A 58,429-nucleotide genomic window follows, 5' to 3' on the forward strand; every position below is an offset into this window, starting at 1 on the left:
CTTTGGCAGTCATTTCTGACATTTTTATACACAAATGATAGAGTAAAAAAGCAGGAGTTCAAATAAGATGCACATGAGCTGGAATCTTAATTATGTTTTTTTTTTCCTCCCTGTACCCAGCATCTCTACTTCATCTAATCCTTCCTCCTTTCAGCTGTGTTTAAGACTGTGCCATCTGCAGTTTACTAAGATACTTGTTTATTACAAGATTGTATATATAGTTGGCATTTCATAAAGTCAATCTTATTCATTAGCGTTAACTTTGTTCACAGAGGACCGGTTTACATGATTGAATTTGAGAAGCACTAGAAAGGGCTTTTGGCCCCCAAATTAGTAGTCTTCATGGTTTTCCGCAGCACTTGAAATTCTACATTCAGGAATTTCCTGCTTTAACCTCAGTCACTGTCTCCTTTAAATACAAACATCCACTTAGCAGGGGTAACTTATTTTCGTCATTACCTATTAATAACTAAGCATAAATGTATTGAGAGCTGTCGAACAGACTTTAGAACTGCATGGTACAACAGCCACCAGCCACATATGGCTATTGAAATTGAAATTAACTGAAATTAAAATTATAAATTCAGTCCCTCAGTCTCACAGACCACATTTTAGCTACTCAACAACCACAAGTGGCTAGTGACTACCTCTTGGACAGTGCAGATACAGACTATCTCCATCATTGCCGAAAGTTCTTTTGGACAGCAACGTACTGGAAAGGAAAGATCCTCAGCTTTTTCACTGAACGCTTCCTCCACCTCCTTGCCATAACCAAAATCTGGAATTTTCCTACTTGGATTACTCCTACAGAAGCTTTCCTGCTTCCTGACAGATCCCTCAAGTGGAGATGGATTAATTCTTATCCTCTGCTTCTCCCCACTTCATGAATCTTATTACTCTTCCGTATGGAAGGGCTTAACACTATGGGTGAATCTCTCCACTAGTCCCCCCCCCCTTTTTTTTTAACTTCCAACACACTAGAACTGTTCTCTTCTACTTTTACTTAAATAATGTTTTATTGATGCTTACAACATTTCAATATTTCTTTCTTGTCTCTGCTGTCTACACCTCCATTGAAATTTTTGGCACCTGGTTCGTTCTTATCGTCCATTTTTAATCTTGCCACTTTCTAGAGACTTCATTTTTTATGATGATTGCCAAATAATAGTCTAGCCTCATAATTCCTTGACCTCTTATTTTTCCATTGTCTTCAGGCCCGTGGACACACCTGAAATACATCACTTTCTAAAATTTTAAGTTCAGAAATACTACGCTCAGATTATGGCATTCAGTACCCACCTACTCCGCACCTCACTTCTTTTGTACCTGCTTTTCAACCTCATCAAGACTTCCCAGGCACCCTCTTGGCTTCACTTCATTTTCTTCCTAGTCTGACCCTTATGCCAGACATGACGTTTCTCATCATCACCCAATACACACTACACCCCTCATTGCCCTTACACTGCCCCCACCTTTTACCTCCACTCTTTTGCGCTAATCTGTCCTATTTTCTACTCTGATTGCTGAGCATTACTGGAGAAAACTAACAAAACTACACATTTATAGTCTCCAACCTCAGCTGGGCCCTCAATGCCGCTCAGCAATCCTTTTACAAGCCAAGTTTATCTGTTAACTCCCTTTCCTATACCCCTAGACACATGTTCCACACTTCTGCAACTCTTGCCAACTTCTGTATTCCACTCCCAAATCTCCTAATTTCAGTAATTTTACTTTCACACTGTACAGAGAAGACAGAAGCAAAGGAGATGTATAAGGAAGATGTCATCTTTAGTAGCTTCTCTCTCCTCTACCTCTAGACATTTCTTTATCACTTCTGTGCTTACTTCTCTTGCTTTGCCTTGGACAAATAAGAACCCCTGTTCTTCTCCAAAGTTCACTTCTCCCTCTGTGCACTGGATCTCGTTTTCTTCTATATCCTAAAGATCTCATCCATGATATAGCCTTCTTACTTTCTTAAAAAAGATTCTACTTATTTCTTAATTTGAGTTAGAGAGTGAGAGAGCACAAGCAGGGGGAGAGGCAGAAGGAGAGGGAGAAGCAGGCTCTCCGCTGTGCAGGGAGTCCAACTCGGGACTCGATCCCAGCACCCTGGTGGTCATGACCTGAGCTGAGGCAGATGCTTAACCGACTGAGCCATCCAGGCACCCAATATGGTCTTCTCTTTTCTGCAGTATCTTACATGGTTCCTTTTGGTTCCTTGCCTTCCACATACCAACTTCTTTAACCTTCCTTATGTTGAAAATGGATCCTTTTTAACAGGCTACTATTATTAATACATTTCAAGTTAGTTATTAAAATAACCACACTTGCCTTCTGACCCATTTTCCATTAAGTAGTCTCATGAGCCTATTCCCCATCCCATCTCCAACGATACTCCTCTATCAGAGTTTCTTTTGGCACATGGAACAACGTTGAGGGTATATAGGTGGTCAGCAAAGGCCATTTCATCTGCCCTGAATTCTTAAACATGTTTCTCATTTTTCAGTGGAGGTGACTATAAAAACAAAGGGTCCTCTGGTGGACAATAAAGGGAGTAGATTTGTGATAAAAGGAGTGAGCAATAAAGGAATCGGAATGGAGAGTTAGTTCGAGGCACCTTGGTGCAGCCTGAACTACTGTACAAGGTGGTTAGCTGAGCCTGGGAAGAATGAAAGTGAGCAGTGAATGTAACTTTCCAAAGAAAATGAAGCAGCTTGATTAGGAGTGAGGAAGGGAAGGTGAGCATTCAGAGTTGACTCAGCATTAAAATGCAGGATGTGGGGGGGGGGTAGGCTCAATATAAAAATTTTTTAAATAAAAATTAAACACTACCAAAACCAAAGGTGATGTCAACTGTTATCTAGAGAAGAATAGCAATGGCCACACTGACTAGGGTTCTCTTTATCTTTTCATTTTTCTAAAAAATGACTGTTGTCTTTAAAGTCATTAGTAAATTCTTATGAGTAAATGTCACAGCGTTCAAATATTTTTTTTTAAAGATTTTATTTATTTATTTGACAGAGAGAGAGACAGCCAGAGAGGGAACACAAGCAGGGGGAGCAGGAGAGGGAGAAGCAGGCTCCCAGCTGAGCAGGAAGCCCGATGTGGGACTCGATCCCAGGACCCTGGGATCATGACCTGAGCCGAAGGCAGACGCTTAAGGACTGAGCCACCCAGGCGCCCCCGCGTTCAAATATTTTTATAAGTGTATTTTAAACTCACGTATCTCTCATTTTATCTCAGTAATCAAAGTCGTAATAGTTTCAGGTAGAGCTTCCTATAATCGAGGTAGGAAGACTTGCCCAAGCTAGCACATAATTATTCTTCACAAAAGAGGTATAAAAGGTGGTAAGAATAGCTGTTATTTATTGAAAATTACTATGTACTACAGATTTATAAGAGATTTACATGTAGTCACATGTAAAGTCTCACAATTACCCTATGAGAAGGTACAACTAATATCCGCAATTTGCAGATGGGGAAACTGAGGCACGACAAAGCGGTTAAATAATCCACTTTAACTAACTAACCAAAACCAGGCTTGAAATGTGGCAGTTTTGATTCCAGAGACCATGCTGTTAAGCAGTAAACTCTACTGCCTCCGTTTAGGTATTGGCTAATTTATCTTTCATACTGTAGCCACTAGTCTTTGGATAGAACAGATTTGCCTGTTAAAATGAGGATATTATTACTGACAGTGTCCATTAATCATTAATATGCTGTTTGGCAAAATAATAAGAAAGGCATGTAACATTTCATCTGGAGCTTCGGCTATCAAGAAAAAAGTAAAGCAAATGAGAAAGTCCTTTTAATGCTGAGCGACTGAGGGACAGGAAGCCTGAGTGAAGCTCAGGGGACTTAGAGAGACCATTTAAAGACTGAAATAAAATCAGGGAAATAGTGCTGTTATGTACAGAGGATGACTGGAAAGAGTCAGGTCTCATGAAAGTGAGTTGGACACATAAGTGTGTGTGGTTTGTCCTATATGTGAAACACCACGACAAAGGCCATTCAAATTTAGTCCTTTATATACAGTTGGCTACTTAGAATTCAAACAGGAAAATTGAAATCCTGGAGGTCTGAGACTGGAGGGAATGGAAGGGTCGTTAAAAAATTATTTCTCATGTATCAGAGAGGTTGTCTGATCCCATTTGCCTTTACACATCAGGAGAAATAATGTGATAACCATGGCTTGGAAAATAGGTACTGCAGAAAGTAATTGTCAATTTTTAAGTTTACTGATCTGAACTCAGAAAGACTGGATCCGAGTACCGTACTTAAAGTTAATGAAGAGTTTAGAAGAACATACTGACAAAAAAGTCTGTATGCTTAAAGGCTTTGTTTTTTTTTTTTAATTGGTAAAAAAAACTATTTCATTTACTACTTCCATTTTAATGACTTGCAATTCAACAATAATTTATTGCTAGAAACTCTGGAGTAAAATGGGAAAGTTCAGTACTGTGGTTGGTGCTCCCCCTCCTAAACCTATTTAAATTCTACCTGGTCTTCAAGGTCTGGTTTAAGCCCCACCTCTTGCATAAAGCTTTTGCTGACTAGCCCACATATATGGCAAAGTCCTTGCACATAGTAAGCAATCAATTAACATATCTTGATTAATTGTATTGCTATATACATATGATCAATCTATATCTATATTTACATCTATATCTATATATCCATTCATCCGTTCATCCTCCTAGGAATGTATGTTCCAGTAGTTAAAGGTGAAAGAAGATACAGGAAGAAATAGAGTAGAATTTCTAGCACACCTGCACATAAACATTTAAGAACTCAAAGCATCAAACAGAATAACAGATTTCTCTGAAATGATATCATGTCATCTCTCTCAACATATTTTAGAGCAATTAAGAAATTATAAATCTTCTTAAACTAGTTTATAGCTAAAGCTTAGCCCTATCATGTATAGTTTTAATTTTTCAGTTCACTCACAGTGAAGTATATGTAACTATAAATATATATAAATATTTTATAAAATAAAAGATAGATAGATAGATAGATAGATAGATAGATAGATAGATGATAGATAGATATAAAGGAGAGAAAGAGACACCCTATTCTATTGGCCATATACATGTCTGGTAAAGGTAATGATCAATGATTAGGATCAATTCCATATTCTGACTGTAACATTCCTTTGTTTTTTAGCTTTTAATTAGTAACCTCAAAGGTCTACACTCATTTTGTGGTATGAGTTGATGGTTCAGAATGGAGCAGAACTTTTTCTTTTTAAAATAACAATTCCCAAATGCCTTTGCAGCAAATAAATTTGTACACAAGAGCTTTATTGCCTCATTTTTATAATAGGAAATCAGAGGTTCCTATTAATGAATTGCTATGAGTGGTAAAATCATGACTCTGTTAGGTGTTTTTAAATCTTAGCTTAGAAAAACAGTTAAAATTATTTTAATGCTTTGTGGCTTGTGGGTAAATTGTTCTAGAATTTTTTGTCTGGTTAGTCACTGATTTCCAAAGGGCTAATACCTCCATATCTTACATTATTAAATGTAATGTCAGTCTAAAATAGATGCAGAGAGAAACTGATGATTTTATTCTTGGTGGAAGTAAAACAAGAAGGACCTGGTATCTCTCCAACAAAATTTTTTTAAATCAAGTTTTGAGAAAGCATAAATGAGCTGGTTTCTCAATAGACTTATTTCTCTAGTCTTTTTTTTTTTTTTTAACATTTTTTCATTTATTTATTAGAGAGAGAGAGAGCATGAGAGCGGGCAGGGTCAGAGAAGCAGACTCCCCACCGAGCAGGGAACCCGATGTGGGACTCTATCCCAGGACTCCAGGATCATGAACTGAACCGAAGGCAGTCGCTTAACCCCTGAGCCGCCCAGGCGCCCCTCTCTAGTCTTTTCATCATGCTTCTATTCCTACTGAAAAAAAAAAACACTGTAAACAAATGGATAGAATTGTTGATGTATGGTAGAATTATAAGCCCCAAAGCTTCTCATGGATATAATGACTCTTTTCCCCGCTTTGGAAGATATCTTCTATTAAAATTGTTACTTCTTTTTGCTTTAAATCATTTTTATTGTGGTAAAATACACATAACATGGGCGCCTGGGTGGCTCAGTTGGTTGGGCAACTGCTTTCGGCTCAGGTCGTGATCCTGGAGTCCCGGGATCGAGTCCTGCATCGGGCTCCCTGCTCGGCAGGGAGTCTGCTTCTCCCTCTGACCCTCCTCCCTCTCGTGCTCTCTGTCTCTCATTCTCTCTGTCTCAAATAAATAAATGAAATCGTTAAAAAAAAAAATACACATAACATAAAAGTTACCTTCTTAACCATGTTTAAGTATACAGTTCAGTTGTGCAACCGTCATCACCATCCATCTTTGTTATTCTTTGCATCTTTTAAAACTGAAACTCTATACCCATCAAACAATTTCCCCTCCATCCCAAACCCCTGGCAACCACTGTTATACTTTCTGTCTGATACAATGACTCTTGATTTCCATATTCTTAAGTTAGCACGTGCTGATTCATTAGTTTGAACGTTCATTACCCTCCTCTCATGGGATAATGGTCTACCTCAACTTTTCCTGCTTCTACTACCAAACCTCAGCCAGTTATCTAAATGTTTTGTAAATCGATTGACAAAATTCATGACCCATGTTTATCTGTCAAATTAGTCAACTACATAATGAAGGTGAATAAAAAGCTTGTAACAATTATGGAATTTCAGCAAGTAGTTTGTGAGGGCCTACTGTATGCTTAACATTTCACTGGACGTTAGAGAAGTGATACACGTATTACACAGTACTTCCCCGAAGAAGCTAATAGTCCTGTTAGATCAAAAAGGCAATTCCATATAATAATACAGTTCTGCGGGGCCCCTGGGTGGCTCAGCCAGTTAAGCATCTGACTCTTAATATCAGCTCAGGTCATGATATCAGGGTCATGAGATCAAGCCCCCTGTCGGGCTCTGCACTAGACATAGAGCGTGCTTAAGATTCTCTCTCTCTCTCTCCCCCTCTGCCCCTTCCTACCTGCTCGTGTTCCATCTCTCTCTCTCTCTTTCTCTCTCTCTCTCTCTCTCAAATAATAATAATAATAATAACAATACAGTTCTGCAATTATTGTATAGACAACATCAACTTCTTCCTTTCCTACATTCCTATTTGGGAAAAATGAAAGGAAAATGCACCAGTTGCTTGTTTTGCTTGGGCCTTGGTTTCTACAACTATAAAATGAGAGGGTTGTACTAGGTGATTTTTCTGTAAGGATCCTTCAAACTAAATTTTTTGTTACAAACCAACATAGAAATCACTGAGGTTAAGTGACTTACATCCCTAAGGTTACAAATCTGGAGACAAATTATATGAATATACAAAATGGGGAAAAGAATATGGAGAGAACTCTCACGTATTTTACCACTCACATGAAAATAGTTAGATTTAATAGTTAAAAACCATTGAAAACCTAAGAAGATAATACATTGTTATAATTTGCTATTTTTTACCTTAGTTTTGTACTTTACCTTACTTTTGTACTTTAAATGAAATATACACATGCACCATGTATTTACTTTGGGTAAATACAATTTTCAGAAGAGCAGCCAAGTGTGTTCATATCTATAATTGATATTCTGAGTCTCTTGATTTAGATGAAGCAACAAGATCAAATAAAAGCACATTTATTTCTAAATAAAAGTACATTTATTTCTTTTTTTAAAAGTATTTTTATTTATTTATTTTTGCGAGAGAGAGCGAGGGAGAGCGCACACGCACATGCAAGCATGAGCAGGGGAAAGGGCAGAAAGAGAAGCAGGCTCCCCGCTGAAGAGGGAGCCCCATGCAGGATTCTATCCCAGGACCCTAGGATCATGACCTAAGTCAAAGGCAGACTCTTAACCGACTGAGCCACCCAGGCGCCCAAGTACTCTAAATTTGTACTCTAAACATGAATAATATATAAATAATAAAAAATAATATATTGTGCTACATTTCTGTAGCACAATACAGAATACATTTATGGCAACACTTACATTGTTAGAATTAAAAAAAAATACTCTACCCCTCCTCCCACATTTCTTTACTTTTTTATGAAAATTGAAATAATGCTTGTTCTTTCTCTCTTGGAGTCATTCTTGGATCACCTTTCTCCATGTATTCTCAGTTAAATCCATCAATATAGCATCTAAATTATTTTTACAAAATGCTACTCAGAAGTTTCTCCCTTTTCATTCTCATCATGATTATAGAATCTTAGGGTTAGTGCCTTAAGGTTCACTTCATATGACTCCCCAGTTCCATGTTTGAACCCTGCACATCTCCCATGCACACAAAACCATGCTGCCCAACTTCTGGGGAAAGCATATGTACGGTTAATAGCAATCAGATGCCAAGGTAGCTGTCAAATGTCAAGGTGAAATAAAAAGACCACAAGGGGGGTCATGAAGTAATGAACTCCAGGTAATGGGCCACATTAGGAAACAATTGTAAACAGTCACATTCTTAATTCAGAGAAAAATGTACTGTTTAATTAAGGTGGGGCTGTGGAGGAGACTAAGGGCATTATGCAGATTATAAAGCCAAGAAACAATACGTAAAATTAAAATGTGTTATGATTTTGTGTATGCGGTATAAAGGGACTACTGGTCATAAAAAAAAAATTATCTAGTTTGGGGCACCTGGGTGGCTCAGTCAGTTAAGCGACTGACTTGATTTCAGCTCAGGTCATGATCTCAGGGTCGTGGGATGGAGCCCCATGTCAGGCTCCGCACTCAGCGGGAAGTCTGCTTGAGATTCTCTCCCTCTGCCCCTCCCCCCCCGCGCATGCTCTCTCTCTATCTCTCTAAATAAATAAAATCTTTAAAAAATTATCCAGGTTGACACCCATGTACATAAGAATAGTAAAATTTGAATTTCAAATCTGGACAAAAATGGACATCATTAATTCTGCTACTTACGTGCCACTTAGCACACTCTATTGCATTTGGTTTTTGTTTGTTTTTTTTTTGTTTTTTAGGTTTCAAGATCTGTCTCCTGGGTGCCAGGCTTGGTGTCCAAGGTTTTATACACATCATCTCACTTTTTAATTTGAGTCTTATCTTTCTTATTGGATTAGGAAATCACAGAAGACAAAATTATATATTATTCATGTTTATACCTCTACCCCAACTACCCTCTGCATACATCATTACATATTGTGGGTTCTTTCAATATATATTTGCTGAATAATTAATATGTAAGAGCACAGAAGCACTGTGGGGAAAGGTTTTTAGAGTACAAATTTAGAGTTAAATGACTTGCATTCTAGTCTTTTATCAGCCTCTATGTTCTCACCTATTAAAAAAGTAAATCAGACTGAATGGATTACTAAGGTCATTTCCAATGCTACAGTCTATGAAAATACCAGCAGTTTTGTAGTTCTGAAAATCCACTTCAAATAATAATGCTCACATAGTTGATTTTTATAGCCTAGAAGATAATTGTCGTAACTCTTCTTCAACTACTTAAGTATTCCTTAAACAATCTAAAGCCAAACCTCACTTAGGATCTTGATCTTGCCCTTTTCCTTTTACTTCAGGGCCTAAACGTGAAATGATTCAGTATTTAAAGACTACTGAATGAGTGAAAATGTCCCTTCTTTTTGTCTTTTATCGCTTAAAGCAAATTTAAGACCTCACTGGCTCTCGATCACAAATTAAGCATAACCATTTTTAGGTAGTTTAAATTAAACTGTCTACAGCTACAGTCCCTCCACAAAAGTTCATTAATATCTTGCTAAATATCAGTGTTGTCAATGCTTAGTTTATGATTGAGCCTCACGATTAGAAATTGTCTTTTCCTTTAATATATTCCTAGATTTAATTGGGTATGTAAACTATTACTTTATAAAGGGCTTCAAAAGAAACGGACATTTGTTTAATTACATTTCATATTATCTTTTTTTCCCCTGTAGCAGAACCTTTCTTTTTTGGGGAGTATTCAATTTGCTGTATTTGTATTCAGAACTCTTGAGGGTGTCTTTGAGGGTGACCACAGATGGTTGGACAGAGAATAAGAAAGGTCATTTATAACTTGTTCATGACTTTTTTCTGTGTTCTATTTTGATTTCTAATTACTTTCTCCTGAAAATGATATCTAGCTTCTTTATTACCACCTTTAATGAATCCAAAGTTATACCATTTATGATGACATAAAGTACTTTTAAAGAATTATTCAAACTGGGCGCCTGGGTGGCTCAGTTGGTTAAGCGACTGCCTTCAGCTCAGGTCATGATCCTGGAGTCCCGGGATCGAGTCCCGCATCGGGCTCCCTGCTCAGCGGGGGGTCTGCTTCTCCCTCTAACCCTCTTCCCTCTCATGCTCTCTGTCTCTCATTCTCTCTCTCTCAAATAAATAAATAAAATTAAAAAAAAAAAAAAGAATTATTCAAACTTTGGTCCTCAGCCAGATTTTAACCTGTGGCACTCAAGCCTACTCTAGATCTAGCTGAATAATCGTTTAGATTTCTATCATCATCATCACTTTAAAAATATTTTTTGAAGCTGAATTACACCAACATTGTAAAAACATGACAGAGAATATAGCATTTTTTCTTAGAGTCGCAGAACTGTCAAGCCAGCATTTAACGAACAGTTTTTGTGTGATATGGTTCCTACCATGGAGGAACTTACATTTTATTTGGCAAAATGAAATATATACATGCACCATCACATGTTCTTCGGATAGCTGAAAATATGATATTGAATCTCTGGAGACAAGTCAAGCCTAGAGATAAAGGAGTTTGGGCCAATCCATACTATTCTGGCTTACCTAAATTTCAGAACTTTCCAAGGGACAAAATGTTGTAGAGAGAAAAGAACAGAGGTCCAAACAGTAACATTGATTATGTAAAGCTTTGGGGAATATCTAAGAGTCATATTTTTCTCGGATTCTTCAAAATGAAACAGTTTTTCTTCCCCAACTTTATGCATTATTACATTCAATTATTGCTAAGGTTCTGTTTAACAGTACATTTGACTGAGTACTCCAAGGTCTCCCAGGAGAGGAAACAACACTTATGTTGTGATCTCCAATAATTTGGAGTCCAGTTGGAGATCCAATATATGAGCCCTACATAAAGGATTTGGCGGGGGGGGAGGTCACTGTTAAATTAAACTTAGAGAAATTTCAGGAAATAGAGTAGACAAAAAAAAAAAAAAAAGAAATTGTATGGGATTAAAATGTTGATATAAAAACCTTTTTGCCCCAAAGCCCAAAGAAGGAAAATGAATTCAGATAAACTCTCTCAGGTGACTTGTTCACTATCATCTAATCATATCGTGACCAAATCTCTTTTTTACTGACTCACAGAACTTCTCAGATGCATAATATTGTTGTAAAAAGCAAAAACACCTCCATGAGCCTGGATTCATCCATGTTCCACCTTGTTGCTCTTAACTTACTTAAAAAATAAATTAGCAAACATGAGTTCAGCACGTTCTGTTTGTCTAGTAATGGATTAAGTTAGTTGACTAATGCAAGCGAAAATAATAAGCTTCTTACAAGTAGGAGTCATATGAATTATTTCTTATTAGCAAGCCCTTAGATATCTGAATTATACCTTGGCTTAAGTAAGTAAATGATGAGCTGTAGATTAGACTCTCAGATAAAATCAATTGTCTGAATATCAAGTGACTATTAATTCTCAATACTAAAAGAGTCATTCATAATTATTAGATAATTCATAGAGCTTGATATTTTAGGAATATTAGCAAAGTACTTCACAATTCCAAAATACAAGGATGACATTCTGAAAGCATTACACATTAACACTAAGCATTTTAATATGGCAATAGAACTAAAGTATACTGATAACATTTGTAACAGACTTACTATTGCTTGCGTTCCAGCAATAAATAAGTTAAGGCTTAGAGAAAGTCCCTGACTTGTTCCAGGTCCCACAGCTAATTATTGGCAAAACTTACAAAGAGAACCCAAATCTCTTAAATCTGAAATCAGGTTCTTCTCCACCATGGTCTACTGCCTCTTGAAGACTGTGTGGCATGGTAAATGAAAGCCCTTAAAATTTTTACTACATCATACTGTCCTTGGGAATCACGTCATGCTTCATAAATCCAGAATAAATAGAAACTGAATTTACATTATTGGCTTCAATAATCAGAAAATTAGTACAAGTATGTGAATACTTTTAAGATTATGGCTTTTATTCTTACTGATATAGGTAAGAGATCCTATGTGTATATGATATGATATACATTATATATATATATATATATATATATATATTCACAACAAGAGTAAAAGAATCATTAAAAGACAAGAGTATTTTTTGAGGTTCAAATTAGATGACTGACCAGTTGACAGGCTGTGTGCATTTATTTATGCTAGCCTTTATATTTTTAATTTGCTAGAGCAACTGAAGTCTGAAACAGCTCAAGGCTGGATGATTCCTTTCTATAAATTACATCTCTTGAAATGCACAAATGCAGGCATGAGTCACCAGCTACAGAATTCCAGCTTGAATCCATTATGTCATTTTTATAAGGAAACAAACCGGTGGCCTTCATGTGGTTTTAAGGACAATGAATCTGTGAATTACAGAGTATGGGAAAGATGTGATCATAACACGAACCATCAAATGAGTTCAATGGTATGATCTAAAAGGTAAAAAAAAATAAAGTACATTTTATAGAATGAAGTCTGTTTACTTCTGTGATTCTTCTTCCATTATTCACTTACATGTATGCCTTGCATATAGTGGATTGATTTGAAACCAAATTGAAACATTCCAATAACTCGTAAGCAAATTTTAAACAATTAACTTTCATTTGGATTGTGCCCTGGCAGAAACAGTAACCAGAAGGAAAATGCATAGCCCAAAAAAATCTGCAATGTAGGTTTTGTTGAATGGTTTCAATTTTCTATTGATTCAACCTTTTGTCAGAAATTTTAAACTACAACGCTACTGAAATTGTTACTTATATTTACCATTCCATCTAGGAAATACAGAGCAGAATCTCTGAGGCAGGATGTGGTTCAGGAAAGAAATCGTGGGTACCTCTGGTAAAAAAAAGGAAGAAGGGAAAGGAATTAACAAATATTGAGACCCCACCCCCCATCCTAGTCAGCACTTTTGACAAAATACATATATTCCCTCGTGTAATTTTCACAACAGCCCTACTAAATAGGAAACGGAGACACAGAGAATTTAAGCCATGTGCCCAAACACATAACTAATGCGAGGTGGAGCCAGGAATCAAGCCCAAGTCTGTCTCACTAGAGGGGTATACTTTTTTCATGGCACATTGATTAACAGCCTTAAGTCTTAAAAATATGCCAAGTGCTCATGCCCAAAATATACCCTCAGTGTAACATTTACTTAGTCACTGGCAATATTCGCAAAGAACTAAATAAATGGAAAACAATCAGGAGGTACCAGTCATATGTCAACTTCTACAAATCAAGAATGTGTGTGTTTTCAAAGATTTCAGTTTATTTTTAAAGGTGAGGGAATCATTATTTACTAATAGGAATAAAGATGGAAAAAGTGTGCAAAATATTATCTAATAATAGTAACTGGCAATGAAATAGGAAAATGGTAGAAATGAATCATAATATTAAAAAAAAAACCTAACACAGATTATTTAATTAGAGGTCTCTTAAGACATTTGGAGTATGTAAAGGTTAAAAAAAAATAAAGCTTTTGAAGATGGGGTTTAAGATTAGATGAGGAGTATTATTATATTTGGTCAATATTAGTTAATATTGTTATCCATATACTCTACCAGACAGTAAGTAAATGTTCTAAGCTTAGTTTGGAGAATAGTTTGAAGAGCAGTTTACATAGGTTTTAGGGTCTGAGCATTCTCATTTATGAGGATAATTTGTGCCTTGCAAGATTGTTCCAAGGATGTAATGTATAATGTATACATGGAAGCTAGCTCGTGATAAACTCTCAATAAACAATAATAAAAAAAAAAAAGACCAGACAGATTTACCTTAAGTTTCCCCAGATCACATTTAGTAGGAAAAAAAGGCAGTCATAATAACACAGGAAACGTTTGAGTACAGATTCCATGAAATTCCATCCTGTTCTTATGTCATAATAAATGGTTCTCTTTTCATCTAATTTCATCTATAATGGTTATATATTCTTATAATTCGACAAACTCAAATTTAAACATGGCATTGCATTTTAAATGCAAAGCCTACTGTCAAAGTTTAAAGCTCCCATTTTATGCCTGTCTATAACTTTAAAATGTTTTCTTTTGGTATTTTGTTAATATGTTTTGTATTGAGTTTTTCCTGTGATTTTTACGGTGAAGCTTGTCACTTCCAGTTGCATAAATATTGTGACTAACTGGTTTTCTAATAAAAATAAAACATACCAAACAAATCCACCTGCAATCTAAGAATATTTTAAGAACCAGTTTCCAAATGCTATTCCAGGCAAAAGCCTATAGAGTATTTAGAATCTGTCACTAGTTTTTAACGGAATTCTGATTTTGTTTGCTTTAAAAAAATTAATGAAAATCACCAGTTGTATACATGCCAGTATAATTTAAACAAAAAGAGGGCTGAGAGGAAGCTATGAGCTTGCATGACAAGGTACAGAACCCCCACCAAATAACATGTAATGAGTATCAACTGTGAATGGAGGAGCTAAAATGAAGTTTCAAACACAATTTTTGCCCATAATAAAGTATAGAGTTTCTTCTATTTGGTTATTTATTGGATGCTTAGAGACTTGGCACTTTCCCCACCAGAAAAGTCACTGGAATATATGGTTTGGTGTTAAGATCAATGATTTAAAAAGAGTCATCTCAAGTAGAAAAGTTTGCATTATTCTGATTATACATAAACACTGAATATTTGCTGATGCGAGATAGAGGCCAGATAAAAATTGACCTTTGAGTCTATCTTATTCAATTAAAAAAGATTTCATTGTGCTTTAGTTGTCTTACTATGTTTGTCTAGTTCAGGGTTGTTTTAACATTCCCACCCCCCCCCAGCTTCCACATCACTACAAAATGTTGACACATTTTGTTTACACATGCAGAGCTGTAGGTATTAGCATTATTATTTTTTATTTAAAATATGATTCTTAGATGTATAAATGTTAGATGTATCACATGATTATTATGTGAAATTAATGTATTTCCCAATATATTTTTAAGAGAACAATCAACCTTTCAAAGTTATTTTAAGATCTGATTTTTCATTGGAGGTCATGGATTCAACCCCAAATCTTTTCTTACCAGTTTTATCATTCATTTTAAAGTATACAATTCAATGGTTTCTAGTATACTCACAGAGCCCTATAACCACTGCCACAATTTAGAATGTTTTCATAATCCTCAAAAGAAACCCTGTGTACACGTCCTTCCTGACTACCTTACCTTCCACCCCCACCCAGACCCACCCCAGCTCTAGCCAGCCAGAAATCCTTCCTGTCTCTATAGATTTGCTTATTCTGGAACCTGCAGACTTTTGACAGATGTACTTGCTGGGAATACCAGAGAGGTTGTTTCACACTAAGAAGAGTTGGCAAAGAAAATGAGATTAGGTAGATTCAGGTAATACGGTTTTGATTAATCTGGGTAAATCCTTAATTTCTGTTTACACTTCTGACGGCAATAAAATTTTGTATCTGAGTTTCTATCATCTATATTTTTGTTACTCAATTTTTATTTTAGTACCACAAAATCAATAAAAAGGAAGGCATCCTCAAAGTGCTCCTGTTCAAAATCAGTTGATTTCAGAAACCTTAGTTTCAAACTCTGGAAAGTTCTATTTCCAGTCCATCTCTTTCATTTTTCCCATTCTATCCAATCAACACTTGCCAAACTTGACTATCCTTTCCCGAAAGGAGGCATTTACATCAGAAAACTTTTAGATGTGTGCTATTTGCTATTGAATGCCATAAGAAGCCATTGATTCAACCTTGCCATCTGTTTGGGTTTTTTCCCTAAATCTCTAATATGGAACACACTTCCCTAAAATTACACCTATTCAGAGGATTTTTATGAAGAAAATTGCCTTTCGTTCTGATGGGCTTTGCATTTTTCTTTTACAGTGGTGTAGACTAACACATTAGTAGCAACTCCCAATGGGTATCCGTTTTAGCTGCCAACATCAAAAAACAATTTTAAGTACATGAAACCTGAAGATAAAAACTGGGGTCTTCTACCCAAAATATGATATTATTTAATATGCTTCCCATTTAAAGCAATCAATCTCATAATATCTAATAACATATATCAATAGGTCCTATTTACATCCCCAAATGCACATTTTAATCTTCTTCTTCTGAAACATATATGCTTTATACACAATACAAAATAATTGTTTTTGTTATTTGCATTGTACTAAATATGAGGATGTAATAGACAATGCACTATTTTGTGTTTGAAAGCTTTTCCAGTGATTTTGTCTTTTGCAATTGCTCCTTTGTTTTGCCATGATTTGCTGGACTTGTGATTCACTGTTCTGAGTGTCACAAATAGCCCACTCCATTGCTCTCTTTGACACAGCACAGTAAGTTTAAACATTAGACAAAGATTGTGGTACTAGAAAGTTCGATGAACTTGAAGAGAAAGTTAAGAAAATTTAAATGAATAAATCAACAGGATAAGGCAAGGGGATATGTGTGCTTTAAATAGTCTGCTAATAGACTCAGTAGAAGACAGAAAAAATGTTTTGAACAAAGGGTCGAAGACATACAAAAGGAGAAGAACATACCTTATGATTTCATTTGTATGAACTTCTAGAACTGGTTAAAATAATCTAAAATGATAGAAGTAAGAAAATGGTTGCTTTGAGTTCGTGGGGGGTGACTACAAGGAAGAGGAGGACAGAAACATTCTATATCTTCATTGGTGTGGGACTGCGCAGGTGTGTATTATCTTCATCAAAACTAGGCAAACTATATTTAAAACGTACAATTTATTATATGTAAGTCATATTTCATTACAGTAGATTTTTTAAAAGTCAAAGTAGTCAGTAAAGGGTGGCCATTGTGTTTGAATATGATCATATTTGAATGAAAGATGACCTCCTTCTTTTTAAATATGAAATATCCATGCCTTTCCAAAGAAGTAAATTAAGCTCTTTTGTAATGTATTCCTTCTACTCAGGATTGAGTACTGGCATTTTAATGATGACTCTTAGCCACCATAAGATAGGCATTTCTTTGATAGACCTTCTACTTTAAATGCCTGCTTTTTCCCTGTAATTTCAACTGAGGAGAAATAAAGCAGCAAACTTATCCATTAAATCTTCACAGGATTCTTATGACTTTTAAAACACGATTTTGACTTGAAACTACTGTTTTATAATATTCTTTCTCAGGGTAGGCTGAAAGCAAAATAAAAATAATTTTTGTAGGAAAGGTAAGATAAAATCTGTCTTGAACATCCACAAAATTGCCCTTAATGTCACTTTATAAATCAGTTATAAATAGCACCAGAAGTAATAGGACTGCATGTGTGAAATTGAAAGACAGTGTATGCACTATTTTTGTAGGAGAGAATTACATAGTGTTTGGATTAATACGTAGAGCTAGGTTGTGGCCATCTTTCTTTTCTATCTAGAGTCACTAGCCTACAAAGCAGAAAAATCTATCAAAGTCATGGGGAAATTTTAAAGATAACAGTTCAGCAAGACGGATAGAAACTGGAAATGACAGAATGGTGATAATAAAATATACCTCAGATTTATGATATAAAGGACTGAAAGAAACAGACTGAGAATGTATGGTAGATGCAAAAAATTATTATAAAAATGCCATGGTTGTGGGGCAGAGGCAAAGCAAGTGGGGCTAAAGAGAGAGAGAGAAATTGAAAAAAAGTTTTAATTTTGCCTAGGGTATTCCAGACTTCTTCAAAATTAATTAAAATTTTAGAAATGTATGCAAAAATGTTGGAAACACCAGAAAATATATTTTCAGTTGATAGATCCAGAAGTAATTTTTTATTTTTATTTTTTTAGATTTATTTATTTATTTATTTATTTGACAGAGAGAGATAGCGAGAGCAGGAACACAAGCAGGGGGAGTGGGAGACGGAGAAGCAGGCTTCCCGCCGAACAGGGAGCCCCATGTGGGGCTCGATCCCAGGACCCTGGGATCATGACCTGAGCCCAAGGCAGACGCTTAACCACTGAGCCACCCAGGCACCCCTAGAAGTAATTTTTTAAACTATAAGATTAATTTTTTTTTATGAAGGAACAGAAATGCTTCATTATATCTCAATCCTCCCCCCAAGGGGGTGTGGGAACCTGCAATAAATAAATCCTTCATAAATAAATGGCACAATCACAGTCATAGCTCAATGTTCTGACTGCAATTGTCACAGTTAACCACTAGGGGGCTGTAATTCCTTTGGCAGCTGTTCTCTGCCCATAAATGTTTTATTCCTTGCAAAGGTACTTCTGTTAAGTGGGAGCTACGATATTAAGTATTAAGCAGGTAGAACAGTACTATGTACTGAGCTACAGTATTAAGCAGGTAGAATAGCTCATTACTGTGTACTGAAATGATTTCATGCTTTCCTGCATTTCTTTAATTTTTATTGTACAGACTAATAACTTGGCCACCAGCTTCTTCAGCAAGCGTGGAATCTCATCATTGCTCAAAGATTGTTATTAACTTTGTACCTCTGCTTCTTGAAATATACTAGGTAGAACCAGTTTTATATCCTTTTTCATGAAGAAATTCTTTTTATTTACTATAGATTCCCTATCATTTGTTGAAAATAGAAGTTTAATGTGATCATGTGTTCTCATATATTTATTTCATAAATCTTTGTATTATTTAGAGCTGTAAGAGAGAAGAAAATGCGAGTGCAAATTTATAATATTAAGTGTGTTTTCTGACATTTAGATTAATATAACAGCTTTTACCCATGTTATTTTTCACTAATTTGAAGTCATAACTACTCTTCCTTTACTTTTATTTATTTACTCTTTATTTGCTCTTTCATTAAGGAATGAAAAAAAAACCAATTTGCTGTTATAGTCTGTTGTCTCTTGAATGATTAAAAGGGTAGTGACGTTAAATTATTTAAATTGTGGCTTTAAAATTTATTGCATAAGTATTTTATACTATGCATCAGATATGTTGACTTATATTGATAAATTTGTGAGCTAAAAATATTTTAATGTCTTCAAATAATATGATAATTAACATTTCTTATGTATTTCTCATAACTCTAGTGGTCTTTACATTATTTGATTTTATTTACTTGAACCAATGGAAGAATTAGTTTTGTAGGGGAGGAAAAATTTTTCCTCTACCCTGTTGGGCTCGGTTACCAAGAACTGCAAATTAAACTGACAAGCAAGAGATTAACAGGAGGAAAAGTTTTATTTCATATACATATGAGGCCAACAAAAAAAAGTAGCTGGCTGTTTAATGGTAAAGTTAAAGTTTTATATACCTAACTTCATGGGGATAAGGGAGGAGTGAGGAACAACTTCTCTGGGATAAACGAATACGTTTCTTTGGGAAAGACAAATGGATTTTTAAGAGAACAGACAAGAGATAAGCTTGTGATAGTGTTTGTCTATACAAGAATAGGTACGAGTGGTCTTTCCATCTCCTCCAGAGTCATACAGTTCCATGGAGAGGGCATTTCTGGTAGCCTCATTCCCAAGAAATTGCAGCTTTTAGTCAAAAAGCCTCCTCTTTTAGTCAGAGGAGGTTTTTTTCTGCATATGTTGAATCTCAAGATGTCTTCAACTTAAAATAAGCTTTATACCAGCTCTGGGGTTCTGAGTGGGTTCCCACAGGTTTATATTTTAAGAAAATCTGTGTATTTAAAACTTTTTGGTCATGTTTTATGTGTTTTAGGGAACTTCTTATGTTTAAAACATGTTAAATATTAACTTTGTTACAGCAAATTTCTTTGTCCTACAAATGTAGCTGGCTAATATTTGTATTAATTTTGTTTTCAAATCTCAAAATAAATGCTGTCAATTGATACTTTTAAAATAATTGATACTGAAATGGTGATTTTTCAAACTTCTTCCAGCTTCTAGTATCATTTAACTAATTCTGGTCTGTAATGATTTTATGTGAAATAATGTTTTAACTTAATATTTGAATTATGATTTTGCTGGTTCATTTATAATACTTAACTGATATTTAATTTTCTTTTGACCTGCTGTACTAATGTTTGGGTTTTTTTACATTAATTTTATATAAATGAAACTGTCTTCTGGTGCTTATAGATATCAGCCTCATTACTTTTCAGCTATGCTTTATACATGAATAGTATAAATAGTTATTCTAAATAGCACTTTACTTATAGAGTTCTCATTGCATTTTTCTAAATGTTTGTTTTCAGGGATATCATCCAATATCCATGAGCATCTATAGGCCAGCCTTCACCGTCCTTCAAAAATAATTGTAAGTATATCCATAAACATGCTATGGGACTCTCATTTTGCAGTAATATTCAACCATTATAGTTAGGGGATTCTTATTATTTTGGTAATGTAGACTTATTTCTGAACTAGTAAAAAATTTCCATTAATGACTTAGCATTTCTGAAAAAGAAAATTATTTAATTGGTACACAACTTAAGAAAAACTCAGCCTATTTTATTACCAAATAATGTGGTAAGCAGACACCTTTGCCAAAGTGTTTAATCGCCACCCTGATTTTATACTAAAGAAATATCAAATAAGATGGCATAAATAAGAACAATTAGACTAATGAAGACAAAATATGATTTTGAAGTTTTCTCTTTCAGAAACAAACTCATATCTGAGATTAGGCCATAGAAAATCCAGCTATTGTTTTCCTATCACAAATTTTTGAAAGCGAAGTCCATAAAAATATTCTTGATGGATAGATCTAAAAATCTCAGGAGAAGTAGGAGGGGAGACTGAGAACTTTGTTTCTCAAAAGGGGGTATCAAGGGCACCTGGGTGGCTCAGCCAGTTAAGCGGCTGCCTTTGGCTCAGGTGACCATCCCAGGGTCCTGAGATCGAATCCCACATCGGGCTCCCTGTTATAAATGTCAAAAAACACTGACCTAGAGAATGGACCACTCTGCATATTATAGATTTCTTAAGCATGTTATTACAAGTTAGGCAAAATAGGTCAAAATTAGATCCCTTATTTTAAGCTCCAGACTGCACAGGGAATTCTCAATTAAATTTCTGATTGTTTCCGAAGTCATAAACATGTATTTAACTCCACAAAATGTTTTTAGAATGATAGTGTTGGAGGAAGAATGGATAATGATCATAGAGGTTATCTTACTTTTACAATGAAATTTTAACACTCTTTTAGTATAAAATTAATATATACTCATTACATAAAAGTTAAATAATACAAAATAAAGTGGAAGTCTATCCAAATTGGAGAGAGGTAAAGGATGGAATAGGATTGGGAATGTCTGCTGTACATATTATTACTGATCAAAAAATAAAAGAAGAAAACAGGGATTGTACATCAAGAGAGTTGCATCAAAATGGCTGCATTAAAATGTATTATAGTCAGAATGGTCAACATCAAATTGTCCTGTTTTGTAATTTGATGACTCATCATTTAAGATGATGACAAAGGTTATGCTTCCTTTGTTTAATATATATTAAAAAAAAATTCTTGATGCTATAGGCAACTTTCCATAAAGGAAACAGGAAATCCAAAAAGCGTAAAATGTAAAATCTTAAAGAGCCCCAGCAGCTGTCCTGAGAGTGCACAAGAAGTCACTCATTATACTTTTGTGAAGATCCAAGTTTTCCCACAGGTATTTTCACTGCATTGGTGAAATAGGTTAAGGTGGACACGCAGGTAAGTTTACACTCTCAAGCTTCAAATTGTGCTCACTCACACAAAGGCCACCTCATATAGATCACTGGCATCATAAGGTAGCAATGGCCCTACAAGGTAGTAAAGACCAAGGTCAGTCTTAGAAGGATGTGACGTAAGCCAATTGCATTTTTAGTATCTCCCTTTCAGCGCTCTTCTGTCCTTACCATATTCTCTCCATAATGAGTACCCCCTGTTATTCCGCAAGGCCCCTGCACCCCTTGGTACACAGGCCTGTTGACACCTTGGTCTTATCCAGCTGTTAATTGGAAAAGATTTGATACACAAATTCATCCAAAGCTGGCAATGTCTACAAGTACTACCCCATCCAGAGAGAGGCCCATTTTAACACTGAAAATGTGACTCCAACAATTGAAATCCTTGATTGGCCAAAAGAGAAAACATGCCCCAAATCTCATCATGCAGGTATGTAAACTTGTTGCCTACTTCACTTCTCCAAAAGGCTGACTTCATCAGGGCATGTTGGTGACATAAAAAGGATGTGCAACATACTTAATTATACTTAATATAAAAAGTTAGAGTCTGGTTATTTATCATAAATAATATTGTTAATGTTACTAAATATGTTCATTCTCACTGTACATAAGAGTTTTATGATAATGCATATACATCCACAACCTCATATTCTTTGAGTTTTTGAAATGTGGGTCCCTGGTGATTTCTGTGACTATTTTAAGCTATATATGATTCAATTGATCTTTAAAAATAAAAGTCAGTTGAGCTGATTTATCTTCAGCTATCATTCAAACTTAGTAACACCTTCCCTAAAGCCCTCCTTAATGCTACCTCTGCTACCGTGATATATATATATATATATAATATATATCACCGTTAAGGTAATAATTTAGGTAATGTATTCAATGTCTCCTGTGAAAAATGATCAGTTGGACAACTGTGCTCCTCCTGAGCTGGATAAGGTTAGTAATATTAGTAAGTATTAAAGGTAAATATTATCTTTTTTTCTGTAAAACCATATCAGCATTTAAAGCTTCTTCACAGAAAGGGCTCATGTAAATGAAGAAATAATGTACATATGTTGGTTCTACAATGTCATGACGGGATTTATATTTGTTACTTTTTTGACACCTTTATTAACAATTTAAGAACTTTATCTTTTAAACTTTTAATTATGTGACTTTGTGTTGCTACAAATAAATGCATGTTCACTTAACAGAAGTTTTTTTTTTTCAATGTGAGTTCTCTGATATATAACTATTATTATAAAGTTCTTTAGGTTACCGAATTACTTTAATGAAAACATAGACTGTAACAAAAATCAAATATTACCTACGTGGATAAACAATGTCATTATTTCACTTTGCAGTGTATTGTAGCTTTCATTTTATTCACAGATATTTTATTTCTTGGATTTGATAAAATAATGAAATACATTTTATTGCCCTTTAACTCTTCATCTGGTTAAAGTAAATAATACATAATCAAAACTCATGAAAGGGGTACAGAATTGAGTATTAAAATGTTGTGTGTTACCTGCAGAGAATATGCCTTTTATATCACCTACAGGAACCAACATGGTGTCTTGCACATAATATGTATTTAATGATATATTCAATAATTAGTTCAATAATAACTATTGTACTAGCAATGATAAAATAACAGTTTCTTGGGAAGATAATCAGGCATATTTTTAGTAAATGAATATGTGTATATATATATATAAAGCATAGGAAAACCAAAGCCTTTATAAGATAATTCCACATTCCTCACAATTTTTACTTGTATTACTTGTATTACTATTCTAAAATTTTTTACTTGTATTTACTTGTATTACTTGTATTACTATTCTAAAAATTAAGATGTGTGCGATGTGTGTGTGTGTGTATAGGAAAATATATATATAGGAATATTACTCAGCCATCAAAAAGAATAAAATCTTGCCATTTGCAATGACGTGGATAGAACTAGAGAGTATTACGCTAAGTAAAATACGTTAGTCAGAGAAAGACAAATGCCATATGATTTCACTCAAATGTGGAATTTAAGAAACAAAACAGATGAACATAGGGAAAGGGAAGGAAAAATAAAATGAGATGAAAACAGAGAGGAAGGCAAACCATGAGACTCTTTCTTTAAATTATTTATTTATGTGAAAGAGAGAGCCAGTGAGCATGAGTGGGGAGAGGGGCAGAGGGAGAAGGAGAAGCAGACTCCCTGCTGAGTAGGGAGCCTGACATGGGGCTGGATCCCAGGGCCCCAGGATCATGAGCTGAGCCAAAGGCAGATGCTTAACCAACTGAGCCACCCAGGCACCCCCTGTAAGAGACTCTTAACTCTAGGAAACAAACTGTGGGTTGCTGGAGGGGAGGTGGAGGGGGGAAGGGGTAATTGGGTGATGGACATTAAGGAGGGCCCTTGATGCAATGAGCAACTGTTATGTGCAACTGATGATTCACTAAATTCTACCCCTGAAACTAATAATACACTATATGTTAACTAAATTGAATTTAAATTAAAAAAAAATTTAAATATATTCTAAAAATTTAAGTAGTCCTTTATAATAATCAATTGAACTCAAAAACATGGCATTAATTAAGTACTTAAATATTTATTGATTTTAATAATCCAATTGAGCGAATTGATAATTTGAAAACTATATACCATACATATTTTTCACCCTGACTAGCCTGCACCAAAATCAACAAGGTTGGCAACATAGGTTAGAATGTCCACATTCTAAAATATTTCAACTTTTCAAAATAAAAGTTCATTTTATTTTGGAAAGGTAACTAGCCAAGCAGTTTCAAAGTAGAGTTACATGTCCATTCATACTAGATCATGGTAGTAAAATAATTTTTTCTATGTGTGTTTTCTGTTTTTGAACATACACCTTTCAAAAATATGCTTGCACTTTTAAATCATACATTTCGAAAATACTCATATCTCCAGAAATATAAAATATGGGAGTAACTTAAGTAACTACAACAAGTAAGTTAATACATGTTGTATTAGAAGCTATCATTATCAAGGAGTTTATGACATAAACAATGTTGATTTTTTTTATTTCATGCTTCTAAAATATTTGTTAGTCTTAACTTTAGTGCATATGGCCCTCATTTTAGAAATGACACATATCTTTCAAATAAAATGCAGATATTTTAATGATACAAAATTTTTACGTGTTTTATGAAATGAATATTTGCATATTTGCATTGTTTCTATCACATTTTACTCTTATTTGAAAATTATTTTTCCCCCACCAAAATTAAACACATGACCCAGGCAAGTAATACATGGTATATGTGGGCTTGCTAACAATCACTTTGTGAAATATTCTCTCTTTGTACATCTCGGTACCGTTGTTCATTTAGCTTTCTCAAAACTAAGTATCTTTATTTGTATCTTTGGAGATACTAGTAAGCTAATACTAAACTAATAAAAAGATGCTAACAAAATATGAAAATCAGAACACATATTCGTGGTATGTTTTCTAAAAATATATATCAGTTAAAATCTCTACATAAGTAATTGCCATGCCATTGAGCATTCTCATTGACTTCATAGGGTTTTGATTATATGAGAATATACTCTCATGTGTGGCAAGTTTCTTAGCATCACTGGCAATGACCTTGTTATTTAGATGGTTGGATTAGGCAAGAAACTGTCCGTCATCCTTGAACATCTTCCTATCCGTTATGCCCCATAACCAATTTCATCATTAACTCCTGTCAACTTTAGCTTATGAGTATCTTCGCTCCATTTCTAGCATCCTTGTACCGGTTTGGCTTTCTATCACCTCTTGTCTGAGTACTGGAACAGCCTTCTAAATAATTGTCCCAATTACACATTTGCACTCCCAAATCCCATTGTCCCAATTCTGATTGCTCTTAGAATAAATACCAAAATCTTTATTATGGCTTATAAGAGAACCTAATCTGGCCCCAGTCCACCTCTTCTGTACCATATTTTGCCATGTCCCCTCACCTCCCTCATGAATGCTTCAGCTACAAATGTCTACTTCCAGTTGCTTGAACACATCATGCACTCGCTTCTGTTGTGAATACTTCCTTGCATTTCCCACCTTTCCTAACACTCACATTCCCCACCAGTTAACTCCTATTAAGCCTTTAAAGCCCAGCCTAAAAGATATTTCTTCTGAGAACAGGGAAGCCTTCGTCCCCACCTTACCCCCCATGTTAGGTCAGCTTCCTATGTTATATACCTTCATAGACAACATTGTATAGCTTTCCATCATAGCACTTATTGCAGTTTATAATTAGATATTATGTTTGCGATTAGATATTGCTATCTCCTCCACTAGATGTGAACTTCATGAGATCAGGGACAGTATTTGCTTTTGCTGAATATTGTATTTTTAGCACCTAGCACAGTACCTATCGTACAATTCAGTAAATATTCATTGACTGAATAACTGAAAGAACAAATAGGTATTATCTATCAAAAACTCACTGGTGAAAAATTAGAGGCCTCAGTTACTAAGACCCTAACATAGGGTTGCCAATGTGAGCTATCAACTAACTGTGATGGCAATAAAAGTATCACCATGACTTTAAATGTGATATTAGCTGTACAAGAAATTGACACATAAATGCCTAATACCCCATTTGCATTGTTGAACAGTCCAACAGGGGTTTTGAATAGGTTTTTCTTGCCCTGTATCATTCACCAAGAGTTTCATAGTCACATTTTAAGACATCAGATAACCAAATCATATCACTGCTATACATTATTAAATAAGCAAATTCAAATTCGTGATAAATGAATTCTGCATAACCTATAAAGTATTAAGAATTATTGCTAATGGGACTTACATTTCACACTAAAAAATGGAATATATATATTGACTATAGCATAAATACATCATTGAATAGATGAATATAACTGAAATGTGTTGTTACTAAATGAACACATTGATGAGTGATATGATCCTGAGTTTATATTTCCTCCTGGCTAACTAAGCTTTCTTATTTCTGCCTTAATTTCATATTGATTTTATTTTTACTCGTCTAAATTGCACTTCGCTATTTTGCAGTGACCCAAATTTGTCTTAAATTACATATATCTGTTTCCATTTTTTCATCTGTTAAAATACACACCAACAAGTTTAAGACAGCATGATGAGTGTTAGAGCAATGATTCTCAAACCTTGTTGTGGATGGAATCATCTGGGAATCCTGTTAAGCTGCAGATTCTGATTCAGTAGGTCTGGAAAGGCGCCAGAGAGTTTATGTTTCTAACAAGCTCCCAGATGACAATGTTGTTGGTCCATGAATTATACTTGGAGTAGCAAGGTAATAGAGCAAGGGTCAACAAACTTTTTCCATAAAGAGCCAAAGAGTAAATACTTTTGATACTGTGTTCCATATAGTCTCTTGCAACTGCTTAGCTTTGCTGTTGTACCATGAAGTTGGCCATAGGCAACATATAAATGACTGGATGTGGCTGGGTTCCAGTAAAAATTTATGAACACTGAAATTCAAATTTCATACAGTTTTCACATAGTATGATGTATTATTCATCTTTTTACTTTTTTTACAACCATATAAAAATGTAAATGCCATTCTTAGCTCGTGGGCCATACAAAAACAGTCTATAGTTTGCCAACCACCCCACTAGAATATGAAGTGCCAGTAGATGAATTTGCCAGAGGCTGGACGTGTGTGGTGGGATAGGCTTTGTAGAGAAGATCGCAGTTGAGCTAAGACTTCAAGACACAAGGCTTTTCTTAAGAGAGAAGCGGGAAGTAGTGAAAGACAAGAGAGATAGACAAGCAACAGCATTAGCGTTCTCTAAACTGAGAACATAAGAGTGTGGCAGGAGAACAAGCCCTTCTGGACTGAGAAGGCTCAAAGGAAATGGGGATTTCTTATATGCATATTTAAATGGTTTCAGATTTTGGGGCTCATGGGTGGCTCAGTCAAGTAAGCGTCCAACTCTTGATTTCGGCTCAGGTCATAGTCTCAGGGTCCGGGGATTAAGTCCCGCGCCGGGCTCCATGCTCAGAGCAGAGTCTGCTAAAGGTTCTCTCCCTCTTCCTCTCTGTCTGCCCCTCACTCCCTCTAAAATAAATAAACAAATCTTAAAAAAAGAAAAGCCTTCAGATTTTAATGAGTTGTGCTGTCAAGTGAGCATGCAGACTGAGAAGTGGAGGATGCTGTTAAGTTCTACATTTTGGAATTTTAAGAGAGGACTGGTCTGCCGAGAGGGAGAAAGAGAATAGAAATGAGTGAGGAAACCTGAAAAAACTACATTTGAAAGGTCAGGACTCTTCTGCAAGTGACAGCAGATTGTTCTCATATGAAAGCTTTATGGAATCATTTATATAAATAATCAAGGTTTGCAAATTCATTGAGGAAAAGTGAAATGAATATCACAAAACCAGGCGGGGCAGGGCAGTCAAACCTTTTGTCCATTATTACAAAGCACACCGCAGACTAAAAAGGGAAGCTAAGAACTGAGGATTAAAGATTAAAAGGATGGTCTCTACAAAAGCCTCAGCATCTGACTGACATTGCTGATGAGCCAGAGAGTAGGCTTACATGTGGAGAGGTGAAATGAGCACGTGTCTATTATTTCTCTAGAAGTGACAGCGGAGTGAGATGATAAGATATTACAAAACATCAGAGTTGAGAATTATGAAAGATGGAATATCAAGTACAAAATTAACTCAATCCCAATAGTCCCTAGAAAGCTCTTCCTCTAATTCTCTTTCCATTTCTCATCTCATTCCTGCCAAAAGGACTTGGTCCACTTGTTCTGGAGTCGTGCTTCATTGGAATGCTGGGAGTGAATTAAGATTTGCTGGGAACTTACAAGGAACTTTAGGAATTTTCTCATAACAATCTAATAAATGGATAAATTTTACTACCATTTATTTATTTAGATTTCCTCCAAAATAGAGAATGCATCTACCAGTAGCTGTGACTCAGTCATGACCTGGGGGTAGAAAAAATGGAAGGCAGAGCAGAGGGAGAGTTTTTACTTTTCCACACTAGAGGGAAAGCTAAAATTTTGGTCAGAAAATTTTAGGTAACTTTTAAATACTGACTAACCATGACAGGACAGGCAACTTATTAATGGAAGTTAGGAAGAATAACAAATGTACACATAGGAAATTTTAATTTTTTTTAGAGAAGGAGGGGGGAAGAGTCAGAGGGAGAGAGATAGAATCTTAAGCAGGCTCCACGCCTGGTGCGGAGCCTGACTCGGAGCTCGATCTCACAACCCTGAGATCATGACCTGAGCGGAAATCAAGAGCCAATCGCTTAACTGACTGAGCCACCCAGGTGCCTCAAACTTTTAATTTTTTTTTTTTTTTTAACATTCAAAGGACCTATGACCAGGTTTCTCATCAAGTGAGGAGAGATGTTATATTTAGTTATAATATAAATTATCATTTATTGAACATCTACTCAATGCCAGGTAATGGGCTGAAAATTATACAAATTACTCCATTTAAATTTCACATTTTAATAAAAGTGGCTATTATTACACATACTTCACATAAGAGTCCTAGGGGGCTTAAGTGAGTTATCTAAGGTTCCCTGCCTTCTTGGGACTTGCTTAAGAAAAACAGCTATTGTGTAAATCTGGTAATACGAAGTATGTAACACATACCAGATGCTAAGCAGTAATTAGCTGTTGTTTTCTTGCTATTATTGTCAGTAGTATTATTGCTATTTACTTAACGCCTCTAAGCCTTTTTTACCTCAGCCATAACATGAAAGTCAGTATAATACAAGTATGTCAAAGTGATTACATGAAACAACCCACTTAAAGTTTCTAGCATATAAAAGTCACTTAATAAATGTCAAAACCCCATAAATTTTCTCTTGAAGGATGCTTTCTGTTTTTAAATAAGGCCAAATAAGAAGGTAGATATTCATTCTTCCAATTATTTAACAACATGCCCCTGGGTAATGAAGTTGACAGTTTCTCTTCAGAAAACGGTGTTTGACTAAAAAATGATTTTAGTTTAAGGGCCCGGAATTAGGAAGTTGAGTTTAGGGCTGAAATACTCAGCACATACTTCCAAGTTTCTGAAGGTTTTTTTTTTCTGTCCCACCTACTATTTCCTATAGTTTAAATCACTAAGGACTTAAACAGATATTTCTTAGGTATTTGTATATGTCCCCAAAGTGTATTAGTTATAGTCTTATTAAAATAGTATAATTCATTCATTTGTGCCCCAGTTCAAAGTTGTCTTTTCATAGTGGAAGAAATGTTTATTGACAGCATAAAAGTGCTCAATAAATGTCTTCAATAAATGTTGGACACAAGAGTGAATTAATGACTCATTTCCATTATTATTTATTATTCTTATATCTTTAGATTTCTGCAGAGGAAGCTTCCTTTAAATAGGCTGATCTCTGCAAATTCATTTTAACAAAGCACATCATGTTCCCCTGGATATAAAAATACCAATGAATTAGTCTTTATTACACTTTATTTTTTTAAAATAATATTTACAATTGATTTTGGTACTTGATGTGCTAACATTTAAGTGCAGCGCACCTTCCTTACACTGTTTGCTCCTCGGTGCTTTCCTTCATTTAATAGGCATTGTGATGAGGTTTGGCACTCTTCCTGCCTTTAAAGCATAAGCTAGATTTTCAGTTTACAAACAGATCTTGATGTTATTGGCTGACGGTAACCTCTGATTCTAAAAGGGAAAAAGATGACCAAGTAACTCGAGTATCCTAGAGAAAACTGATATTTCAGTGTCTTCTCTAAATTGTTAAATAAAAGCCAAGCTAGAAAGTACATTTACAAAGAGTGATTCTATGGCGGAAAAAAAATATTTACATGAGAACTTATCATTGAAAAGATAGCTCAGGGAAAGAAGGCAATAAGGCCAAGGACAAACAGATGAAGAAAGGGTAAAGATTATGATTAGTTTGGGTCGTGATGAGGTATAAGAAGTGGCCTGTCATCTCAACACTGAAGACAGTTGAATTCAGAATGTAGAGAGGGCAGGAAGAAGGGCACTTTGAGAATGTGTATTGAGGGGGAGGGGCTTCACAAAAAGCTTGGAAAACAATGAGCTTTGAATGAGGCAGAGCTGATGGGGCCTGTGACCTTATTGGGTTATACTCGGTAATGGAATAAGGTGAGAGCAACATGGAGAAGATCGTAAGAGGAAACTGCTGATTAAGGGGTTTTGATAATATTTATAATTGTTCTTCCAAAGAGAAATTCCTGTAAGTACTCAGATACACGGGCTGGATCTCTCATCTTTGTCTCCGTGCAGATGCTTTCGTATCATGCTCTCCAGTTACTACACCTGTAACAAGCATCCCCTACCACCAGGTGGCTACAGAGGTATGTCATGCTCGGGTAGTTTTCCAGTGTTTGTGACTCTGATGTGATAAAAGTTTTTCCAAGTCACAACGTTAAAAATGATCATCTATTTAATGTCCCATCTCTTATCAAGACAACCTTTTCGAAAAAGTTGAATTAAGCTCATCACTTCTTAATATTCATAAGCTTAGGGAATTGATTTCTATGTTAGATTCCCAAGGGAGGCACCAAAGCAAATGAAATAGAAGGAATAAATAGGATTTGTTTCAAGTCTCTATGCACCCTACATTATAATCCATGACTTGTTGCTAGATAACTTTCTTTGGTGTTATTGCTATCCAACATCGACTTCTGTCATTTAAAAATAATTTGTTTATTTCCCTCCCACAATTGACTGACTGAGATTCCCTATGGCAGAGTTATAGCTGTGAGAAATGATAGATAGTCACTGAAGTAGAGGAAGACGAAAGGATGGTGAGGCTTTCTAAAGCCTTCAGGGGAAGATCAGTGGCAGTTTGGATGGTAGGAGTTGGCAGAATACAACTCCAACAGCTCCGCCTTCATTATGCTTTATGATATCATGCCCCAGAGAACATAAAGTTCTCAGTTTATTTTTTGGGAAAATTACATAAATCCAAGATCATTATGTTTGACTCTTCATATTAATAGGTAGTGCATTAAGTTTGCATTAGAATGAAAAATAATGTAACCTAGTTTTTAAAAAGCAAAACACTACAATTAACATATCAAAATACCTCGTCACAGGAAAAGGATGCTGTTTATTACTCTAAATTATTCAGAAGTTTTCACACAATTTACTGTAAACATTTGACTAATAGAAGAGTCTAGAACCTGTATTGATGGTGATACACTGAACTGCATCTTTTCTCCCTCTCTTTGTGTCTTTGGAGGTTATAATAAAGAATGAGTGGACTAAGGTATCTGGCTAATATCGCTTTGAATATTAGATTAATGTGCCAAAATATTTATGAAGAACTATTATGGGATCAGCACTAAGCAAGGAATTTGGGGAGTTGCAGGTAACAATTGGCCAAGATCTCTGACCTCTCAGCTTACTCATGATCTTCTTGGTAAGATGAGATTAATTAACATAAAACAAACAAACAAAAAAAGAATGTTACAAAGAGCAACAAGGATTATACAGGTACAAAGAGGGAAGAAATCAATGAAGCGTGCATTTCAGAGGGAGAGCCTTCGGGAAGTGAGCTTATAAATTGGGCTGAATTGTATACATAGCTGTCATCATTATGACTTCCATCTCATTACTTGTCTTTTTACACCCTATCCAGGCATCCACATAAGTCCCTTTGACATTCTAGGTACTCCACAAATACTTGCTGGCTGATCAGTTAATTTTTTTCTTACTTCATTTTTTGTTACTTTTTTTTAAAAAATTGAAGTATAATTAACATACAGCATTACACTAGTTTCAGGTGTATAACATAATGATTCAGCAATTCTGTATGTTACTCAGTGCTCACCACAAGTGCGGTCACCAGTAATTTTTTGAGAAGGATATAGTAAAAGCAAGCAAAAGAGAGACATTTTGGTCTTCTGTCAAATATATAGTTATCTTGAGAAAAGTCTGTAACGACCATGGATTACACACCTTATCATTAGATCATAGTGCCAATCTGAAAGTAAAACTTACAGATCTGCTTCTTGAAGAGTGCTTACCCTCAGTATTGAAGAATGAAGGTAAATATTGGAACACCTGTTGGATTCTGAAAACAATTTTAGTCCACTGGTCTGCATCAATTCATCATGACTTATCACATCAAGATTTTATAATAAAGGCCGGCAGTTAACTTTTCAGCAGAAATGTTACTCTAATGCTTGGTATATCTAAAAATTGATAAGACTTTTAAGTAGTGTGAGTCTGCCCTCCCTTTAGGAGCAGTATTTAAATGGTATCTGTCTTGTGCCTAAGAAAAGCTGGGGTCTTTTGGTGTTTGCGTCTTTATATTAAAGAACTTTTGTTAGACATGCTCCTCTCAAATTTCAGCCGTCCGTAAAAGCAAAAGGCATTGAATGATATGGTTGCAATTCCTGCTAGGCAAGTACATAATTGTAATGGGACATGGTTAAGCATAATTAGAATAGTGGCACATCACCAAAAATAGAGATAGAATGACAGACATTAATAAAGTGAAAACCTTGCCTAAATTTCTTGCAGGAGACTTGTCTCTACTACCACATTGCATTTTGATGAGTATGCATATTGAAAGTGGTATTATAATTTAGGATTAAGGCTGTTGCAATCATAATTACATATAAAACAATTACTCTGAGAAACAACTGCTTTTCAAAGCTGTGGAATAATGAACATGTGTTTTTCTGAATGATGAATTAAATGGACCACAACTTCATAAATGGATGGTCTCCCAAAGGAAATGTAAACTATTAAAACCCATAATTAATAACCGGTTTGTCACATGGTATTTTTCCTCTTTTTGTATTCATGTCTACCAAGTAGTCTGCACATTCAAGAGAGTGTCTATATTTCAATTGATTAACCAACACTTTGGAAGTAGGTCTCCTTCACTGGAAAAGCAGAAACAAGAGCCAATTCATATTTTCCCCCTTCAAATTGCCATTATTCTAGAATTTTAGGCAGGAAAATATGTTCTTTTATACATCACAGATAAACCTATATATGCACTTTAATTTTTGGAGTGCACTTTTTTCGTACTATTCTTTTGAATTGTTTTTTTCCTCCTCATTTTTTAAAACCTTTAGCCAAGAAGGGTCTAGAATATCACCTGTAGTTCTCATGTTGCTGAGAAATTTCTGGTATTTGATTCCATTCTGTTTCAAGTGTCTAGGAAAATTTCTAAACCCCAACTTTGGTAATGGAACTTCTTCATCTAGGGAGGTCAGGCAAGAAAGAAAAGGAACATTTTATTCATTGTATCAATAAAATTTAAAAAGTTTGAAAGCCAACCATTGGAAGGAACGTGCATCACCTAGATATTTTATGCATTATGGGTGGAAGTATACATTTGTACAACTACTTGGGAAAAGAAGTTGGCATTGTCTTCTAAAGCTGAATATTCACAGTGCATATAAGATGTGTTGTTTTAATTTTAATTGATTAATTAATTAATTATATCAATGCAGCCATGTCTGGTGAGATGATAGTGGTGAATCACATACCAAGGGTTATAATTCATTCCATTCTATGCACTTGAAACCAGACTATTCTTAGAATTCCAGGGTGGCTGAGCACCCAAGTGGGCATCCTTTGGTAAGGCAGCATATACCAGGCTAGGGCAAAACTAGAAGAGCTACAGAGAAAGACTTGTTTTGATAGGAATGCTATACATTTTAAAAAGTGCATGGGGCGCCTGGGTGGCTCAGTTGGTTAAGCGACTGCCTTCGGCCCAGGTCATGATCCCAGGGTCCCGGAATCGAGTCCCACATTGGGCTCCCGGCTCAGTGGGGAGCCTGCTTCTCCCTCTGACCCTCTCCCCTCATGCTGTTTCTCTCTCGCTCACTCTCTGATAAATAAATAAATAAAATCTTAAAAAAAAAGTGCATGGTTCATAGCCTTTTATCAATGACTTTATGAAGCAAAACAAAAAGAAAGAAGTAATGATTATTTGACAGTGGCTGCTCAATGTGCAGACTCTTAGTCATAACCAAGAAAAAAATGGGAGACACATCAAATGGATAGTTTTCTGTTTTGTACATTTGGGAAAATGTGAGTTTCTTCTAGACACACAGGAAAGATGTGTCTTCATCACATAATTCAGGGATAATGATCTACAAATTCTTGTCAGGAAAGTTTAAGCAATTTTAAATAGTCAGAGTCAACATGTAAGCCAAGTTGGCTTTTGTAAGGGGAAATTATAAGACAAGTAGAAAAAATGTAAAATTATTAACTTAAAAAATTCCACAAATTTGTAACCAAGTTCCTCGCAAATAATAATTTGAAAGAGAAAGAGAATTGTCCCTGGCGAAGTGGGAGATGCTTGTTTTTAACCATAGCTGTTACTTATTGAACATCGACTAATGTCAGGGACTAGACTGGACTAGTTATTTCTTCTAATTCTCACAACAGTCAGCTGTCAATAAACAAGTTATTACTGATCCCATTTGACATAGAGAGAAACACAGGCCAAGAGGGCTTAAGTGAGTTTCTAAGGTTCCACAGCTCGTGAGTGACAGAGTTGGGATTCTGAGTCCAGATCTGCCTGATTCTAAACTCACATTTCCTTCCCCTAAAGCTAACCCGTGTATGTAGTGACCATACTGAGTGAATGAAGGATGGATCCCGAGACGTTTTAGGTCTCATATCCACCCCCTCTTCCAAGCTGGTTCTTCTGAACAGAGCATGGGCTCCCAGCCCTAGCTCTACTGTCTACAGCACTGGCAAGTGACCCATTGGGCTTCTCCTTGACCAACTGGGCATCGAGCAGTGCAAAAGCAAATCCCTCCACAAAGCTGGGAGAGTCTTGCTGTGGGCTACTCCTGCATGCTGGGGGGTACATATTTACTGGGTCCTGTGGCCCTGCCTAAGAAAAGTGGGGGGGTGGAGAGACAAAACAAGCAGCTCAGTACCTGCTACTACTAAATAAAGTTGACTACGTTCATATTAAGTTAATAGTAGGAACTAAAAAATGTTATTGTTATTACATTATCATCACCATTATTATTAGCTGGGTAACTCTTAGCAATTTACATTAGCCCCTCTTGGACTCAGTTTCCTAGTCCATAAAATAAGGTTGACACTGCTGGTCCCTTCTTTCCTTCATAATACCTTTGAATACTCAAATCCTCACAAATCTCTCCCTCTACTACAGTGTGGTAATGACCAGTTTCCCATTTTTTGTATCCATTAATGTTATCTTATTAACTAAGTTGTAAATTCTTTGAAAGCAAAGACTCTCTCTTCTCATACATCTTAGTACTTACAGAAGCACCTAGCCCAGTGCCTTACAAAAAGTAGAAGTTCAATAAATAATTACTGATGGATAAACTCATGTAAGTTATCTGTGAAATCAGTCATTAATTCTTGTAACCAGAACTCCAAGAAAGCTCTAGAATTGAATGCCATAGTTTTAGAACCATATAAAATGTGGCACTGTTTTATGTGGTAAAAAAAAAAAAAAAATATATATATATATATATAGAGAGAGAGAGAGAGAGACTGAAAACTCATTTAAAATCCAGAAAAGAAGGGCTTCTTGGCTGGCTTAGTCAATAGAACATGTGACTCTTGATCTCAGAGTTGTAGGTTCAAGCCCCACATTGGACATGGAGCCTACTTTAAAAAAATAATACATAAATAAGAAAAGATTAGTTTGTGAGAGATAAATTCATGATAAGTTATTTAACCGAAAATAATTATTTTGGAAGACAACCTCACATTTTTTGTGTTGACATTATAGGTGGTAAACTTGCCTTCCTAGGAAATGTCTTTAGGGCCCTCTGCCAGAAAGGACACTGGGCTCATAGGTCATAGCTATGTTCTGATAATTAGGCCAACACTGTAAAAGAATGTACACAACTTGCAGCTCATTATATTACTATTTTCAGACAATTGGGATGAAATATATCAGTGAAAAATACACATTACACTAAATAAATCCTTGTTCACTGGAATACAAAACCCAGTTTAAAAAAAAATGACACATTTTTCCTGATGATTGGCAAGGATACATTAGAAAGACTTTTTTATACAGTATATATTTTTTAATTATTGTTGTTCCATCTGTCCTCTTTATTGACACTATTGAACCAAGGATAAAAGAAAAGTGAATATCGAGTATGTGGGTGATATGAAATGGAAGTAGAAGATGGACCGTGTCGTGTGCCTTAGGTAAACTTCCTTGTCCTGAGGTTCCAGACATTGGTCTCTTTTTGAAATGAAAATAAATACCTCCTTCCTTTTAGAATGAAAATAAATACCTTACCTTCCTTAGAAATATGGCAAGAGAGTGTTCAGATGACTTACTACCCTTGTGAACAAATGCGTTATAATAATACAGGGTTTTACTATTCTCCCCTTACTATTCTAATGCAGAATAAACGCCAGTTGAACATTCCCCCATCCCTCTCCAGCCATAGACACATATATTACACTGATAACAAGATGTGGGAAGACAGCCTTTTAAATAGATTTTTAAAGCTTAATTTCTTAAAATAATATAATCTAGGGGGCTTGTCTTAGAGCTCCATGTGGGTAGGTGAGAACCTGTCAACACAATGTCTGTTCCCAGCATTTTTCCTAAAGGCAACATGCTATTTTGTTTTCCCGTGTAATTATTTTTGCTTGTCTTTTTCTGCTTATGTACTTTAATTTCATTTAGAACTTTGAAGATGGAAAAGTATAACTGTTTAGACTCTTTCATAATATAAAACAGACTTAGTAATAAAGACGATAAATTCTCTTTGATAAACATCTACTTATAGCTGAATGAAGGGTTGTTTAGCACAGAATGTGGTATTCAGCGAAAAAAGCAATTCATCTAAGAAATACTTCTTCCCTTGTTGCATTTACCCTCTTGCTAGCTTGGTGTATCTCTATTGCCTATTTGTCCTTTGTTAACTGTCAAGACAGCAAATTTCTATTTGGAGCAGATGTTGTAACTGCCATTGTTCTAGTGCTTAAAATTCATTCTGCTGCAGGAAATTCTTATCATGAAACCTCTAATTTAGCAGTATTAACAAACCGCAACTATGGACTGTTTTGTCCAGGATGTCTGGCCTTTGTTAGATATCTGAGCAAAAAAGATATATATATATTTATATCGTGAAAATTGTATCAAAAAACTTATTTGATTACTTCTTGACAAATCAATGCGAAGCTTTCTTTCATTAAGTTAATATATAATATGATGGTGGGTAAATGCTCTAAGATGTTAGGCAGTCATTAGTTGTGTAGGAGTTTATCATGGATTTTCCTTGTTTCCTTTACTAATATCTCCATAACTTATGCCAAAAAATTAAAAATCATAATATGTGTCTTGCTACTTTTTGAATAAAGTAGTTAAATTTAAACCTATTTTTAAACTTCCAATTTGGGCCTTTTTGTCCATAGCTCCTAATAGCACCCCACCTATCTTACCCCACCTAAAAAGCCATCAGATGTCATATTTTACCGTCAGGAAAGAATCAGAGAGAATGCCATTTTATTCTCACTCTCAGTCACATTTTCAACATTGGAATGATTAAAACGAGACCAAAAAAAAAGTTTTGCATTCCACTTTAGACTTACAGTTTAAAAATGAAGGCAACAAATATTTTGTGGAAATATGAGCAATAACTTTGAAACAAATAACACATACATACAAGTATTCAGTAAACAGAATTCTACAACATGTCCTAAGTTTTCCATGATTACTACTTTAGGAGTAATTCCAGTCCATGTTATTGGGTAAATTGTAAGTAGTATCCCATGGTTGGACATCCGTGCGATCACCAATGCAATGACTCTAATTAATTGGACACATGTTGATCCAACTATTGTTAGGGTGACTATACATTCCAGTCTGCTCAGGAGAGTCACAGTTTACACTTACTGAATAAATGTCAATAATACTTCCTTTGAGTCTCGAAAGTGTCCCAGTTGGGATATGAAGTTAGATGCTTATTGTTACCGTCATGCACCCATATAAACTTAAGGAGTTACATGCTGACACATATAAAAGAACTATAAGCAAACGTCCCTTACCCAGAGGAGCATGCAAACTTATTAATGACACAAGAGATACATATGAAACCATTGCAAAATAACCCATACATCGTTGAATTTAAATTCCAAATTTACTGGAAGAGATACATGGATATGGACCAGAGTAGTTAAGTCTGATTTAAGGAGTTGTTCTCTTCTAGGGCCTTGCAGGCATGAGGTCACGTGGACAACGTTCTAGGCATGGTGATAATTAAAGTTCACGGTTGATCAGTCAACAGAGGAAATGACTGAATGAATACAAAGAAGGGTATGGTAGAAAAAATAATCTGTAAAGACTTAGAAATTCTGGTCTCTCGCCCTGGCTCTGCCACTGGCCAACTTTATGTCGTTGAGGAAATTACTTCCTCCCTTTGGCTTTAGTTCCTTCATCCGTAAAAAGAGGGAGTAAACTGGATTCATTCAGCAGTTTTATTTATTGTGAGACTACTCTGGGCAAGGAACTCCACTAAGGACTATGCAAATGATCTCTAAAGTTCCTTTCCTGTTCTAACTTCTGTGGCATTCACTTTGATCACCAGTGTTTCCTGCGACATAGTTCTAGTCAGTTCGGGATCATTCACTTTTTGTCAAAAAAGAACATTGCCTGCAGGTAAGTCAACCCCACCCAGCAAATATTTGTTATGTTAAATTGCCTGGAAACTTTTCCCAGTAGTGTCCTTTATTTCTTCATTGGCTTAGAACCATGTTTTCATTCTCTGTGATAATGATGCAACCCCAGAATGTAGGAGGCCCTTCGGGGAGAAGCTGCTAGGGCATATTTTCTGAGCATGAAAACCACCATTTGTGCTTCAGGTAACCGAGGTTACAACCCATTCAGCTGGGAAGCAGGGCTACCGAGCCCTGGTGTCCTTCATCACTTTTCACAACTGAGGTCTGTTCTCCTATCTATCATCCTGATCTCAGGAAGCTTGCTCTTGTTCCCCCATGTGAATCACCTAACAGGAGAGATCATGCTGTCTGGAGTGAAGTTGTAGCAACTGAACAAGGAACTCTACCAACTCAAAGAAGCTGAGATATCTTCTGTGAATCCAGCTGGTTCAAGGCTGCAGGCCCACTTCCCTTGGCAGGTTTTCCTATTGCAGGGAGTGGGGAAAGTAGCCCTAAACCATCAGAATGGATTATACATCACATTTGATAATGCATATGGACACTCCACTCCATTAACTGGAGAAGTTGGAGATAGATCTAATCTGAAGGGAATCTGAGGAGCAACAGAAAATTGATTTTGCTGGTCTGATATTTATTCTGTACTTTAGAATTGTGGTATGCTTAAGAGTAGTTATGTTTATTAATAAAGAAGTTTGGACCTTGTTAATATAATGGATACAAAATACAAGATCAAATATAAGTCATGTTTAAACTCATACTTAGTTCATTTACCTTTGTCACATCATAAAACAGAGAAAGTTTTGTTTTTTGGGTTTTTTTTTTTGGTAGAAGTGCCAAGATAAATTTAAATCCAGCTGCAAGTCCACCTGACTAATGTTTGCTTTCAGTATTGATAGTGGTGATCATGATCACAGTGGTAGAGGATAAGAGGGAGAAAAGTCAAGATTTTGTAAAGAAGTGTTGAATGAAAAGTAGGAGTAACGGAAAAAATCAGAGCTACAGTAGATTTTCACTTGCAAGTGAGCGATGCAAGGAAACCAAATTATTGAAATTTAGAACCAAGGGTATTTATCGTCTCCATATCGCACTTTTACACCCAGAGCGATTGTCAATGTTGCCACAAGGGGTTTGTCCTTACTTTTCTTGTGGTTAGGCATGAGATGGGAAACGGAGGTCCTTTCCAGAAAAGTATTCTTAGTACCTTCCACTAATAAAAAAAAAAAAAAAGTGAATTCCAAGTGCTAAGAAATTTCTACTAGCTTTCCACATAGTCCCATTGAAATTTTTAAACTTACAGAGTGTATTTTTTCAGAACTCCATACTGCTGTACATTTAAATCTGTAAATGTACTGAGGCAACTATGTAAAGCATTAACTTAGAGATATGAACAGCTGAAAACTAACTGAAAAGAGCTGAAAATAGAGTTGCAAGTAAATCATTGAGAATCTGTCTTTTCAAATATACTGCATGTGAATTTGAAATCAATCTATTTTATTCTGTCAGTCATATTAGACTCTTCTACCCCTTCAATTGATAAAGCCCTTAAACCTTGAAAGTTTCTGACTAAAAGGGGGGGATAGGACAAGGAAACATGAAAATCATATGGAATGATATGGAATCAATCGACAATGTGCTGAAATATTAACTTGCAGATGTCCCTAAGTATATGTTTAAAATAAGGCCTAATTTGAAAGTAGATTATTTCTTTGGAAAATGGGTTTAATTATTTCAGGGTATAGAAGCAAACACAATTCAAACCTCTGCCTCATTTTTTGTGGTGTGTGTGTGTGTGTGCGCCCGCGTGCACATGCACACATGTGTGTTTAATCAGTGTTCTGGCAAAATAAGAGCATGATCCAAATTCTAGGCCTTATTCCAAAGCTTCTAGAGATTGGAGACACCTTACAAGGTGTCGCAGGAAGCCAGGCATAAGACAAGAGAAGGAAAATGAAGATGCTAGCTCACATAGATATCTGGAGGGGGTAACCAGCCCTAGGAAACACAAAAAGCCAGACTTAGAGCAAGGCAAACTTGTTTTTAAAAAGGCAATGGAGAGATTTCATTTTTTGCAGTTGAACAAAGCCAGGACTGACTAAGGGACAGTGTATGTAAGAACAAAAAGGAGGCTGAACTGAGACCAACGGGATGGTGGGTATTCCCTTTCTTCCTGATGAGATATGGAAATTTTCTGGGACAGAAAGAATAAGAAGAAGATAGATCTGCACCTATGGTGTTTCAGGACAAGTTACTAGACTCTGTAACAAAGTTATAGATCACTTTTTAGTGTAGAAAGAAATGGCTGATTAAATGGAATGTTTCACTGGTTTTCCTAAACAAACTTATTTATAGAATTTCAGAAACAAAGAATGCTTTCTCAGGTGAGCTAATGTGAACCCACTCATTCCCTGAACCATTTATTGAGAACAAGTTGACAGGGGGCAGCAGAGTAGCCTGAGAGTTCAACACAGTATAGAAATTCATAATATAAGGACAAAGACTATCAGTTTTAATACTTTAAAATAGGGATTTAACAGCATGTGTTGCAATCTGTTTCTGAAATGTGGAGGCATGAGATGTTACATTCTCAGGGCCTTTAGGTTAGTAAACATATAGATTGAATATGTTGTAAATGGAATCCTCCTACTTTAAAAGTGATCATTTGTAATATGTTTTTGACCATTATGTAATACTATGTTATTACATTATGTAAAATGTCAGCTGTTTCAATAATATTCTATGGGAAGAATGAATATCTTTACCAATCTTTAATATTTCTGGTTTTGCTTTTACTTGAGCAGCTCCATAAGTGGATATTTATTTGGTGCATTAGTTTTACTATGAAAAGAATAATAAATTGCTTCTCTTGTTACAAAAGTAGTTCTATAAATATGTCAATCAAATTTTTACTGATTTCTGTTAATGTGATAAACAATGTGAAATAAACATCTTAAATGCCATTTACTGATGATTAGATTGTAAATGGTAAAATCCATTTACAAATTCTTTGAGGAATTTGATTTTTAAAGGAAAACCTCGATCAGAATACGGACATGTTCATTAGGGGGCTCCCAGCATTTTTCAGAAGGTCGTATTTTGCCACAGAGTAAAGAATCTTGGTTTGTTCAAGTGATATTTTCAATCTAAAATCTAGGAGGCAGGTGCTCACTTGTCCTCCTCCATGCTTGGAAAATACAAGGAGGAGGCCATAGTGGCAACTGTCACCATGATTGATTTCGTTGGGATAGAAGACTGGCCAGCTGGTTGTAATCAGTGCATTGAGGACGTCCTCAGAACAGTGAACCTGTTGCATTGAAAATCTGCAAGGGAGAACAAAGCAGCAATGTTTTCAAACTTAAAGATTTTGAAATGCAAGATACTTTTCTCATGTTATCTCTTCTTCTACACAACACAACGTTCAAGCCACATGTTGTTCACAGAGTATAATATTGCAATGATAATTGTACATGCAACAGATGAAAATAGTGATAATGACTGAGAGTATTTTAATTTTGTATTGAACCTTGTATAATGCTACTTGTACAGTTATAAGTAGATGTAAGAAGATTCATATATCATCAGCATATTTTACAATCTTCGTGTCCTTGAATTTGAAGTGTATTGCAGGTTAAGCTCAAGCCAGGGTAAAGATTGTCTTATAGAACTCTATGACTCTCAAAATTGAAATGTGAAGTGATGGTGGTATACTATAAGAGTAAAATAATAGTAATTATAAAGTAAATATAGTGATAATTAAGATATAAATTTAGCATTCATTTCTTTATTCATTAAATATTTATGTAATACCAATATGTGCAAGGCATTTTCCACATATAATCTATTCTTAATGAAAATCATCTCAGCAAGCTAGTAATGGAGATAGTATTACCTTGAATTGACTATCAGCTGTGAATCCCTGAACCATGGAAAGTAGGATTGGGTGTCATTACTCTCTACATTTCTGCTTACGTGTAGTTTACCCCTGCTTTGATTGAAAAGGTGCAACACAGTCCTATTTTTAGGAATAATTATTGAATAGGAATAATCAAGGGATGTTTCCTACATGACATGGACCCCTAGCTAGAGTGAAGTACCCAGATGGGCCATTAGGAAGTGGAACATTAGAGACTTTGTTAAGCACATCCAATCATTTGCAAGACCACAGGTAGAATTTCACCCCCATTTCAATTTTAGGACACTCCAAATGATCTAATCTCATTCTGCACAGGAGGTGAGTGTTACAGTGTTTCCAGGCTGTGCCAGGTCACAATGAAGCTTGAGGGCAAATGCATAACAGCTGCAGTTTTGATAACAAATTACACACATTTTAAAAATTATTGAAACTCATTTTGAATTTGATATTCAATGGCATTTTGAATTTGATATTCAGTGTCACCACACAGCTATTGGAGACTTAATGGATACCAGTCTCCATGCTAAATGCATTGAAGACAGAAGCATATTCTGCGCATTCAAGTGCTTTACAGTCCAGCGACAGTGACCTCACCCCTTTGCAAAAGCAGGATTCTTCTACCTTACCCATTTGAGTTATATCATCTTTTGTTTTGTTTTTGCTTTTTGTTTCTTCTTGATCCTTAAACTCAAAAGATTAAGTGTTCGTTGGTAGTAGATTTTCTATTTAAGCAGATGCTACCTGACTACATTGGCATATAAAATTTACAAATGGACTCAGATATTTTCTATTAACAAAAACTATTTTTTGCTTTTGCTGAGTCCTTGTATTGAAGAACATGAAATCAGGGCCCTTGTACTCTGGTGGAGGCCCCTCTGATGCAGAGATCTCATTTAAAAGTGAAGGACTAACTCTGTGAAATGCTGAGAGTAGTTTCCTGGCTAGCTCTTATGCTGAAGGGTTTTTTTCCTAATTGATTAGCTTTTGAAGTAAAAAAAGAATCATTTCATTCCAGACTAGGCTAGATGCAAGTGGTCATCCATGTAAGATCAACAAGGGAAAAGTTAATTTTCTTTCCATAATTACTTTCAAAGTTTTACTTTTTTTTTTTTCTCAATCGAGTTCAAATTGCTCTTGAGAGCAGGGAAGTATGACAATATTTCCCAGCAGACGATAATGAGAAAAGATCATTGAGAAAGGATACTATGCCATTCCGTCAAGATGTGGTCCTCATTCAGGCAGTGATAAAATAAACTGTATTAAGTTCTATACACCCTTGCAAATATCAAGTCTGCATTTTCATAGTTTAGTTCTCATTACTGTAACTTACATGAAAAAAGATGCAATTAAAACAGAGAAGAGGGAGTTGCTATGTTATGACTGAGTTTTTTTTATTAATACCATGTGATATCTATATCAAAATTTTTAAAAAAGCTGAACAAATGTTTTATTTTGAAACTCTTGTGGGAATATACAAGTTACTATTTTATGCATAACATGGGTAAATGCCATTCAGAAAAATAAAGGGGACTTTTTTTATGTATGCTTTGTTTATGTTCTATGGATTTACTTATGTTTTTAATGGGTTTTTGTGTTGTGTGTAGGATTACTATATCAGAAGGATAATATTTTTTAGCTTCCGGGTTTCTTTAGAAAAGTGTATGGTGTTGTAATGTAGGGTATTGGACCATATTGGTTTTATGAAATTAAAAAAAAAACAATTCCAACCATATTAACAAATATGGCAGATGTGTCAATCTTAAAAATAAAATAACCAGTTATTTTACCAGCAAAATGAGTTTATTTGGGAACAGTAGAGGAATTGCAATTCAGGACAGGCAGACTACAGCAAACCATAGGCAAGTCCAAAGAGACAAAAGGAAGGTCAGCTTTTTTTGGTTTTAGGAGGAAGTTGGGGAAGGCTTTTTTATTTTTATTTTTTTATTATTATTTAAATTCAATTTAGTTAACATATAGTGTATCATTAGTTTCAGGGATAGAATTTAGTGATTCATCAGTTGCATATAACACCCAGGGCTAATTACATCAAGTGCCCTCCTTAAGGTCCATCACCCAATTACCCTATCCCCCCACCTACCCCCCCTCCAGCAGCCCTCAGTTTGTTCTTTATAGTTAAGAGGGTCCTATGGTTTGCCTCCCTCTCTGCTTTCATCTTATTTTATTTTTCCTTCCCTTCCCCTATGTTCATCTGTTTTGTTTCTTGAAGTCCAAATCTGAGTGAAATCATATGGTATTTGTCTTTCTCTAACTGACTTATTTGACTTAGCTTAATACCCTCTAGTTCTATCCATGTTGTTGCAAATGGCAAGATTTCATTCTTTTTGATGGCTGGCTGAGTAATATTATATATATATATATATATATATATATACACACACACACACACATATATCTACTTATATATATTATATATATATACACACATATATCTACTTATATATATTATATATATATATATATAATATATATATCATTTCTTTATCCATTCATCTGTCGATGAACATCTGGGGTCTTTCCATAGTTTGGCTACTGTGGACATTGCTGCTATAAACATTGGGGTGCACATGCCCCTTTGGATCACTACATTTGTATCTTTGGGATAAATAACCAGTAGTGCAATAGCTGGGTCGTATGGTAGCTCTATTTTCAACTTTTTGAGGAACCTCCATACTGTGTTCCAGACTGGCTGCACCAGCTTGCGTTCCCACCAACAGTGTAAGAGGGTTCCCCTTTCCAGGGAGGGCTGTTTTAAACAAAAGTTCATGGGAGAAGAATAAGAGTTTGAGGTTGTGGCAATTTCTCATTGGCTGCAAGTGGTGGATAGTGCATTGTTGCTGGGGCAGGGAGGGATCTTCATTCTTTTTCTTAAAGCAGGAGATGAAATTCCTATGTGAAAATGTCCTCCCTCATCAAGATAATTCTCTTTCCTTCCTTCTGCTGGTTAGGCAGGCACATGCATAAAAGCTCCCCTTCAGGGCTTTCTGACTCCATTTTAAATGAGATTTCCTTTAATTCCTTTATTTATTTTCACAGTAAGGTTTTGTACAGGCCTTGGGCATTGTTGGCATCCTGGGACTTGTGTCAGAACCAGTCCCTTCCCCATTTCTACATTTCTTATTTCAGCTTTTGTCCCTGTGCTATCCTCATTCTCTTAGGCTGCCCCACCTGTCAAGGAATGTGGCTATTATCTCTAGAGATCCTTCCTTACAGATGATCATCCAGGGGAATTGTGAATGCTTTCCCTTAATTTCCACCTCAGAAAAATTGTGAAGGACTATAATTGCGTACTGGGATCCTTAGTGACCAAGAGGCTAAGGTACTATTATAGACCCAGACTGATAGAGGATGCCCCCTCTAGTTGGGGGCGGGAGCTACAATAGAACCATAGAGGGTGAGGAAAGATTTCCCCAAGGGGGTTCCTGGCTGGCTCCGTAGGTAGAGCGTGCAACTCTTGATCTTGGGCTTTTGAGTCTGAGCCCCACATTGGGCATAAAACTCACTTAAAAAAAATGAAAATAAAAATTTTAAAAAAGAGTTCCCCAAAAGAAGAAAGACACTGGTAACAAAAAAGATAGGAGAAAATACTGGAAAGACAAAAACTGATGTCTGCTATATTATCCAATAACAAAATTATATATATAAGATATATAAACATATACTAATAGCAAATATATACGTGTGTGCATATATATGTACATCTACATGCACACATATGTACATACACATGTATGTCTCCTTTTAGATTATCAATAGATTTTTATAGTCATGTTCATATAGATCCTAAATGCTTTCTGTTAATATTATTTCTGTTTTTTTTAAATTGAGGTATAACTGCAAATTAGTTTTTTCTAGAAAGTTTTCTTAGATTGCTCATGAATTTTCAGTTTACTGCTGACACACACATTTGGTTTTTTTGTTAACAATTGTAGCCCACAACAATGATTTTATCATTGACTCCCAACTTCTGCATCTTACTCATCAGTAGATGAGTAAATCAGAAAAAAAATTCAACAATGAATTTTGCAAAACAGAACCCATTTTTCTAAGAAAATAGTTAGAAACTAGAAGACATGATTTTTTTTAAAAAAAGAGAAACAATGTTATGATTAATGAGGTGGATGTGAAGTTTGTGATAACATTACTTTTGCTCCCTTTCTGATTCATAACTTTGTTCTGTAAGTGAGGTTTCTGGATAAATGAGGTTTTGCAGTTTACAGAGCATCTAAAAAATGTTTCAGTGTTCACAGGAGTCCTAGAAGCTAGGCTACTGATTTATGTCTGGATGGAGCAGTATTGATTACTTTGTAGTCTCTGTTTTGTCTTTAATGTACAAGCTGGTGTTTTTATGCACATTTCTCACTGCTGTAATGCTTTGTTAGCCTTCATATAATATTCACTCACATCTCGATTTTTTAAAAATGAAAATATGAACCACTGATAAGTTGGGTGATTTAACCTAGATAGTACAAGGTAAATACAAGGTGGGAAAGAGCCTGTGAGCTTTGAGTTTCTGTCCTCTCTGCAAAACCAGAATTAATCAGGTTTAACAGGATAATGCTCTCAGTGCAAAAGAACTTTGCTAAGAAATTATGAAAGTACAAGTTAATTAGAATACAGAGCTGCTTACTTGGGCTGACAGTTATTAATTACATGTTCTCGGGCTGGCTTAATTTCAGGCAATTTGCTGTGAAACAAAACAAAAAAAGTTCCTGTTTTAATCTTCCAGAAAAAAACAATCCCTCAAAGCACGCACAGAGAAATAATTGCTCTATAAGGTATAAAGAAAGCAGATTTTAGATTTAAGCTTTTGGGCCAGTGTTTTTGGAAGTTTATTCCCTTTGCTATATATTTCAAACTCCAGTGGGAGCTTGTGTGCCTGCCTAAGTGAATAGCAGATTGTTCAAATATCAGTGTAGCTAGTGGAGATAAGTGGGAGTTTGCCTTGTTTTCGGCAATAGATACATTTCTAAGAAGTTGTGTATAACTGAACTTTTCCCAAGTGAGTCATATTTTAAGTGCGTGGTAAAAAACCTCATGAGCCTCCTAGACCCACATTAGGAGGATTACTAGAACTACTGCATTGTTCCCCTATAATTTTTTTCCCCTCACACTTTAATCAGATTAGCATCTTATTCTTGCAAATTAGGTATGTCACTCCTATTTAATGGTTTATTAACTTGGCATATCACCTTTTTATGGGATCTGAAGTTTTTGATACTTGAGCCTCTGTTAATAAGAGTTACATGCTTCTGCTAATAAAATAAGTACTGTTAGAAGCTTTGAGGCAATTATTTTCTCAGAATTGAAAGTATTAAAAATTGATGGCAACATACTGTGGAAACAAATGAAAAGTGAGAGCACACTAAATAAGGTCTTCGTTCTCAATGCTGAGTTTCTTAACTGCACTTAGTCTGTAGTTGTGACGCAAGTGGCTGAGAGCCTCAGGATACGGACTAGACATACAACAAGGAGATAGGTCAGCAGAAAATGGCGGCTCAAATACTCCCCAAAGTGGATTATCTGTGGAAAGCATTTTCGGAGGAAAGAACCAGAACACAGCAATTTTCAGGAAGGGACTGTGGGTAACTGGAGAGGAAAGGCACACGAAAGCCCACAAAGAAAGTGTAAGAAAAGGCAGTGCTTCCTCTGTTGTTTTGGTGACAATACGCTGAGAAGCCACTTAACAGTTACAAAAGAGAAGGAAGGAAGCATGAAGAAGTTCAGGAAAAAATAGAGGAAAAGAAATATAAATATCTGGTAGTGAAAGGAATGGAAAATAGGAAAGAAAATAGATACATTAAGGCTCAGGTAGGGAAATAGGCTGTCTCAGTTGGAAACTGAGCATAAAGGGCAGACAGAGTCAAAGGGAGAACAAAAGAGAGAGTTCTAGGGGAATCTTGAAGAACTAACTAAAATCAGACAACCAAGAGTAGCACAGCTGAAAGCATGTACAAACACTGCGTGTAGTACAAGAATAAAAAAGGATTGTAAAAATGGAAAAGGTTATGGTGATTTATGCAAGTTCAGGGCAATAAATAAGATTTAACAGCAAAGAAAACATTTTTATGAAGAGGATCAGAATATGGACCATTTCCGAAAAACCTATAATCAGTCACTAGATATAGTTACCAAAACAAACATAGAGGAGTTATTAAAAAGATAGGAAATCTAGAAGGGATGATGGATTATTTTGGATGAGATAGAAAACAGAAAAAGAGAAAATCAGGTTTGGGAATATTATGCACCACACAAGATGAGATCGCCTCTTCTCTACAGTAGAAAATTCTAAAGATTTTTATACTTGTTAAAAAAAAGAATTCTAGAAAACAAAAAATAATTTATGTATATTGTTCATGTTTTCAGAGTTACTGCGGTTCATCTTCAAATCATTAAGGAAGTGTTAAAAACAAAACTGAGTAAACTTGAAGATCTATTTGGTTTTATTCAACAATTCATGAATCGGACAGCATTCCATCTAGCAAATAGAAAGGAACTCAGAGGAGCTGTACAAAATGAAAGGCTTTTACAGGCAGAAGTGGGCAGGAAAGGAAGTTTCTAACAAAGAGTGGATTGTTTCAGGCAAGGTTCACCTTCCTTTGGGGATGGAAGGGGTCTATGGCAGATTACTTCACTAGTGTTGCCCAGGTAATTCCAGATTGACTGGTTAAGTTTACATTCCTGAGAAAGGCTTGAAACTGCAATGGGGCTAGGTATTAAGTCTCAGTTTGCTGACATGGGCTTAGCCCAAGTGACTCCATTTAGATCCCATTGTCTCTTTTCTAACAATCCGTAGTTCCTAATACACTTTCAAGCACCTAGGAGATTTTATCAAATTCAGGTTTTTTCAATACTGTTTAAATGCTATGCAAAAAAAATATTAACAACTGGGAGCACATTTTGTCATCTTTGTCTACTAGCCAACAATTCAAACAGTAGTTTTTATTCTTGTGGGTTTTTCCTTGAAGATTAATTTATTTTGATAATTCCTGACACAATATGATACAGCAGTATTTCTTCTAGTACAGAGAAATGTAGTCAGTATTTATCCTACTGTTAATTACATTGTTCTCTGAAAGAACGCTTTGTTTTTTTGTAGGTGGGGGAGGGGGCTGGCTGGGGGGGAGAAGGGGGAAGGCATCAGCATGGCTTTTTGTTGTCGCTGTAGGGACCCGAGAAAAGCAAAAGTCATCCTTAGTCCTTCCTCTCTGTGTTTTAAAGAATATCCATGCAATATCACCATTCAGTCATTTCCTCATTGAAGGACAGGTGAGAAGTAGGAAATTCGTTTTTGTCCACATACAGAGTGGCTCTGTAATTTTGCATGACTTCCTATGAAATGAAGATAGCACAGGCCTGACATGTCGGTCTATTTTGGCATATCTGGAGACTGAGGACAAAATGAATGGCATAGATCTCTAAGTCCACTAAATTTAATGTCTTTCATTAACCTATTGCAAAGTACCATATAAACAACTAAGGAATGCTTACTGAACAGGGATGAAAGGAAAATCCTAAAGTCCAATTTGCAGATTGTTTACAAGGTGGAAGAGACCCCAGGTGGTACTCATTGGAATGTATTGAAAGGATTGAGAAATCACTGGGTACACCATGAAGGTTGGTTTTTTAGTTCACTGTGACACATCATTCCATGCTTAAAACCATTCAGTGAGTCCTTATCTCAACTCCTTCCCATGATTTACAACACCTTAATGATTGGGTCCCCGGCTTTTCTCTCTAGCCTGGTCTTATACCATTCATTCCCTATTCCCCAGCCGCAGTGGTTCATACCCACCTTAAGCCATTTGCACTTGACATTCTCTCTGAACACCATTCTCCCAAAACCTCAAATGACTAATCTTCCTCCTTCAAGTCTGAGGTTATATGTCACTGCCTGAAACAGTTCAACCCTGACCACCCCCATCTAAACTACTCACCCCAACCTCTCATGCTGGTCTGTTTTATTTTTTACAGAATTATTACTATATAAAATTATCTTATTTGTTCACTTCCTCATTAACTTTTCCCCTTCCCCCATATTCTAAACTCCATGGTAACCAGGACCTTGTCTGTCTTGTTCACAGCTGTATCCCAAGCAACCAGTTTGCATGTTTATTGAAATACGAATGGTAAGTAATAAAAACAGACCTCAGCCAGCTAACCAGTTAAGTCTTAGGTCTAGTTCAGGGCAGTGGAATTGGATGATGATGTAGGAACTCTTGAAAAGATTTCAGAGAACAGATACAAAGATGATCAAAGGCTTAGAAAACAAGACCTATGAGGAGGAGAAAATGGTGATTAGAGTTTATGAGCACTTTTGCATGTATAAACTCTCTTAACCTTTTACTAATAAATACGCAAATTTGTTATTATTATCCCTATATTATAGGCATTGAAACTTCGATACAGAGAATTTAACTGACTTGTCCAAAGTCACATAATTATAAGTCACAATTCACATTTGTCCAAAGTCACATAATTATAAGTCACAATTCACATTGTTGTTCCCAAATACCTTTGTAATTCATTTGGGATAGATATTCTTCCGCCCAGTATGGTTTGGAAGTGGGGAGAAGGTATGGCTACAGAGTAGAGATGACTTAGGCACGGTGTCTAAGATCCTATGGGCTTTTGACCAAGTTTTCAACTTTCAAAATGAGTAATTTCAAATTTATTTTACATTTAAAATTTGACCAAATGCTACTGCCTTTTGAGCTTTATATCACAAGTGGATTTGGCTCTAGGATGTGCTCATTGCATGGGCTGTGTATATTTTTATTCAATACCCAGAGCGTGCAGTGTGAACATAATAGAGATTGAAAGACAGCCAGGAGGGTAAAATACAAATTCTTAGAGTAATGTTGTGCTTCACATAGATTTGTTAAACTCTCTAATTTAAGTTGGGTTTTTTTTGTTTGTTTTGTTTTGGGGTTTGTTTGGTTGGTTGGTTGGTGGTTGGTTTTTTTTACTAAACCTGCTTCTCAACTGTCAGTTCTACAGCCTAGATTCCAAACTCATAACTGGAATCTGCATATTGCTTCTACTTCTATAATAGATTTGTTATTCCTCTTTTATTTAGATTCCAAGTTTGTTAAAATTTCATATGGCTAGTTAAAGTTAGCTTTCAGTAACAGGAGCACTCTTTTAATAGAATTATAAAAACACATTTTGAAGAACATAATTATTATGATTTTTCATCATTTTATTAAAATCTCTCTTGCCAACACATTAGATGCTCTCTATTTACAGTTGAGAATTGAAATCTCTAAAGTACCATTTTACCCCATGATAATATTGGTCAATGTATCATCTTGTGATCAGCTAACTGGACGTTTCTTTAACCCACTTATTTAGAATTTTCTATAATTCTCAATATTTTTACAATGAGAATCTATTACTTCAATAATTATAAATTGATCATGTCCTTCAGTTAAAATAGGCAAAAAAATTTTAGGGTATTAGAATAAATTAGTTTGATTTGAAGCTGTGTGATCTTTGCATAAAATTCCAAATATAAATTATACTTGCTCCAGTCCTGACTATATTCCTTAATAATTAGAAAATTGTTTCATTATTCTTATTTTAGCCTCTCCTTGCTTATATTAGAAAACAAAGCTGAACTTAGACATCTAATAGCAAAATGAATAGTTAGAATTACTTATTAAGAAACCTAGTTCAAAAATAAATTTTAAAAATGTTATAGGCCAAAGAAAAATAACCGAAGTGCATTTGAGTGAACTTACAAATAGAATAGAGGTGGAAAACGGGTTTATAGGGAAAGAGGAATTTTAATAAGTGCTGACTAGAAATATTGGGGCATTTTCTGTAGTATCAAACTGGAAATTATGCTTTAATAGTTTTTTTTAGAATGTCAGAATATATTCAACACATTGTGTTTCTTCATGCCTGGCATATAGCAGGTCCTCAATAAGTATTTGTTGAAAGAATAAATGAACCAACAAGTCTTATTTGAGCACCTGTTATGTGGAGGAGAAAAAGCTACGACCCAGACAGAGTTTATGATCTAATGTGGGAGAGAAGAAATATGAGGTGGATGCACAAATGACCAAATGTATGATAAGAATAAACGTGTCCTAAACGGTCAGAGGAAGGCTGGATCATTTCCCATCTGGGAAGGTTTTAGGGAGAAAAAGGGACTTGAGGGTCGGAGTTGGTAAAAATTAAGAGAGCAAAATTATCTGTTCCAGAAATTTAAGCAAATACATATACATTACTAAATCAATGTTATTATAAGACATTTAATAAATTAAAATCAGCAAATATTAGATTATCAAGAAATTTTTTTATGATCATCTATTGTTAAAAATTCCATTTGCCTTTTATAGTAATATAATATGACATAGTCTAGGTTCCTGCAAGCTTCTGTTTCTTGGCTTTTTTTTTTCCCCTTAATACATTACATACATCAATTCTAGTGTAGCATATCCAAAATATTTTAGCAATTACTCTGTCAGTTATTTTCTACTTCAGGTTAAACTTCTAGCCTAAGTCATTAGAAATTAATTTAAATCATGAGAACAACAGTAGTTGTTTCTAGTATAAAAGCTTCTGTTTTTCTTCTTGCAAAGATTAAAGACTTTAATTTTTTTCTGTTTCCTCTTAGGTCATATTTGTGCGAAGTAGATGGTTATAGGAAAAGTTGATTTCATCAGGGTAGGGAGACGTGTTAGGAGTAAAGGAAGCTGATGGTCCCAACCAGGAGATGTATGCCTATCATACAAATGATATGAAGATCACACTGATTCTTTTTTGTTGTTTGTTTTTGTTTTTTTATTTTACTTTTTATTTTTTTTAATTTTATTTTATTATGTTATGTTAGTCACCATACGATATATCATTAGTTTCTGATGTAGTGATCCACTCTTCGTTGTTTTCGTATAACACGCAGTGCTCCATGCAGTATGTGCCCTCCTTAATACCCATCACCAGGCTAACCCATCCCCCCACCCCCTTCCTCTCTAAAACCCTCTGTTTGTTACTCAGAGTCCATAGTCTCTCATGGTTTGTCTCCCCCTCCGATTACACCCCCTTCATTTTTCCCTTCCTTCTCCTAATGTCCTCCATGCTATTCCTTATGTTCCACAAATAAGTGAAACCATATGATAATTGACTTTCTCTGCTTGACTTATTTCACTTAGCATAATATCCTCCAGTCCCATCCATGTTGATGTAAAAGTTGGGTATTCATCCTTTCTGATGGCTTAGTAATATTCCATTGTATATATGGACCACATCTTCTTTATCCATTCATCTGTTGAAGGGCATCTCGGCTCTTTCCGCAGTTTGGCTATTGTGGACATTGCTGCTATGAACACTGGGAGGCATATGGCCCTTCTTTTCACTACATCTGTGTCTTTGGGGTAGATATCCAGGAGTGCAATTGCTGGGTCATAGGGTAGCTCTATTTTTAATTTTTTGAGGTACCTCCACGCTGTTTTCCAAAGTGGCTGTACAAATTTGCATTCCCACCAACAGTATAAGAGGTTTCCTCTTTCTCCACAACCTCTCCAGCATTTGTTGTTTCTTGCCATGTCAATTTTTGCCATTCTAACTGGTGTAAGGTGGTATCTCAATGTGATTTTGATTTGAATTTCCCTGATGGCTAATGATGATGAACATTTTTTCGTGTGTCTGTTAGCCATTTGTATGTCTTCTTTGGAGAAGTGTCTGTTCATATTTTCTGCCCATTTTTTGATTTGATTATTTGTTTTTTGGGTGTTGAGTTTGAGAAGTTCTTTATAGATCTTGGATACCAGCCCTTTATCTGTGGTATCATTTGCAAATATCTTCTCCCATTCTGTGGGTTGCCTCTTTGTTTTTGTTTTTTTTTTAAAGATTTTATTTATTTATTTGAGAGAGAGAGAATGAGAGACAGAGAGCATGAGAGAGAGGAGGGTCAAAGGGAGAAGCAGACTCCCTGCCGAGCAGGGATTCCGATGCGGGACTCGATCCAGGGACTCTAGGATCATGACCTGAGCCGAAGGCAGTCGCTTAACCAACTGAGCCACCCAGGCGCCCTTGTGGACTGTTTCCTTTGCTGTGCAGAAGCCTTTTTTCTTGATGAAGTCCCAGAAGTTCATTTTTGCTTTTGTTTCACTAGCCTTTGGAGATGTATCTTGAAAGAAGGTGCTGTGGCCGATGTCAAAGAGGTTACTGCTTATGTTCTCCTCTAGGATTTTGATGGATTCCTGTCTCACATTGAGGTCTTTCATCCATTTTGAGTTTATCATTGTGTATGGTGTTAGAGAATGGTCGAGTTTCATTCTTCTGGATATAGCTGTCCAATTTTCCCAGTACCATTTATTGAAGAGACTGTCTTTTTTCCATTGCATATTTTTTCCTGCTTTGTCGAAGATTATTTGACCACAGAGTTGAGGGTCCATATCTGGGTTCTCTATTCTGTTCCATTGGTCTATATGTCTGTTTTTGTGCCAGTACCATGCTATCTTGGTGATCACTGCTTTGTAATATAGCTTGAAATCGGGCAACATGATGCCCCCAGCTTTGTTTTTCTTTTTCAACATTTCCTTGGTGATCTGGGGCCTTTTCAGATTCCATACAAATTTTAGGATTGTTTGTTCCAGCACTTTGAAAAATGTCATTGGAATTTTGATAGGGATGGCATTGAAGGTATACATTGCTCTGGGTAGCATAGACATTTTAACAATGTTTATTCTTCCGATTCATGAGCATGGAATGTTTTTCCATCTTTTTGTGTCTTCTTCAAATTCTTTCATGAGTGTTCTGTAGTTCCTAGTGTATAGATCCTTTACCTCTTTGGTTAGGTTTATTCAGAGGTATCTTATGGTTTTTGTGCTATTGTAAATGGAATCATTTCTCTAATTTCTCTTTCTACAGTTACATTGTTAGTATATAAGAAAGCAACTGATTTCTGTGCATTGATTTTGTATCCTGTCACATTACTGAATTGCTGTATGAATTCTAGGAATTTGGGGGTGGAGTCTTTTGGGTTTTCCACATAAAGTATCATGTCACCTGCAAAAAGAGAGAGTTGACTGCTTCTTTGCCAATTTGAATACCTTTTATTTCTTTTTGTTGTCTGATTGCTGTTGCTAGGACTTCTAGTATTATGTTGAACAATAGTGGCAAGAGTGGGCATCCTTGACGTGTTCCTGATCTTAAGGGAAAGGCTCTCAGTTTTTCCCTATTGAGGATCATATTCTCTGTGGGTTTTTCATAGATGGACTTTATGAACTTGAGGAATGTTCCCTCTATCCCTATACTCTGGAGAGTTTTAATCAGGAAAGGATGCTGTATTTTGTCAAATGCTTTTTCTGCATCAATTGAGAGGACCATATGGTTCTTCTCTCTCCTCTTATTAATGTATTCTATCACATTGATTGATTTGTGAACATTGAACCACCCTTGCACCCTGGGGATAAATCCCACTTGGTCGTGGTGGATGATCCTTTTAATGTATTGTTGGATCCTATTAGCTAGGATTTTGTTGAGGATTTTGGAATCCATATTCATCAGGGATATTGGTCTGAAATTTTCCTTTTTGATGGGGTCTTTGCCTGGTTTGGGGATTAAGGTAATGCTGGCCTCATAGAATGAGTCTGGAAGCTTTCTTTCTGTTTCTATTTTTTGAAACAGCTTCAGGAGAATAGGTATTATTTCGTCTTTGAATGTTTGGTAGAATTCCCCAGGGAATCCATCAGGCCCTAGACTCTTGTTTTTTCAGATGTTTTTGATCACTGCTTCAATCTCGTTACTGGTTATTGGCCTATTCAGGTTGTCAATTTCTTCCTGTTTCAGTCTTGGGAGTTTATAGGTTTCCAGGAAGGCATCCATTTCATTCAGGTTGCTCAGTTTTTTGGCATATAGTTGTTGATAATAATTTCTAATGATTGCTTCTATTCCCTTGGTGTTAGTCGCGATCTCTTCCCTTTCATTCATAATTTTATTAATTTAGGTCCTTTCTCTTTTCTTTTGGATAAGTCTGGCCAGTGGTTTGTCAATCTTATTAATTCTTTCAAAGAACCAGCTTCTAGTTTCATTGATCTAATCTACTGTGTTTCTGGTTTCTAATTCATTGATCTCTGTTCTAATCTTAATTATTTCTCTTCTAATGCATGGCTTAGGCTTATATGTTGCTTTTTCTCTAGTTCTTTAGGGTGTAAAGTTACTTGGTGAATTCAGGATTTTTCTGTTTTTTTTTTTTTTTTTTTTTTTTTGAGTGAGGCTTGGATGGCTATGTATTTCTGCCGTAAGACCGCCTTTGCAGTATCCCATAGGTTTTGGACCGATGTGTTTTTGTTCTCATTGGTTTCCATGAATTGTTTAAGTTCTTCTTTGATTTCCTGGTTGACCCAAACATTCTTGAACAGAGTGGTCTTTAGTTTCCAAATGTTTGAATTTCTTCCAAATATTTTCTTGTGATTGAGTTCCAGTTTTAAAGCATTATGGTCTGAGAATATGCAGGGAATAATCTCAATCTTTCGGTATCGGTTGACACCTGATTTGTGACCCAGCATGTGGTCTATTCTGGAGAAAGTTCCATGTGTGTTCAAGAAGAATGAGTATTCTGTTGCTCTAGGGTGGAATGTTCTGTAAATATCTATGAGGTCCATCTGGTCTAATGTGTCATTCAAAGCTCTTGTTTCGATGTTGGTTTTCTGCTTAGATGATCTGTCTATTGCTGAGAGTGGAGTATTGAGGTCTCTTACAATTAACGTATTGTTATCAATATGACTCTTTATTTTGGTTAACAGTTGGCTTATGTAGATGGCTCCTCCCATGTTCAGGGCATAGATATTTACAATTGTTAGGTCTTCTTGTTGGATAGACCCTTTAAGAATGATATAGTGTCCATCTGTTTCTCTAACTACAGTCTTCAATTTAAAATCTAATTTGTCTGATATAAGAATTGCTACCCCAGCTTTCTTTTGAGGTCCATTGGCATGGAAGATGGATCCCCATCCTTTCACTTTCAGTCTGGATGTATCTTTAGGTTCAAAATGAGTCTCTTGTAGACAGCATATGGATGGGTCCTGTCTTTTTATCCAATCTGCAACCCTGTGCCATTTTA

At 35.7% G+C, this 58,429-nt stretch overlaps 1 non-coding gene across 1 annotated transcript; it reads left to right on the forward strand.

The window, feature by feature from the left end:
• Positions 1-35,486: 35,486 nt before the first annotated feature.
• LOC123851728 (small nucleolar RNA SNORA35) lies at positions 35,487-35,615 on the forward strand. The gene has a single exon (XR_006792688.1). It is a non-coding gene; the product is annotated as a small nucleolar RNA SNORA35 (small nucleolar RNA).
• Positions 35,616-58,429: the final 22,814 nt, after the last annotated feature.

Source organism: Mirounga angustirostris, unplaced genomic scaffold (assembly GCF_029215605.1).
Source record: "Mirounga angustirostris isolate CCGP_5_RB_7025 unplaced genomic scaffold, mMirAng1.0.hap1 SCAF_11, whole genome shotgun sequence".
NCBI classification, from domain to species: domain Eukaryota; kingdom Metazoa; phylum Chordata; class Mammalia; order Carnivora; family Phocidae; genus Mirounga; species Mirounga angustirostris.